A 72,089-nucleotide genomic window follows, 5' to 3' on the forward strand; every position below is an offset into this window, starting at 1 on the left:
AAAATCCTATTTGTGTCGTGATTTGCTATTTTTGGAAAATGAAATTCTGTTACAAGACATATAATTTTTATACAGATTACTTATTATCTTCTATTGTACCCTGTTCTATATACTGCCTCAGCAGCTTCTCAGAGACTCCCCTGGTCCAAGGCTGGAGACAGTTCTGGCTTGCATGTTGTACAGCTCCTAAGCTTAAACACTTTGCATTGGTGATTCGGATAAAATAACTTATCAGAGATTCTTTTTATTCAGCTACTACAGAAGAGAACTTCCTGGCTGACTGAAACAGAACTCTTGGCATCTCAGTCTTCATTGCTATGGGATGCACATACCACATGGGTAAAGGCAGCCAGAGAGAGGAGAAACCACATTGGTAATTGCTATGGTGGGTACAGTTAGACATCAGGTAGATTTGACTAACATAATCATGTGTGTTAGCTACAGATAAAGCCATCCTTTTGCATGTCCCTGGCTAACTCTGGATTCAGCCAATAAGGAACCATTCTGAAGTCATTAAGTTTTGGCTTCACAAGAAAATCTTGTTTGTTCTGATGCTGGCTAAATAAGGAGGAAAGCATCATTTTAGACATGACTTCTGGTTGATTTGTTTTGAGAATAAGTCACTATTGTCTTATTTGTGTGTCTTTCAGAAACAAAGTCTTGTGCCAGCAATTATTTTTTTTATAATTATCACATCTTCTGTTGAGAAACCCTCCCAGTTACTGTACACTTTCTTCTAGAGGTAAACAATAGGATTCTTCAGAGGAGAGAAACAGGAAACATATCCCATGCAATCTGCTTCAAATTATCCTGTAATGACTTTTAAATCAGAGAAAGATTCCATGTTTTTTATTATCTTTTATTGCTTCATTGGCTGCTTGTCAAAATTTGTATCTTGTTTAAAAAGCAGAAAACTAACCTTTCTGAGAGAAATTCTACATTACCCTTGATACCGAGTGTTTCTTATAAGTGTTTATTAGGGAAAGTTTTTACTCTTCTGAAGAAGTTTTGCAGGTGTCTACTTTCCAACACATTCTTTAATTTTTGCCTCATTTTGTATGTAGTTGCTCTGAGAGGTTTCCATCACTGTTGATATTTCTCTCTCCATTAATGTGGAACTCTAAAATCTATCAGTATGATTTTTTTATTTTCTGTAAAATAAATCTCAGTTTCAATCTTATCAAATATTATACTAATCTGTCCCTTTTCCATTAATGCTTCCTACATTGTTATATTGATCTACATGAAACTGGCATGCAGTCCTCCCTTTTCCTTTCATTAAAAGATCTGCCAAGTCCATTAGTTGTTTCTGTGGGGTGTATTGGACATAAGCAGCATGACCGTCAATCTATACCAGAGTAGCTGGAGGACAGATACTATAAATTCAAGTTCAGGGGTTATGTGTAAACAATTTTTTATGATTGACTTTAGGAAGAAGGAAAGGTTATATGAAAATGATCTATTTTGTAAAATAACAACAACAACAACAATAACTTAAGAAAATAAGGGTGCTGAGGGAACTCAGAAATGATCCATATAAATAAACCCCTACAGAGTTTTAATGGGAAGGGAAAATAATCCACAGTACAGTACCAGAATCCATCTAGGTTCTGGATTACTGCCTTTGGGGTCTTTGTCAGAGCATCTTTCCTGGGATTTTCTTTGGCTTTAACTCTCACTAAAGTCTGCCAACCTTAAACAGGGGTCTTCCATTGCAGACAAGCCTTAAAAGAGGAATAACATGGCATTAGGAGAATTCACTTTGCTAGATATCATCAGACTGGCAAAGCTGATACAATGTACTCTCATGAGGTCTACTGCTCTTCTAGCCTAGTACCATACACTCTCATCTGCCTTCTCTGCTTTCCCCTCCCACGTTCCTGGAGGGGTATTGAAGGAGTGGAGTGGGAATAAGGTCACCTGTTCCACCTGAGCTTGTGCCTGCTTGGACTGTGAGGCAGGAGACTGCCTTGACATTCCAGGGCAGTTAACCAGCCCAGCCTCAAAGCCTTTGAACTAAAGCTCCTCTACATATTACTTCTGAATCTGGTCTTACGGTATTGTCAGGTAGCCTTAAGGTAAAGAACAATCAAGCTGGTACAAGCTCTTGCTGAATTATAATCAGATGGAATTTATTATTTTTTTTTTTTTTGGCATTGCTAATGTACTGGCTTTGCATGTCTTAAAAGCATCAAAGCTGACAAATGGGCAAGAAACAGCAATGCCAACAGCACCACAGAAAGGAACAGGAAAATGTCAAATTAAAGAAATCATGAAGAAACTGGTACTAGCAAGTGAGTCAGCAAAACCCACTGTATCTGACAGGTTTCCTGCTTCAGCATTGTTCTGAAGAGCTTTCTGCTGCTTGTAAGGAAGTTCAATGATCCTTCTCATTACTGTCCCCCCTGTTCAGGGAATTATAAATATTTGTCTCACTGCTGGGCTATATGCAGCTGTCAGTTAAAGCAATGGAGGCTTTCCACTGTGGGTTGGAAAGAACAGGTTTTCAAATGAAAACATGGAAGGAATTTTTAAATAAGTTGATCCATTATTTTGAAATGATGTGTTAGGAGTTCAAGTATAAGAAAAGCATGTGGAAACTCAGCTGAGCAGCTCTTTTGTGGGCCCAAACAGCAGGAAGAAATAAACACTTGTAATAAAGTGATAAAATAAATAAGGAAAGCATAAATTGGAAATACATTTCCCCAAGTGGAATTGCTTCTTTAATTTTACAAGGAAGAGATAGAACAACAGTTTTTAATTTCTATGTTTCTGAGAAGGATGATGAAAATTGTGGTAAAGGTTGAACAGAAACTCACTTTAGTGACAAGTTTTGTGAGATTTACCATAAATAGAGCTAAGACCATTAATCAGTATTATAAGACACAATCTGTATGTCATGCACATTTATTAGAGCAGACAAAATGAAACAGGAAGTTGAAATTAAAGATGTCCACCAAAATGCACAAGGGTAAGTGTCAGATCAGGAGCCTGATTGGTAGAAGCAGATGAGAGCTCAGAATCTGGGCTTTGTATGATCAAGTGAGATAAAAATGCCTCTAATATTCAAGATATCAATATTTAAGATGGATGCTGGCAATATTTTAAGTAATAAAAATTATTACAGCTGATGGAGTCTAGAGAGCTGTAAGTAGTTGGGCCACAAAAAGTCCTGTCTTTAAGGGGAAGAAGACAATCTGTGTAGAAATGATCAGCCATCTCTAAGCTAAAAGTTGACATTTCAACATGTATATGAAGAGTCTTGTTTTTTTACACAGTATCTTTGTCTTGCCTCACCATGTCTGACCCAGGAGTGACAGATAAACTCTGGTGGGTGGTGCGTGCACGACTGCTGCTTCCCTCTGCTACTATTACTGACCCTGTGGAAGAGGTAGCAGGAGTGAATCTGTGCCACACTCTTCAGCTGGCAGTTCTTGGAGTCTGATGTGTTAGTCTTAACTACCTTCAACTTCAGTTTAAGTTGATACACTGAGTTGTAAGCCACAGCTGCTGAGAGTCTGGCTCATGTCTGCTTCTGGTAACTCCAGAAGAGGAGCAGGACAAACAACTGAAGGGTGATATATAAATTCAGTTCCTATGGCAAGACTTGTCTGTCAGTTCCCTCAGCTGTGAAATGGAAAAAAAAAAAAAAAAAAGATTCATATCTAGCTTTTTCCTGTTTGTCCATGGAGAAATCATCAACTATCTAAAAGCTGCTGAACAAGGTGCACCTGGACTGAAGAGAAGGTAGAAGCTGAATAATAGTGCTCCAATGAGTTAAGCATACTCACTGGCAGTCAGTAGGTTTCTTCTTCCTCAATTCTATAACCCCATTTTCAGATTTTAACTTAAAGAAACTATAAAATTTGTGAATGAATGTATTTAATTAATTTATTATGAAATCATAAATATGTTGGATCAAACTCAAGGTCTCATTAATAATCTTCAAGACCACTGATGAACATGATTCAAGATTTCCCTGAAAAGGCCTCTGTCTTTGTATTGATGACATCCTTTGACAGCCATGTTCCTTCAGAAACAATGAGCTTTTCAGCCTCAAGGGTGAATCTGGAGATGGAGCTTATTTGGCACTAAGACAAGCAGTTTTGATTTCATTATTGGAGGAAATAAGAAAGACCAGAAATCTCACTGACTTCAGAACAGTGTAAGGCTCACTTTTTCAACTTCACCTTTCCAAAGCTGCTGCTAAAAATACCCAGGAAGAAGATACAAAGGCAAAGGAGAGAGAAAAAAGAATGAATAGCAAGGGAGGGAAGAGAAAACCACCTGGTTGTGTCCCCAGCTTCCTCTGGGAAGTAGGAGGAGAATTATGTATTTGTTGTGGTTTACTGTAAATTTATTGTTAATTTGTTGTGAGTTGTCTTAACAGTTGGCATGGACAATTTTATAAGAATCTAAACAGGAAATTGTTTACAGATCCACAGTTATTTTTATCCAGCTTTCAGTTCCAATGTTAAACACCTTAATCACCCAGGTAATCAAAAGAGTGATTCATAATAACAGATTAGCTACCTGAGAAATTACAATTTATTGCTTTATCAGTGGAGAAGGAAGGCACTTCTTGTTGTTGGATACTTCAAAATTTTTCACATTACTGACACATTTCTGTATTTCTGCTGCAATATAACAGTAACATAGGCATGATAAGCTATGAGATGAATTCCTGAGCACTGTTGGCCTTATCATCCTGTCTCACTGTAGTTCTTTTTTAATTATTCCAAAAACATTGGCTTTGGGTGCTGATTTGGAGATATCTTTCAGCTTTCATCTCTCCGAGAAGTTCATTGAGCTAAGATCATACCTGACTCAATATCCACTGGACTTAGTTACAAAACATCCATAAAGGCTTGGGACATACCTGTATTTCACAGTGGAACCTGGTCCAGTCACACCTGAGATAACATAATTAATCTTGGATAGCATCCAGAAACAGTGTAGACCCCCACTGGTGCAACATTGCACTAACTGAATTTAAACCTTCTGAGAAGCACTATTGATGGGTTTGGACATGATACCATGTCATTTGTACAGAATCATGCCCTCAGCAGGTGTTTCTGGTAGGCCCTGTGCCCTGCTTCTGCAGATGTCTGCTGACATCTTCAAAATATGGGCATCCTCCCATCCAGCCCAACAGGTTCCAGAACTCCTTTGCATGTAACTTTCTATTTGTTGGTGTGTGGGCATGAGAAACATTCAAGTCCTTATCTTTGCTTGCTCAGTGATCACCTCTCATCATGGCATTTCTTCCTGTCAGGAAGAGATGATGCAGCTTTCAGACCTTTGTGAACCCTGCTCACCTGGATTAGACTCAAAGAGCCTCTGCTTATCTCAGAGATGAAGATTCCCAAGGCAAGAAGATAGCTATAAAATGATGGCACAATTTTTAAATTGAACTGTCCCATCATGGGGACTAGCTTTGATTCTGTCTGGACGTAGACTCTTTCTGGAATGAATATGTACTTAAAACTTGTTGGGTCAGTTGTCATTTCAGACACAAATGTAGGCTCCCTGGATTTCATAAATTTGAATATGGCTCTTAGACCATGTTGGATATATGTGAATACAGAATAATGGTCATAGGTAACAATTATTTCCTGCTTTGCTTCTTTTCTACAGTAATTTCCTTTTTTGTCTTTTTATTATCATTAACATAGTGAGTTACCCCTGCTGGAAAACATCTTTGTAGAAAAGGGCTTGGGAGTTCTGGTGGCCACCAAGCTGAACATGAGCCAACAGTGTTCACTTACGGCAAAGAAGGCTGAAGGTATCCTGGGCTTTATTAGGACTATTTCCAGCGAGTCAAGGAAGGTGATCCTTCCTCTCTGTTCAGCCCCGGTAAGGCTACACTGTGTTTCTGTGACTGAAATGTGTTTCTAGTTCAAGAAAGACATGGACATACTTAAGAGAGTCCAATGAAGGACCACAAAGGTGATTAAGGGACTGGAGCACCTTTCCTAGGAGGAAAGTCTGAGAGAGTTGGGCTATTCATCCTGGAGAACAGAATGCTCAAGATGTCATCAATGTATATAAAATCCTGAAGGGAGGGTGCAGAGAAAACAGAGCTGGTCTCTTTTTGGTGGTGCCCAGTGACAGGAGCAGAGGCAATGGACACACACTGAAATGGAATAGGTTCTTCCTGAACATCAGGAAACGTTTTTTCAGTGTGAGGATGACTGAACATTGGCAAGGGTTGCCCAGAGATATTATTAAGTCTATTTCCTTAAAGATATTCAATACCTGTCTGGACATGGACCTAGGCAAACAACTCTGCCTCAATCACTCTGTGGTTCTGTGATTCTGTGATTCTGTGTGTGTATGTGTGTTATATGATTCTCACATTAAAATTGGTCAATGACTATTCTAATGGCTCAAAAGGGCCTAAAGAAGACCTTTCAAGGACTATCTGGGTAGCTAAAAATGGTGTGATCGGTCTTGGAAGGGCAAGATATTTGTGAAGTTTTTGGCAGCTTTTGCTGTCATTATCCTACTTTGTTTATTTGAACATAACTAACTAGAATTTCTGCATTTGTAACATTATTCCTCTAAATGGCTAGCTGTTTCTGCCAAGAATCAAACCTTTGAGGAAAAATCCATAACCTCTGGAAATATGTCATTGGTTCTGATATAAATTGCAACTGTTAAATTCAGGTAAATGTATGATGAAACTGAGGTACCTTGCCATAACTTGATTTATTTGATATTGCTATAAACTGTCTAGGGGCATATCTCTTATTTGCAACCAAACTTAGGAAAGATATGTTAATTTTACTGTGGTGAATTTCAGGAAGTTTATCTATATTCTTTAAAATGCTGCAATCTCAGAACTGTTTACCTGGTGTTTAAAAAGACATAATTTCCTAGTTTTGATGAAGGTTGCATCTGTTTTCATCTTAACCAGAACCCTTTAACTCCTTGCGAACTGACCTGTTATATTTCCTCTTATGAGGAAGCCATTTAGCAGCACAGAGGGCTGTTGTCATGGGTCTATTATTGTATCTGACTCAGGAAAATGCATGGGTCTGACAGAGATGGTACAGACATATGTACAGATTCTTCTGGGAACAGCTACCTGACAAGCAGGGAGGTGATCAGTGAACTCCTTTTTCCAAACACAGAACCTAGCTGCCATCTCGTGCTGAGGTGGAAGCTCCAGTAGCCCAGTAGCCAAACTAAATTTTAGTAGCAAAATATTATAGTCTAAACTATCTAAAAAATTTAGAGTTACCAGAAACATGATACTTACAGTAAACTTGATATTAATGTTTATGATTCAACACAAAGACTGTGATCTTTAAGTAAACATCTGTGTCTCTGTCAAGTCATGACAAATGTTTCTTACCTTAAGAAGGATGAGTAAATAAATTCTTTCTCAATTATTAGGTATTCTGTGTATATAGAAATTATCTTATGAGGGTATTAACAATACTAATACTTCATGAATAAAGATAAAGACATAAAACACAAAGTTGCAATAAAAATGTCTTGCTAGTTGCAGGGACACTACTCTAGCTGAAAATTGTCTCAGAACACCTTAATGCTTTCTATTGCCAAAGCTGTGGAATTGGTGAAAGTACATTGCTAAGGGGACTTCTATTAATGAGATTTATAGGAACGCTAATAGGTAAATCTAAAGCTATTAATGGTAATGCAAATTAATACAACTCCAACTCTTCACAATTCAGGATTATAAATATTCATAATTGTCCTGTACTCTCATAGGTATAAGTATTTCTGAGCATATTTATATATTTCATACTTCTATCCTTACACAAAGATAAAATAGATCCAAATATACATCTGTCCTATACCACTTAAAGAGATATTACATCAGCTCAACATGCAAAAATTGTATATATATGTAAGTAAAGTATACTTATCACCCAAGTGGTATTTATGTTATTAAAACCTTTTTTCACTTGCTGCACACAGCACTACTATCTTCTTTGTTGTCTGTTTTCTTTTTCCTGTTCTCAAAGAGATGAAAATGAAAAATAAACTTAATGATAACAGTATTGGAAATCAAAACAGTATTAGAAAGACAGAATATTTAATGGTTTCATGTGGTTATAATATGGTAAATTAATGTAAATTTTATGGTGATAATATCAATGTATATAATACTATATTCATAATATGTTGTAGTGTTACACAAATTGAAAGTTACCTAGATTGTAAGTATCAGTTGATTACCTGCAGCATTAAAGTCAGTTTCATTGGCTTATACTTAAACTTACTATATGCTCAAACTAAAGTGACTGTTTACTTAATAGCTATTTCAGAACACTGTATCCAATGACTGTTTTTTTTAAAGAGCATTAGCTGAAGGGCTGAGTTTAATCCTATTTTCTCTCTGCATAAGAACTGTATCACAAAAATAGGTGGGAATTTCCATTTTCAGGAGTGTAGTCTCAGTCTAGTTCTGGTCTCACTCAAATCATTAGTAAGCAACTTTTCTTCCAAATGTATTTTTAGTATTTTTCTTCTGTTTTCAACTTCAGACTTTTTCAGAATTATGTTCTTTTGCAATGGGCATCTGGCTGATAAACAGAAGGCTTTTTCTTTTGCTTTCTTTCATTACACTTCTCCAGAAAAACCTCATTTTTCATCTGCCACTTACTCTCCTACTTTGTGCACTCTGAGTTTCTCTGCTTTGACAAGGTCAGAACTCAAAATGTCTTCTCTGAATTCCTAATTCTCCTAAACATCACAAAAGATGGTAGTTTGGCTCTTAGGATCAGCAGCTTTGTCCTAAGATTGCTTAACAAGATAATTTAGTAGGACATACATGATTACTTCTTTATAATTTTATTGAAGTAAAAAGCAAGGAATATATTCCAAGGCAAAATGACAAAGTTTTTTACGGGTGCTTTTTTTGAGCTTTTTAGTCCATAAATAGCTTTAAAGCACAGTTTCTCCTAACTTCTGCAGAAAAACTTCATGCCTAGATGGAGAATGAAAGATATTGTGAGGACTGCCAGCCAGTGTGTGATATCCCCAGACCACCATCCGTGTACATCAAACATCTGCTGTAGTCTGAGTAAGCTCAACAATACACACGTGTGTACAAAATTTCAATCATTTTCTTTGTCTATCTTTAATTGTTTGTTCTAGGGTCCTTTAAGCAGCAAACACCAGCAATGCTCAATCAGGAAAGAGCAAAGGGGAAAGCAGTAATGAGATACAGCAAGAAAACCCACAATCAGTAGCAGCTGTTGCCCAATTAAACTCAACAGTTCACAGGTGTTCACAAGAGGATACACAGTTTTGTCAATACTAAGGTACCTTTCTAAATAACCCTTATGAGAACAATAAAAAATTAATTTTATTTTATTAGCCATTTTACATATATTCAAACATCTAATTGTTTTACATGTCAATAGCAACAATTTTATAAACTAAACACCTGTCTCTCCTTTTTTGACATCTTAATCAAAACCAAAAATCATCACAGTTAATAGCTGAATTGTCTATCGTTTTTGTCCTGGCTCTTCTCAAGTACATTCTCTTGTCTACTCCTATTCTTAATTCATACCTTTCTAATCAGGCTTTGTGGCTATTGTGTAGTATTTATAAGCCTAAGTCTTAGAAGCTCACAAACCAGATGGTCATCAAGGTACCGAATGTGACTTAAATTGATAAATTTCCTTATGTCCAGATATAGTCTCATTTCTGGAGCAGCAAATTAATGAACAATACAATCCTGTCAAGCCTCTGCATGTGGACACTACTGTCAATTTGGTAAGTACGTGTTGATGCTGCTTTGTGTTATGCTTATTTTCTGATTATACAGAGAACCTTGGTCTCCAGAGCTGGCATTTTAATAGCTTTAATTAACATCTTAAATTATGAAAATCAACAGCAAGAATCAAGAGAAAACTGATAGTTCTGCTCCTTCTATTCATTTGTTTTTACCAAAACCTTCCAAGTCTTGTAATTTTTCTATGGATGGACTCTGATTTGAGGGTCATAATGCAAAATTATGGGCTTCAAAACTAAGAGGTTTGCAGCTGATCCACATGGTTGTGTATTTACAATTTTATATCCTTAAAACAAAACAAATTTTTACATTGAAATATTATTTGCTTCCTTTTGTAATCCAAATTACTTTACAAAGTTCCTTGGCAATTACAGTATTTTGGCTGTCAACTAGCTGTTTAGGCTATGGCTGGGAGGTTGGGAGGCCCAGGGGAGTCTTATCTCTGCAGTGTAAATGAGATGTATACGATGTCGGTGTTCTAAAGGTTAAACTTGAGCTACAATGCAACAGAGACCAGTTCTCAGATTTAATCTACAGGGAAACATTTATGATGTTCTCTGCCTCCAATTTATTTTAATAATACCTAATAATACTAGTTTGCTCTTAAGCAAAATAATGCCTTTCATGCAAAGATCTCAAAGCACGTTCTACATAGGAATTAATTTTCACCACACCTTAATAACAAAGAGAAGCAATATTTTACCTGCTTGCAATTTCTCTTTATTAAACTTAGCTTTAGTTTAATATAAAGAGCTTTAATATATGGTGAGGGTTTGTATTTTTATATTCTAAGTTTCACTAAGTCTGAACTGGTTATAGTCTTGATGTGCATTTGTGTCTAGAAATTAGGATGGGTCTTTTCTAGGAATAACCAGAAAAAAATTTTCAGACAACATGACAGAAAGGAAAAAACAATAATGAAATACATGATAAAAGAGAATAAAATCATTTGGGGTTTAGATTCTGATAATTAATTCTTCTATTTTTCTTTTTTACCTTCAGAAAGAAAATTCCTATTGCAAGTCTTTCCATGCTGAGCTTCAGAAGGTTAGCTTAGTGATAGCTCAATTGTCAGACACACGTTTTAATGAAAATATTAATGTAATTTAAAACATTTCAAAAATATAGTACTGGGTATTTAAAATCCTGGTGTGATACATGAAGAACACAGAGTAGTAACAGTAGCCTAACAAAAATGCAGCCGATTTGCAAAGGTGAAAGACAACCTTCACAATTTAGGGGAAAATTATTGTGGCTTCTTGTCACTTTTCCTTCTTTTTTCTTTCTAATTTTTTGCCTCTAGTCACAGCAGGATAACATCTGTTTTCAGATAGGAGACAGAAATTTGGCCTATAATACACGTATAGAAAACCCATTCACGTAGGGATTGGTATTCCCAGGTGAAATACTTTTCTTGAACAGAAAGTCAGAGTGCTTACTGTCAACATGAGGTAGACTCCTGTGTGGGGCTTTGAGGGAAAATGCAAATTTCTGAAACAATTGCTATGCAGCACCTCAGTGGGATTATTGTACCCTATTGCATGAGTAATACTGGTTACTGCTTCTCTGCACAGTCAGGAAGAAAGCAGGATTCAGCAGACATTAAATTTTTTGATTGTATCCCTGCTTGTGAGTAAAATTCAGTTCTTGTCCATTGTCTACTTCATCAGTCTACCCTCAGCTATCTCACAACTGTTATATGTTACAACTGGGCTTTTTAATTTCTCTAGCTGAACCATAAATTTAATTAATCCATGATGGTTTTTCTCTGTATTAAAGGAGATTAAGGAAGGCCCTATTGCCAAGAAGGGAGGGTTTTGGTGTTGAAATAAAGACACAAAATGTTGAGACTTGTTGTTTATCCAAGCTAAATATGATTTCCCACATCTCTGGATGTCAGTTCACTGATGATTTGTGCTATTACAATAAAGTAATTTATTTTACACATGTGCAACACACAAGTGAGACCAGCAGGTAGTGTCTCTGCTCTCCTGCTAATGAAAGAGGAGGCTGGTGAACAAGGTAGATGGTTTCAAATTTGGTGAGAACCTAGACCAGGGAGCCTAGAAAAGACATTCAGGGGAAAAAGGCTGTGGGTGAGAGAATTGTGATGCCCAGCAGTAGAAGCACCAGACTGTGCTACAGTCTCAGCTGGGCTGCGTGTTACACAGGGTTTCTCCATTTGCTGGTTCTTTCTTTCTATGAGGTTGAGCATTAATTATTTATCTTGTTTCACGTTGAACAATTTGTTGTTTTGTTTTCTTGCCCTAGTATGTAAATAAACCCCTGCAATGGTAACTGAAAGGCTTTGCTGACTTCCCTGTACATGTCTGCTTTTAATGTTAATATGCACTGACACAGGATAAAACTTATGCCAGTGAAGAGACCCTGACCACTGCTGAAATCCCATCTAAGCTTCCTCTTCCTATTCAGGTACTCTGCAAGGGAGAGAGTTACTCCTGCTAGTCCTGTAATGAATATACTTAAAATGTGCACAAGAGGATACACAGCTGGTACAGTTTTCCCAAGCATAAGTAGGACCAAAGTTTTTATATGAAAATTGCCTGTGTCCTAAAATACATTCTCCTGCTTCATTAAGTGTCAGGTTTTATTCAGGCCTCTTTGGGAGAAATTCTTTATAGCTTGTGGTAGATGAAAATGGATGATCATAACTAATGATCCCTCCTAGTTTTAAAAATCTATGAATTTACAATACATTAAAGGTCGGATACATCTGAACAGATCCTTTAACATGATCCAGGTCCCAAGGAGCCTCAGTTACTGCTAAGTGCTTTCTTGTGTTTTTGAGTTTTATTCTTTCTTCCTTGTAATTATTTCTTAAAAGTTCTAAAAAAATTATTTAATTCCCTGCTGTTTATTTCCTTTTCGGTTTGGCAGGCATTCAGGCTTTTCTTCCGTTTGTTTGCATACAAGTATGGAGAACTACAAGCACCCACACAAATAACACGTCATTTAAAATAGTAGAATGAGATTACCATAACTAATACAGTTGCTTTTTCTTAATACAATTGTAGATTCAAAGATTGCCAAACTGAATTGCTAAATGCCAGAATTATGTGTCACTTGCAGCTAGAATCAGATTTTTGCTTTTGTTCCTGTTCCTCACAGAGAACATATAGATGGTGATCAAATTAGTCTCCCTGGCATGGCTAAGTGTCAGTCAATCATGGGGATTTTGCCCTTCCCTCCCTGCTAAGTTAGGAGCTCGGTGATTATCCAGGTGCCATCCCCACATACTCTGAATAGCTGGAGGCATGGAAATCTTCTAAACTGGATGGGTGTTTGTTGCAAAATTGGCACAACACTTTTGGTCTGTTTTGTACTCAGCTGCAAGATCTTGTATTTTCTCATAGCTCTTTGTGAGCTTCAAATCCTAGTAGTGTTGTGGTTTAAACCTGACTGGCAGCCAAACACCAAGCAGCTGCTTGCTCACCCTCCCCCACCCTCAGGAATTGGAGGGATAAAGGTAAGAAGACTCATAGGTTGAGATAAAAACAATTTAATAATTGAAATAAAATAAAATAAATACAATAATAAAAAAAATAATAGGAATAATAGAAAATAAAAATGACTAATGCACAACATAATTGCCCACCACCTGCAGACTGATGCCTCGCCTGTTGTTGGTTAACAATCTCAGAGAAGCGAGAATCCCGAAAACACAATTATGGAAGCGACAGTCAGCTTCCTGATCAACACTCACCTATATACTTAGCATGATGTTACAAGATACGGAATATTCCACTAGCCTGTTTGGGTCCATTGCTCTGTCTCTGCTTTCCCCCAGCTTCTTGTGTACCTGTGCACTAACAGGACATGGGAAGTTGAAAAGTCCTTGATCAACAACTAAAAACATCAGTGCGTTATCAACATTCTTCTCACACCAAATCCCATACTGCACCTAAAACATGGCACTATTCTATTACTAAGAAGGAAAAAAAAAAAAAGCTCTATCCACACTAAACCAGGACAATTAGGTAGGATTTCACTCTGTGAATTCAAAATGGCATGAAAGTGTGGATTTTTTTTTTTCTTTCTACATTGCAGTCCTTTGGTTCTTACAGTGCCATTGCACTTATTTGCTTTAATATGATCTGTGCTTCTGTGTGGACTACAGATGTGAGCCATTAGTTGTGAAAGATTTGTGCTTTCTTGAGGGCAGATATTTAATTCAATTGCAATATTTTTCAGTTTCCTCCTTTTTGTTTTGTTTGTGTGTGTGTTTACTGTGAAAATATAAAACAACAAAGAGCACTGCTATAAAGCATATTGTATGATGCAGGGCATAAAGAGCAAGTTTATTCTACTCTCTCCTCTTTGCCTGTATTTGAAAGGAATGCTGCCATTTCCAATTCAGAAATTGGAGCATAGCTGTACATAAAGGCAGTGGTGCCATGTTGTTCTGAATACTGTAATAAATCTCTATTCTCTGTTTACAGTTCTTAAGTGACTGATTTTAGATGCTTTCAGAGCATATCCAATGGCCAAGACTATCTTAAAGTCCTAGCCCATTCAGTTTCCTTGATGTTTGTGGCATAATTGAATGACTCATTTAGATGTGAGTCAGATGCTATTATCTTGTTTTTCTAATGGAATCCCTTTCACACAAAAGGTTAAGATGTGGAACTTTTCTATGATTGAAGATTTAATCTTCACTTTTAAAAGGAATCAAACACAACTGTAAATTAACTATAATTCACAGAACTGTATGTAATTCTTTTATAGGTTTTATAGTTTGTGCTGAGGAACAAAAGTAATATATAGATATAATAATATATATGTACAAGCATGTTTAAAAGTAATTCTGTAAGATGTCAGGGAAACAACGCAGAGGGCTGTATTTCTCAGCATCTTATGTAGAATTTTCTGATGTCATGAGCTTCAACATCAATGGGAATCTTCCCAGAAAACCTCAAGTAGAGTGAGGTAACAAAGTGCCTTGACTCCAGTGAAGGTCTCTCCACATTGATGGATTAGGACTAGAGATGCAAGATAACACTCATCTGTGATTTGCAGCACTCTTCTCCCCTATTGGCCCTGAACTGTTCTGGTATAATGTTTTATCTGCCTGTGTTAAAAAATGAAACACATTTTTTGGAAAAGTAAGTTGATGCTTACATTGTTTGCTACATGTCATATAATTTCTCTAAGTATATTTGTTTTTGTTTTTATTTGGTGGGCTAATAGTGGAAATAACAAAGGTGAAGTCCTAGATCTTTGTTTGGACTAGAGCGGCTTCCAGGAAGCACTTACAGTCATGACTGTAATGCAAATAAAATGGTAAAGATAATGTTATGGGAAGGCATGCTTTCTACTTTCTGATCACTGACAAAAGATGCCAGCTAAGAGTCCCCAACCACTTTTACTTGAGCAAGTTTGTTTTTATTATAAACCACTTAACAATGATTAACAGAAGAGTACCTCAGTAAGACATTTATCTGGATTGTATCATAGTTGCTTATGAATGACACAACTTCACACCAGCAGAAAAGTTAGATAAGAAGTCCAGTTCTCTGAAGTCCTCATAAAAGTAGGAGAAACAAACTTACTTGGCTTATTATTTTATTACAAATTCAGGCCAGATTTTAACCAAGGTTCACATAAGTTCATGACTTCTTCTAGTGAAACTTCAATGGTTTGGGGTTCTGCATTGAAACTGGAGATAGTCCTGAGGTGCAAGTACATCTGAAAAATTATTTTTCTGTGTGTTCTTAATCCATGATTCATATTTTTCCCCATCATATAGTCAGGGATTAGCTGCATTTGTGAGATTTTAAACTTTAATTTGGCACAGGGAGAAGACACTTTTTGATATGAGTCAAGATGAGTAAAAAGTGCTCCTTCTGTCCACACAGTATATTTCCAGAGACTTATAAAGTTATATTTGAATTTCTTTTTATGTGTATTTCAGTTGTAAGTTATGGATTAAAGTTGGTATTTCCTATAAGAAAAAATACTGATTTAACAAAGAACAAAAATAGAAAGTGCCAATTTTATTTTCAAATTAAGGTATTAAAAATTCTAATGAGTCTTTAAAATCTTAAAAATACAATCTCATATAACAGGCGTGTCATAGCTCACATGCTGATGAATGCTTCCTGTCTGTAAAGTATGCTTTACATTTTAGTCTTGCCTTTTTTATTTTTTTTTTTTCTATTGGGTGAATAGCTCCCTAAAAACGTTGCAGCCTCCATTATACATTCACCTCTGAATGAAAGGATGAATGTGTCATCACTACTTATAAGTGCAAGGAAAACTGGGCCTGTAATATCTCTTTTTTTTTCTTTATACTTTAGCAGAGGATGGTAATGCCTTCAGTGTATTTGAACACATGTGTATTCTTAATTAATGCTTGTAATCAAATAACTTCTCTGGGAAGAAAAGATGGCAAAACATTCAAGCATGATTATTTAGTCATTGGACTATTCTATTTGTACAAATATATATAACGATATCTTTAGAGTGTGCTGTAAGTGTAAAGTGTTGATAGTCCTGTGGTAGCCGGTGAACTTCTGCCATTTTAATTGTGCCTCTGTCACACAGTGCAGGTGGACTGTAGTGTGGGATTGAGCTGGTGAGCCAAGTGTCCAGCACGTTATGGATCAATGTATGCTGGCTGTCTTCTTTCATGTTTTATTTCTCTTCGAAAGCATAAGGACTCCAAAGAGCAGAACCACTTAGATATGTCAATGTAGTGTAGTGCAGTGCCCCACAATAATATCACGAATGAACTCACTAGGTGTCTGGAAACTGCAGCCTCACATTAATGAAGTGTCCTGTCTTAGCATGTAGATCTGGGAGCATCCCATTAGCCCCTACAAACCCTTGCTAATGCAGCTGTCCCACTGTCACCTTCCAGCTAGCATCCTTAAAGCTAACATGAGTAACCTTGCCTGGCACTGTAATTTGTTACATACACTGAGAAACCATAATACACTCATGATCTAGCTCTCTATTAGAAAGTGAAATCTCTTGTTCTTTGTAGTACAGTTTTTGGAAATGTCTGCAACACAATTATATTTGCAATTGCCTGTTTTTTCCATGTGTTTATTTTCAGAAAATCTCAGGAGTCCCAGGTAGCCAAGACTACCCATCCCAATGTAAATTATAAGCCCAAGTAAAGTGGAGACAAAACATTGTGGAGAAGCAACCTCTATCTGTACTTCACATATATTTATGACTATTTAAGTTTTATAACATAGAATATGACCGTGCTTTTTAAAATCAAAGGATTTGACCTTCTGCTTATGTTGATGGCATGAAATATGGCTTATTAAAAAAACAAAAAAAAAAAAAACAAACAAAAAAAATCCTGGAGACACAACTGCTGACTTTACCAGAAAAATGCTGTGTTAAAATGTCCTCTCAAAAGATGTCCTTCCTGATTCAGAGTGTGAAAAGAGAAGGGAAGGTGAGGCAAGGGTGTGAGGAAAGGGAAAAACAAGGGATGAGGACATATTTGAGCTTAATATCTATAGGATCACAATTTTTTTTAAAGAATCTCCATTTATTATACACAGATAAAAATATCCAGCAGACCACCTGATGTTGACTGAGTCAGGAACAGACCCAAGATATCCTTGGCCCTTGGGGAGAAAGAAACACGAGTGCACACTCAGGATCAGATGGTTCTTCTGAGAGGAACTGAGAAATGACCGTTAAACACAAGAGATTAAACTAAATCTAAGTACACATTTGTTCCAAATTCTGGGAGTAAATAATGGACAATCAAACTACTGCTCAGGTTTTGGAAATGTGGAGAAATCTGGAGGTTATGGTTTGCACCCAATGCAGCATGCAGAAACAATTCAAAAGTGTTCAGCAAAATTTGCGTCATTTTATCAGACAGCTTGTTAGTTTAAATATTTGTAGAAAGTGAGCATCAAAATGCAGTACAAACACAGTCAAGGACTTTTAACTTACTTTCACTTAGGTAAGCATTTCTGTATTTTTTTGAAATGTTTCCTCAGTTTTGGTAATGGTGCACCCAAGTGACTGGATTTTTGAATGTAAATGCTAGCACAGGAAAGGCTCCAATAAGCAAAAGTATGTGCACACTTTTGTAGATCTGAAGGGTTTATGGGGTGTAACTCCACCACCACATAATGATAAATTATTTAGATTATTCTATGGAGAATATGGATCACAGCTGTGGTCTTTGCCTTACTCTGAGTGTTCCGATGGTGAAAGCTGCAGATGAAAAATGTAGCAAAACGGTAGAAATGTAAGAATTGAAACTACAGTCTTCTCAAATCAATCCAACTTTTATTCCCAGATGACATTATATCAGCTGTTGTCTGAAATAGTAGTGGTTGGTCACTGTATTGAACTGATCTAGATCCTTTTGGGTTTTTAACTAGGAATTCCAAATAAAGTCTTGCGAACTGAAAAAAGAGGGTATTCAATATACCGCCAGCTTTTCATTTTTGAAGGCAACAACATGTCTCATTGGCTAAAACTACTCTCAAAACAAAACCAACTCCTAGCAAAAGGAAATAGACTTTTTTGGTTTCCTTGCTTATGCATTGCTGTATCTGATTAGAGACCTGCAATGAGAAGATGTTTTGGCCAGGTCACTGAATAATACATGTGTTTTGTTCTGTCAAAGATACATCAGTAATAACTCATCTTTTTTTTCTTGTATGCTAGATTACAAAAGGCTTGAGTCTGCCAATTACCCACCTTCATATTACCCACAAATTTATTATTACTGTTCAGAAGCAGACACAGGGCTGTTTATCTTCACATCTATTCTGTTTTTATTGGTTAGCATACAGTATATTTATACAATGTTGATTTGGCAATGAAAGCAACAGATTCTGAGCACTGCAGCTGGCAGTCCACAAAGTTGACAGGGAAAGATGCTAGGAATAGAATATTTTATTGTTTAAGACCAGCCTCTTCATTTCAGAGCTGCAGGAATAATGCTATTTGGGTTTTTTATAAAAAATTTATTAAATTTAGGAAGTGGATATGTCATGTCTGTTTTGTTGACTTTATCAGGAAACTATTGACAGCAAAGGTTAAAGAATCATTAATACAACTTTTAGCAAAGCCTGGGAAGTGGTAAGGAAACAGGCAGCAGATCTTGCCCTGTGGGTGTTGGTTTACAAAAATCTCAAATGTTATAGGAAATTATTTTACTTACAATTAAAATGGTCACTGCAAGTCATTTTGTAGCTATCCCTGTAGGTAATCCTTTCACTCTTCAGCACTTTATTGCTTTTGTTATGCCAGGATTATAACTGGCGATGTTTGTGGACATCACTAATTACAAACTCCTTATTCTCTTCTACCCTTGGCTTTGTCTGACATAGTTTAAATCAGAGTGGAGTGAATCTTCTGGGTGTGCTCAGTGGACAACTTTTCATGTATGTCAGCACCTACCTGTCAGCTGCTGTTTCTCCAAGTACAAAATGCAGTATCACAACATGATTCATGGTGTTCTTTCTGAGAAAAAGGATTGCATATGCTTGTGGAATGAAAAGCAGAAGAAGGAGAGTCAGCCAAAGAACACTTAATATTAAATTACAGTTTTAATTATTAATTTCATTTTATTTAACATCATAAATGCTTAGAAATATTTCATTTTGTGTACTTGTACTTTAGAAGATACCTAAAGACGGAGCTCATTGCCATTGTCTTCGTGTCACAAAATTTTGTCAATAAACTACAAGACATGCATCATCGTCATCAAAAAAAAAAAAAAAGGAAATAGCATATGGATTTTTTTATCAATTTTCAGAAATTTGTGAGTTTCCTTCTAAAGCGGAAATGAATTTTGTAGTGAAGCAATAGGGAGTTTGTACTTTTGGGTTTTTCTGTAAAAATCAAGCAGATATACCATGTAGCTTTGATAAGACACAACCATGTTAACGAAGGACTTATGTAAACACCCTTAAGGAAAGCTCCTCCTGTATTTCTCATTTGAGACAGGTGGAGAGGGGTGAAAACAAGTCATCCAATCTAGAAGTTATTTGTTTTGTTTTAAAACCTTATGTATTCTGATCCGATTCACTGAAAGGACCTTAAAAATGAATTCATGTATGGCATTTTTCAAGGTCAAAAGTCTAGATATAAAGTTGTATATAATTGTATATACAACTAGCTGTGGATTTATGAAATAGAGAAGTACAAAGGCTCATAATAGACATATAGTTTACTTTATTGGAACTGGATTCACAATCTGCTTTCCACATATGTTTAAATAATCTTCAATTATCTGCAAAAATCTGATTTATAAACTTCATAATTTATCAGGGATTAAATGAGCAATGTTTTGACAACATATCTGTTTTAAGTGCAACTGATTATTTGTACATCATTAATCCAAACTGATTAGCACCCAAATTTTCTGACCCTGATAAATGCATCCCAGCTGTTTACATTTTGGGTAAATAATATTTCTTTTTCTACGCATGCTGAAGTTCAGGGCTGTGTTATGTCAAGTATGCATGTTTTGGAAAATGCTTTTGTCAGCGTCTTATGAGTGTCAAGGTTTCATAGCTTTTTGTAACAATTACATTTGAGTGCAACTCAATCATCATGTTGCAGCTGATTCCTGAAACCAAAAAGAAATCTGCAAAATGAAGTGTCTACTTATTTCTTTACCGTGAGGGTGGTAAGACACTGGAACAGGTTGCCCAGAGAGGCTGTGGATACCTCATCCCTGGGGCAGGCTGGACAGTACTTTGAGCAACCTGATCTAGTGGAAGGTGTCCCTGACCATGGCAGGGGGTTCGGAACGAGACAATCAGGGTCCCTTCCAACCCAGACCATTCTAGGATTCTATGATTATCCTAGAATCACAGGTCCCTAGGAGACAGAAGGGTGATATGACATTATTTGCTCAACAATTTACAAAATATTATAATAAAATAAAATATTTAAGAAAAGATAGGAGGAAAAGAATGCTTCTAGATAATTGTAATTTTCTCTGAAGCCAGTATTTTAGAGGAAACTGTGAAATTCCCACATTGTTTAAAGATTTCCCATTTTCGCTTGTTACGGGAACTTGAAACTATTAGGGACATTTACAACTTCAAGCTCTCTTCAACTACCATTTTCAAAAATTCAAAGCAAAGAGAATTTCTTCAGAAGAATTAACAAGATAAAGTTCTAAAGATTGTTTATAATTTCAGAGTCTAAAATTTTAAAGTGTCACCTTAAGAGTCCTGAAAAACTCATCAAAGTTTTCAACAATCATACAATGTTATTTAGTATCTTAAGTTGAATATAAAGAAACTGAAGAACTAAAACTCAATAGTTATTTTTGACCATATAATGCACTTCTAATTTACCTTTGTGTGGCTTTTATATTCTCTGACTTTTATTCTGTAAGGAAATAAGTGTAACATGCACTGCTTTATCATGTGAGGTTTAAGTGTAAAATATATTAAGAAAATTGTGTCAGTTAATCCTCAGGATCAGCTAACAGATGATTTCCACTCTGTTTCACCTTTCAACAATTTTACTGTGATTCCAAATAGATAGTGCAGTTTAAGACAACAATTTTGTTGGATACTAAGGAAGACAGAGTTATTTTTAATATGTGTGAAAGTGTTTTAGATTTCAATGCAAAAATAGAGACTTAAACAATATTCCATATAACTTCTGTTACCAAAACCCCTGAAATCTACTGTTTTCCAAATTGGTAATATCATCCACAAAGTTTGATACAACAGGGATCCAATTTTATAGTATCTATTTTCCCTGGATATTCATTTAGTTGTCCTGTTCTTAATGTTTCCTACAGAGCACTCTGTGGTTTTCAATATCTTGCTTGCACTATTTCTTCATATATGGCATAGAAAATTTTCAATGCTAATCCATTTCCAAAAGATCAAATCAGCCTGTCTAACATATTATGCCTGCAGTGTTTTTAGTATGAGCTATGTGTCTGTGTTTTGTGATTTTAGAAGCATTTGTAGGTTTGCTCTTTGGCTCTGAGCATCCCAAACACTGTATTCAGGCAGCAATATAATGACTAGGTGGAATAAAATGAAGAATGCTGCCCTATCTGTTATGATCTTTATAGTTTCTGGCATGATATGGAAAATGAAAACATATTCTCACTTGTTATGAGTTATAATGCAGTACAAGCAAGGCTCAAGGCTCTCCTTTCTTCCTGCTAGTAAAGTCTGTCACCATCTGAAATGTACTGTATGTAGGGTACCCTTTCTTGATGGATGTCCTTGGTAGCCAGACTATTAGTATATCACAAGCAAGTTGAACTAACAGGAGGCAAGAGCAGAGGTATCTGGACGATGGTGTTGTGTCACTGGCTGGCATAGAAGAGGCAGCAGCAGAGTGCAGGTTCAGTTGCTAGCACATCTGAATATCATTTTACTCCCTTGTCTCAATTACATCAACTTCAGTTTTACATTTCAGACTACTTTCCAGATTGAACATTAATGACACTGATATTCTACCTTAACAAACTTGCTACATACAGGGCAAACTATTAAATTCTATAAATATATTCCTTGTTCTCAAAAATCCTTCTGTTTCACTGATATAGCTGTAACATGTATGTAGAACATTTTAAACTGTGGTAGCATTTATATAAAAAATACAAGAAACTTCTGACAAAGTATCTAAATCAAAGTTGAAATGGATCCAGATATTTTAGTATAGCATTCTGTGAGGTATTGTAATAAATTATAGGCTATTCTGATAATTGTATTATGTTTATAAAAGGGTGGGGGAGAAAGAGCTTGTTAATATTCAATTAAGCAAAAGGAAACATTAAATTATTTGAAGGATAGATCCCATCCAGCTGTGTTATCTCTTGTATTGGTCACACTAGTTCAACTTTAGTAAAAAATAATTGCCTAGCTCAAAATCTTTATACAAGAAAGGAAAATATCAAACATTAAACCAGAAAAAATGCAAATTAAAGATTCAAAGGGAGTGAAAGAAGAATTTTCGAATTGAACAAGTGATGAAGAAAAGGCAAAATAAAATTGTCTTAATCTTTAAAATAAAGAAGATGAAGGGGAAACAGAGAGGCAAAAAATAAATAGTAAGCCAAATGCAGCTTGATAGTTACAGTGATGCACAACACAAATAGAAAAATGTCTCTGTCCCCCGCCATTGTCTAATCTTTAAGGTCTTGCTCACCAGGATAGTTTCACTGAAAAGCTGCAGTATCATGGAAGTCTCTAAAGAATGAAGCTTTTGGGAAAAATATTGTGGAGCCTTGTGGAACAAAGAATGTGCTGAAAGATTTCAACTTTATATTTATGGTAAGCAGAAACATAAAAATTGTCAAATTAATCATCAATCCTTTCTGATGACTTGCTTCTGATAGCAGCCAGTGCCATGCTATACAGTAAGATATCAGCCCTGGTATGGATCACTGTGTGATTGATTGCAACCAGTAAGGTCAATGAATTCTTACATCTATTCTTAAAACATTCAAAATGTATTTTGAAGAAGCTTTTTATTATCTGTTTTTTTTTTTGTAGTCTCTCAAGTCTGCTTGATTGTATCTACTTTTGTTCTTCTGTAAGATGTTTGGGGTAGGGACTCTATTTTGTTCTGCATTCATGCAGAGAATAGGACACTAAAATTTCTCATTCACTGCCAGGATCCCTACCTACTCCAGCAAAAACCCCTCAATATAATTCTTCATATTATTCTTTTATGGTTTATATTATTTTCCTGTAGAAATCTCGCACCTCAGGTATAGGATGATATAGATTTCCTTTGCTTAGCTCTACTATCTGAAAAATGAAAGAAAAAAACCAACCTTGCCACAGATAACTTGGGACAAGTGGTGAAGCTGTACTTGGGGTATGTGAATGTGAGAATTACTCTGCTCCATCCTTTCCTCAAGTCCATACAACACAGAGACAAGATGTATCTGTGCCTTGGTATCCATGCAAGGCAAACCTAAGATGTCCATTCTTTGTACCTTTCTAGTATTACTGGCATTTGATATAGTATTATAATAAGTTAAAACTTTTTATTCCCTTGGAGATTGTTGTAGTTTCTCAGGAAAGCTAAATACATCTCCAAGCCCTTATTGTTAGGAATTTCCAAAAAACTAGATATAGCAGTGAACCCAAAATGAGAAAACATCTCAGGAAACTCTTTGATGAACAAGAGGAACACACCTGTATTTAAGGAAAATAATGACACAACCCATGCCCCTCCATCAGCTACTGACTCCCATGCACTTTGATAAGTGAAGTAATTTTGTCACAAATACTACAGTAAGAAACTAGCAATAACATATTACACTTCTCTCACATTTCTGTTGTGAAAATTACTACTTGATGGGGCCAACAGTGGGACCATTTTCCCAAATTAGGAAAGATGAATTGGTCCAATTTTTTTTTCTTAATGATTAAACTAAAGAATTAAGAGCTGCAGGAGTTCACGGTGGCTGAAAGCATGTTTTTTTTTAAAGGCTGGAAATGTGCATATGTTTTCTGTAGCTTAGCTAACCTGTTGCTTCATAGGTAGGTGCACAGGAATTCTGTTGTTCTTTCACACGGACTGAATTTATCTTGATTGCTACTACAGTGAATCACCTTTCTGGGCCTACTTCTTTTCGAACAGTTTTTTCCCAGAAGATATCTCAGGAATCCTTTAAAATTCAAGCATTAGTGTTCCTCAGAACCAATGAGAGAGGTGTTATGCCCTCTCCTCTATTGTAATAGGGGCCATGTATATATTTAAGAAGGGGAAAAAAGTCTTATTATTTTTGCTACTCATAGCAGTGAATATATAATTAAAATTGCACAAATTACCTTTGTGATGTTCCCAGCTGTATTTTATTAGTAGGCCCTTAAGGATTTGATGAACAAAGCATTTTAATGTATTCCTTAGCCCTTAAAATGGGCTAAAAGCTACAGGATATATTTCAGCCCCATCCTCTTTTTTGTGTGAAATCCCTTTGCCTGGAACCAAAAGCAGGAGCAGCAGCTCCTCCTTATTCTCATGTACTACATTATTGTGATGATGATGATGATTTCCTGATGTTTCACTGAGTGTGATGCAAATCAGTCTATACCCAAGATCACTCTGTCTTAATGTCTTGATCCATATTTTTAATTCAGTCCAAACCATGAATATCATGATTCTCTTGAGAAAGAAGAGCATCCTCTGCGTGATTAACCAATACATAGATGACCAGTGCATGCCAGAACACTAAACTACAACTCTTAACTGTCCAGAAGATCTGATGCATTAAGATTGATCATGCATCCTTGCCCACACAACATGTAACAAAGCAGCAGAAACTATTTTTTTTTTTTTTTGTTATTTCACAAAAATCTCTTGGGGATTAATCTCACAGCAAGCAAATATGGGAACAGCAAAACTATTTAAAGTTCACTAGCCCTTCCTCAGGAAGGGAGTTTCTCAATACAGGGTTTTAATTTGAAATTATAGTTCCATGGTCACATTCTACATTATCACTTAAACACAATCTTTACTTTTCATTAGTGTAATAAGACCTGCTGTGCTCTGAGGACTAGTTATATTGCATGTATTTTCAATTTGCAATCTATCTGTGATGGTTCAGGAGAAGCCTCTACACCTTGTAATATTTAGCTGGCAAAGTAGTGACAGCACAACCTTTCTTTTCTGGTCCTGTTCACTTCAGTCTTAGGGGTGTAATCATTTAGCTATCTTTATTAATGATGAATTTCTGAAACATCTCTAACCCTCTATTTGCAAATCTTTGGAACTCTACCAACAGACACATGATGTTTTATTTTAACTTAAGACAGAAACAGAAGTTAACTCTGTGGTAACTAGATTTCTAAAGTCCCTTCCACTCTTGTAGTAACAGCAATTTCATTTTGGTTGATAACACACTGATTATTTGGAAGAGGTGGAGAAATATACTAATATTTTCTTTATGTTATTTAACAGCTTAGAAATTTTATTTTAGCTTTATTGACTTGCAAAATAATTTATACTGAACCCATTAAAACATTTATAGCAAGTTTACTTTCATTTTTTTATTTTACTTTTTCTTGCATGAGATTTAATTGTACTAAATAACAATGTACTGCTCATTAATTTGCAAATTGACCCTGTGAGTTTTGAAAGTGATAATCTTTGATTTGGTTTGCATAAACTCAAGCTGTATGAATCACAGAGCTTCAGAATTTATATTGGCTTCCTTTATTACTAAAAGTATGAAGGGAGTATTACATTTTGGGTGGTTTTCATTTACTAACTTAAAGCCATTAAGTTTACTTATGTATCAAGTAGCCATTTATATCTTAGTGATGTTCATATTGCCTCCAAGTAAGTATGTTGTGAGAACAGCTCTAGTAATCTGACATTTTGGAATATATTTTATACTTGGATGCATGTTTCTGTGCTCCCTCATATGTTCTCAAATACATACATGATAGATTAGAGATTTCTTGGGCTAAAACAGACACTGAAAATTGCTCTCTTTAAGATTCAGGAATATACTACACATTTCATATAGTACTGGGCTACTGAATTTATTTCAGACTAGGGTAGATTTTTTTTTATAGTTCTTCATTGGATATTTTAACAACAATGTGTCTTCCACCAGCTGCTCTCTTTTACTAGCAGTTGATCTTAAAAGTTTGGGACTGTGCTGGCAAAATGCAGCAATTTAAGAATGAAGGTGTTTTGTGGGTACCAATTAAAAAATCATGGAATCCAGTGTAAATGCTGGTTCATGAAATAAGAAAAATAAGAATCACTAACCAAGAATTTAGTTACTGTGATGCAGATGTTCAGATTCATTAATGATTCTATTAAGAGTCCAGCCATTCATTGTTTAGTAAGGATTTTACTCTGTACCTTTGGATTTCACAGGTTTTTCTCTGATTTTTTTTGCATGTCAGAAATCAGAGGAAAAGTGAATCTATTCTTTCTTTTTATGTATTGTTGCCTGAAATTGTTTTGTTGTTTGATGAACACACATTTTACTTATCTTTGAAAATGTCCCTGTGTACATTAATGCCCCTACAGAACTGGTGACCTAAGTCTTGCAGTTAAAATTTCCTTTTCCTTTCACACTTATGTAAATAAGTGAGGAAATTAATAGAATTAATTTAACTAAGGTATGCGGCCTACTGTAAGGCACACTGAGAACTTTGAAATTTCTTGTTTTTTTTAATGTGTGATCTTGACAAAAAGACTGTCAAACAGACAAAAATGAATGACAGTTTTATGATATGGTAAAAACAGTTTTTCCAATTTGCTTTCAATACATCTGTAGAACAGCATACATGCCCGTTAGGATTGTGACATTGGACTCCACTCAGACAACCTGAAATATAATTGATTTGAGCTCTTGAGTGTACTGTAATCTGTGTGGTTTCAGAAAAAAATCTATATGTATTGATATGACTTTATAACTTTATTATATCAGTATTGATGTAACACTGTAGCAGTGGTCTGTAGCATTTTCCAACTACTGACATGCAGCCTGATTAGATTTGTATATTATCCAAAGCCTGGTAGATACAGATCAGTACTATATAGAAAGACAATTATATATCTGTCTGAACTAATGTGTGAGAGTAAGTAAGTGCATCCTATGCTCTTTATAAGCTGTCAAAGTAAATATCAAAACAAAACAAGTATAGTTTACCAAGTTGTTATATGCCAGCATGTTCTATGTAGCTGAGTAAAGAAAAAAATCTCATCTTTTCCACTCCTAATGAATGTTGGTTTTAATTAAAGATTCTAGCAAAGTATGGTAAAAGATCCTTAAAATAACATGTAACCCTTTTTCTGGGCAGATGCAGAAAGGATTATGACTGTGTACATGGAGTCTAATACTAATTGACCTTAGTGGGAATCTGGGAGTTGGAAAATGTCTTTGGAGTATAACTCTTTTTTGAAGCTTTGCTTTAAGCGGACATGAAAGTGAACATAAGTGACCATGAAAGGTCACATTTACTGTGGATTAAAACAGAGGAAAGATTAGAAAAAATTTTAGCAGTCGTCAAGCATGTACTCTTTGGTTTCTACTGGTCTGAGTGCTCATCATCCCTCTAAGTCTGTACATTATTCTGAATAACATAGCGAAAAAGGTGAGACAAAGGCATAAAGAAGAAGAAAAAAGGTGTAAAAAATTATTTTAATATATAAAAAATACTTAAAATTCCATTCTTTTATCAGGAATGAATGTGGTTTGATGTGGCCCATAACTTTCTATTCCTTGTGTATCTTAGGTACTGCAATGCAGTCTGAAAGGTTCTATGCTTGTACTAGTCAAAGAATCTTGAGGCTTGTTCAGCAACTGTTCACATCTATGATTTAGGCTGAGGACTGGTTTGGTCTCTGTTATTATAGAGAAGAGCAAAAAAATCTTGTGAAACCATAAAACCACATGTTGTAGCTGAAACATTGTTCTGTCACATTTACAGCTAGGTTACATATTTCCTTTGTTTTGTTCCATCAGACAGGATCCTATTTCACATACTTCCTTTGTTGCTGTATGTTCCCCCTATGTCTCAGTTAAATCTGTCTCCCATCACATCCCTTTGTCAAAAAAGGCAACCAAGGATCAACAGTGAGGTGAGTGGAAACATGAAACTTTCTCTGGATCTCTGCACTGTTTTCTCTGCTTGACAGACACTCTGCTCCCTATATGTAGCCTTTGACCTACAAACTTGAAAGAGTTTCCTAACCCTTGAAATATATGGAAGAATTCCATAAGATTGTTTTTTTTTTTGTTTTTTTTTGTTTTTTTGTTTTTTTGTTTTTTTGTTGTTGTTTGTTTGTTTTGGTTTTGTTCTTGTTGGTTTGTGGTTTTTTTGTGTGTTTTTTTTTTTTTTTTTTTTTTCCCACCCTCATCCTTGTTGATGGCTGTTTTGATAGACTCTGTGAACTTTGTTGGGCAAATTTAATTTTCTAACAGGTCATCACGAATGTTTTATGTCAACAACCAACAAAGTGGTTCTTCATAAAACAGCACAAATGAATGCATATGCTTGATGTTCCTTCAGTATGAGTCATTCATAAAAGCCTGGGCAATAACTATAATAGTAATGGATGGATAGTGGTAGATATAAAATGTGAAGAACAAGTTTAGGAGGAAGATGGTTTGTTGAAATGTCAGGCAGGCTGAAATAAAAAGAAGCCTACCCATGTAACTGGGAAGTGAAACAAGAAGCAAGATTCTCTTTCAAAGGCCTATGGTGGTAGCACATTTATTAATTAAGTATTTTATCCTTCACAGCAAAGGATATGCTTTCATGAAACTGGAACAGACATATGTCATTATTTCTGCCTATGAAGAAGACAGCTTTTTTAAGTTTAGATTCACACAATTCACAGTGGGAACTCATGGTGTCTAGAAAACACAAGACAAATGAACCAGATCTTTATTTCTAAGTTGATTAATATATCTTTATTATTAGGTCCTACGTGTGATGTATGAAGATCATAACTCCCTATGTGTGATGTATGAAGATTATAACTCCCTGTATGTTTAAATCATGTCTGGGCTTGTCAGGGTTTACAGGCTTTGGCAGACTGATGAATAACATAGCGCTATATACTTAATGTGGGGCAAGTCTGAGAAGATTTAGAGTCTTGATTTGATTTATAATTCACATCTTGAAATTTATTTAGGGTGAGATTAAACTGGGATGTTGTCACACAGCTGGGCAAATAATTATGTATGATTGACAAAGCCTCTTTTGCTTGTTGATTGCCCCTGTGCAGCTTATATTTTTCACATTTATTCATAGAGTAAAATATTAGAATATATTTTGTTGGAAAGGACGTCCAAAAATCATCCAGTTCAACCTCCTGCTCAAGTCAGGACCCATTATACCTAGCTGCCTTGCCTTTGGTGAGTGAAGTTTGAATATCTCCTAAGCCTAAGATTTCACAGCCTCTTTGAGCTCCTGCTTAAGTGTTTGATTAGCCTCACTGTAATCAGTGTTAATTAGCTTCACCTCTATTATCTAATCAGAATTTCCTTTTTTGCCTCTTGTGACTGTGCCCCCCATCTTTCCAACATGCATCTCCAAGAGGTCCCTGGTTCTTTTCTTCTCTATCTCCTCCCATTTGGAAGTTTCAGAGACCAATAAGGTCCCCTTATATGGTCTTCTCTGTGCTAAACCCCCAGTTCTCTCAGCTTCTCTTCTTACAACAGTCAATCTAGTTCCATAAGCATCTCTGTGGTCCTCCACTGGACTAGCTCCAGTAAGTCAATATACTTCTCATGCTGGGGAGTGCAGAACTGTGCAGAGAACTCCAGATGTGGCCTAATCCATGCCAAATAGAAGGGAAAGATAACATCCTTCCACCTACTGGTTAGTCTTGATAACACAACACAGTTTATGGCCCATATTATTATAGGCTGCATAATAATTTTCACAACCAACATTAGTTTATTCTCCTTAGTTGTGGCTGCTTTCCCTATCTTTGTGTCACAAAGGAACTAAAGCAAAAAATGCAGATTGATGTTTATGTAAAAATTCCTACTGTGTAGTGGAGAAAGTGGCTGAAATGGCTTTCACCTCAGCCTTTGATGGGTAGGCAGAAGAGGTACAGTCAAAATCCTTTAATTAGAAGTATTTTGTTATCCACATTCTTTCTACCAGAAGGACTGCCTCCATGGTGTTACTTTAAACTGTTTGACTAGGTACTCAGGCTTTATTTTCTTGTCACATTAGAATCAATAATATTTCTCTTGTCAACGCATTTTCTTAATCACTGCTGGTCAATGTATGCTTTCATTGTTTCGTACAGACTGTGGCTGCCCACGCTTGGAATAAGAGGAAATAAGAATAAACTTCTTAACATATTAGTAGCTGAAGTGTCTCTTCCCAGAAGGCAGTTCAGTCACATCAAGTCTTTTACTTCAGTAATTCTTCATCCCATATTCCTTTCCTGAAGAGCAGAAAAAAATTATCAACTCTATAAAGAGCTATTTCCAACTAGAACATTCCATGGTTGTTTTTTCATAGAGACTCAGATTTCCTATCTACTTTCATTCTATTTGATTTATTGTCTTATTTATTTTATTTTTCTTTCCTTAACTCACTACCTTATATGGATTTTACCACACTGACTGCAAGTTTTTTTGTGAAGTCCTTCACAAACTGTTGGACTAAAAATGAAGTTGTACTATTCCAGCCCAGTACTGGCAATTACACATTGGACAAAAAATGTCTGTTGATTAAAATCTTGCTTAAGAGCCACAAAACCTTGAGTTATTTGTTTTAAAGGACATATGCATCTTCACACCAGGAAAAATATAAAGAAAATACGTCTCACCTCATTCAAAATGAATTAGAGTTGTCAGGCTTCTGTGTCTAGTGTTAACTTATGGCAGTCAGTGCTAAAATGTAGTTCCTTGAAATCATTATAATAAATTAAAGCCACTGTTAAAGGCTGAAGACATCAAACTAAAGCAAAAAAAACATATTGTCAACTCTTAAATTTTGTGTTGTAAAATGAATTTAATTCTTCAGCAAGTTGACAGTAAACATAGACAAAAAAGATATTTTAGGATCTTGTGCCAAAAAACACATGTGAAAGCCTGTGAGTGTCTTGCTTGAAGCTGTGAGTTATAGCTACTCAGTCTTGAGGAGTGAGAAATGGCATATTTCTTGAGGCCCTTACGATGTGCAAGCTGTGCAGTGCTCTTTTTTTGAATGACAATGTGGTCAAATTCTTCAGCCAGCAACATGCTTGTGTGGTATTTACTTTTTCAGTTGTCTTTTATGTATGACATAAAATTACTATTAATTTAAAAACTGTCACTCATAGAATGTGAGAAAAGAAGACCAACTGAGGCATACACTCTACAAGAGCTGAAATTGGTACCCTGAGACAGGTCATAATTTGGTACAGCTAATTATCATTTTTCCCATATGAAATGATGTCAGAAGCATAATAAATTGTTTTTGCTTTGATAAGACATATTTTGAAGCCTGTAGTCATTGATGACTTTGTGATATAACCCTGCTGCTTGTTTAAAAGAAATAAAAGGACCAAACAAAAAAATGTCAAAGGCAGTGACTCTCTGCATTTTCTTGGTCGTGATTCATTCTTGACCTAGCCCTGACCTGGTCACTGATATTTAGAATTCATCTTTATATTAATGGTAAAGATCTGAGTTTGCTAAGATGTCCAAATGATATAAATTGAACAGCTTGTTCTTGAGTATGAATGGAAGAGTAAGTATATACACATTTTTTTAACAGCTCTTCCATATATATTTGGTCTAATGGTATATAGTTTTGTATGGGTTTGTGTTTAATCTGTTTCTGAGTATTATTGCTGCTCACCTCCCTTCCATATTCCCAAGGATGTCTGGTACCTGTGAGTTTGTTTTCTGGACAGCCAGTCTTCAGGGAGAGAGAAAGGCTTAGTCCCCTCCACTTTATTCCTGGAGATGCTGGACTATGTGTCCCTCACTCTTCTCTAGCAACAGGCTCAGTTCCATATGACTTCAGGACCTTCATTATCTTTCCCAGTTTTCACTGCTCAAATCAGTTTGGAGTTTCCACTCCAAAGTTAGTGGGTGGTAGACAGATATCGTTCATACAAACATTTAAAGAAATAATGCTAAAAAAATTAGAACTTTATGCCTGTGCGCTGCAGTCTTCACTTCTTTGTCCTTTCTTTCTTTACTAGTATGTCCAGAACCTGTAGAAACCTGCTCCAAACACTCGAGATTACCTCTTCAACTCTTCTGACTTATATCTGTACTCCATTTGTCTAGAAATATTCACCTGTGTAAAATTATGCATGTATGTTAGTTTTCAAAGGATCAAGACTCCTGGTAGAAAGATTCACACAATTGATGCAGTCCTTAAGTCCTCTGAGTTCTCTCTGCTTTCTGCAAATTCATGGAATTATTTGCTTAAAAATTGTAGGTCGACTGACTTGTTTTTCTCCATTTGAATTTCTACCAGCCTTGATATAAATCATTCTGGATGATTGATCAGTTCAGACTTTTGTGTCTTTGAGCTGTGCTATTTCAGGGCTCTATATGACTTGGAATTACTATAAGAAAATAATAAATGTTCATACCATTCTGTATGAAAAAACATTTCTGTCACGTACCACTGTCAACCAAAAAACCCCAAACAAACAATTCTGTGTTCCTGGCTTAACAACAGCTAAGCATCTGTGGTTATGTTATATTATGAGTAGTGGCAGAATGCTCACTTGTGTGCAAAGATGTATTTAATTGCTGCTTGTCACAATTATCATAAGCTTTATACATCACTTTTACTCTAGGATTGTTTCTGAATTTACCTCTGGTAACGTTCCAAGTTAAAAAAAATAAGAAGTGTTGAGTAGTGTCTGTAACAGGTATTACATAGTAAGGTAATACAAGCATTATATCAAACCCATTATTTTCTTCTCTGAAGTAATCTTATGAACATGTACCCTTTGACACCCTTTATGTTTGATATTGCATTGTTGCACATTTTCTATAGTTTTCAGGCTAGTGTCAATTTCTCTATCTTTTTCCACCTTGACATTTACTAACTTGCGATTTTATGCTCTCTGGGAAACTGACCTATTTTTATACATAGCTTTTTTGAGATTCAAGAAATTACGTATATTTAACTACCTCACAGGCTTATTATTGAATTAATTATTTTAACTTTGTGTTACAAAATGCCTCTTGCCTTATTAATTTTTGGTGTCCTGGGAATAAGAGTAAACACGCTTCAGGTGGTGGATGTCCAGGCCATAAAGTCATGACTTCATGACACTGGCAATGTAGCACATTTTTACAAGATTAAGATGGTACTATGAAGCCTGCTATTTTCAACCTAGTTTTGAAATTCTTTCAACAACCCTCTTGCTTGTTTTTGAATGATCAATGTTTTGAAGAAGTAGCTAACAGTAGTTGTTCTTTACCCTGTGCTGTTTTTTTCAGATATATCATCTCCCAGTCACAAACATGTCAGCTTTTCTGCTTTTCCAACAACCAGACAGACAACATAAAACATGAAAAGATTAGATTTTACAGTATTTGCTGTGTAACAGCAAACAACATTTTTTTTTTTTTTAATGTGATTTGAGTCCTCCAAATGCAAAAGGAAATTAAAAATCTAGTCTCTCTGGTTTAAACCAAAATCATAATGCCTTTGTCTATGCCTTTGTTGTTCTTATTAAATACATTCAGAATGAAGCTTAGCATCATGATGGCAGGTGAGTTTATGTTGATTGTCAAAATGAGAAGCAGTGCCTACTCTGACTGCAATATACAGGTCCATCTATCTTGTGTCTGTCTTTTCTGTGCTTGTGAAACATTGTGTATGTTTTCCACATACTACAATTGCTGAGTAATGTATGTTGCTGAGCTGTTTCTGCCCTTCTCCATTTCTACCTTTTCCTTCCTGAAGGTTTTTCCATTTAAAACAGGAGTTGAGAACACTCATGTCATGACTCGTGGAAAAAGATTTGACATGTAAACTGCAAAATTCTGTTGGAACATTAACTTCTGTTCCAAATTTCATCTATACTGTTTATGAAATTTGGAGTAAGTTCCACTTGGATGTCCTTCACAGAGAACAGGAAATCAAACTGTGTTACTACTAATAATCTGAGGCAATTGGTGAGTGTTAAAGAATGGCTATAAAATAAATTAGTGATGTTAATTTACTATTTTGACATTTGGAAACTTTTTTGGAAGCTTTTTTCTTCTACTTCCTTTTTGAAGATGCTGATGATCATTCCCACGTAAGTTGAGTAACAAAATTACTTTTCTATTTTGTATGTATATTCACTTGCCAGTGGCAAACAGTAATTATACTACTAGTCAATGCCTAATCTTAAAAGAAAATTATCTGAATAAGCATTGAGGGAATTAAATTTGTTTCCTGATACTTTTATTGTTTCTTCCATACTGCTCAACCTTTATCAAGTTTACTGATGCCTTGTATCTCTTATATACCTAAAGTACACTTCACTTAAAAGTCTGAGTTGCTCTTTTTCAGAATAAATAGATTACCTGCTTGCCAGGCATCTAAACTGAACTGCAGCTTTTCAAAATACTTTAAAGTCCTTTTCTCTCTTAAATTAAAAGCATCCTCATTAATTACTCATATAAAAATCCAGAGCAGTAGTGTGAGATTTAAAATTTATAGAACTTATCTTATTTTTATCAGAAAAATATATGACAGAAGAAACATATTGAGCAATTGTAGAAGATACGCGAGACAGGTTGAAGAATGGAAAACTGAATTTTGCTTTCTCTGAAGTTTGCCTGTTGTGTTTTGCTTGAGCACCACACAGCCATTCACTCACCTTTTTCCCCCTCAGGAATGGGAAGAAAAACATAAAGTAAAAGTCTTGGGAATCGAGATAAGGACAGGGAGGTGTGGTTCACCTATTATGGTAATAGGTGAAAGACAGACTTGTTAAGGGAAGAGAAAGAAGAACAGCACTTTAAGTCAAATGCTAACAAAACCAACACTTAACAGACAAGGTAGGACAGTGAGAAGAGCCACCACGTCCAAATAACTGCCTCCCCTTCCCCCCCTCCCCTCCTTTATTTTCTTCCAGGGCTCAGCTCTGCTCCCCATCTCTCCGCCCCCTCCCCTTCAGTGGCACAGGGGCCAGGGGATGGCAGTTACAGTCAGCTCGTTGTTCCTTCCTTCTCGGGGGGCTGAACGCCTCTGCTCCATGTGGCTCCCCTCTCACAGGAGGCAGTCCTCCATGAGCTTTCTCTGGTGTGAATCCCTTCCATGGGATACAGTCATTCCCATGTTGATCCAGCGTGGGTCACCCCTGTGTGTTGCAGTCCTCTCAGCACCAAACTACAATAGCAGGGGCTTCTTTTCCCCTCAGAGCCGTGGCTTCCTTTAAGCGCAGCTGCCTGCTCTCATGTGGGCTGTTCCACAGGCCTCAGATCGGCCTCTGCTCCACTGCGGACCTCCATGGGTGGCAGGGGGGGCAGCCTGCCACCTCAGCATAGGATACAGGTGTTTCTGCTCCAGTGTACCTCCCCCTTTCTCCTTTGTTCCACTGACATGAGTGTTCACATAGGTGTCTTTCTCATACCTCCTCCTCACAAGTCCCCCAGCCCTCTCAGGTTCCCCTTCTTAAATACGTTATTGCAGAGGCACAACCACAATTGTTAATTGGTTTACCCTTGGCCAGAGGCTGGTCAGACTTGGAGCCGGGGGAGCTTTGAGAAGCTTCTCACAAGGAGCACTGTTCTAGCCCCCTCCACCAGTACCAAAAATTCCACCACTCAAAACCAGCACAAATGCTAATATGGCTGTGAATTTATACTCATCCTTCTGCCATGTGCACAGCTTCTGCATGTGTTCACATACACCCACATACCACACCATCCACCCGCACCCTCACTTGGTTTGTAATCCAACTTCAGGTATTTCCTTGTTTTTCTACCTTCTTTTCTTAGAAGAAGATGTGGGAACACCAATACCTACAAACTGTTCCCAGACTGAGTAAGTGACAATGTTTCATCTGGTATTTTGCCATCCCATCCTGGAATCACACCCCTGTGAGATGTATATGTTTCCTGCTAGCACTCTGATTGTAGGTCCTTCCCCCTCATTCTTCTTTCTGCTAATGACAACTGTCCTTTCTGCTTCCTCTGTCATCAGGACAGTTTTCAGGATGCTGGGGTCTTGTTTTGCACTGTCACTGTGAGCTCATACAGCAAGTCATTGTGACTCCCAATTCAAAATACGACTTATGCAACATGTATGGTTACTATGCTGTATTCATCAGGTCCAGATATGAAACTGGTGTATTGTTAATTTGTTTATTTTAAAGTACTAAAGGAAAAAAAACACAGACTATCACACCATTTTGAATATGGTAGTTAAAGAAATGCTACATGGAAAAAGGACAAAGAGTTACTTCTGTTGGATTTCTTTTTCATAAGACACAGGTGAAAATCTCACTTACGAAGATGCACTAATTTGTACAAAGTTGCAAGGCTGAATTTTGGTAAATTAGTTGTTATGTGTATAATGACCATTTGTTTTTAAAGTGCGTTACATACTTATTTTCACTTTGTAAGCAATAACTGCCAATAACGTCATTTTAACTACTCTCTTTTTGTAGTCTGGTGTACTTTAATGGCTATGCTGCAGAACTTTAGTTTTTACTTTAATAGTTATTCCTGATTTCCTGCTGTGGTTATATACTGAACATTAGAAATTATCTGCAGAGAGAATTAGAGGGTGTAAGTGTGATTGTCTGAGTCATGTAAATGCCAGAAGCTTTTTGTGACATTTTTCAGACTTTAAAAATGGTAATATGTTATTTGCACATTGGCTCCTGACGGAATATGACACACTGCAGGTATGCTGTGAGTTTAAGTTTGGGCTTTAGGCTATAAGGGGCTTTGTATATGGGGAACGCACACTTTTAGAAATAAAGGTAATGAACTTCCTGCATGGACATCCCTTGTTGGTGAGCCAAAGAAACTCCATCAGATCAATGAAAGCTAGTAAGATTTATGTACTTGCTGAAGCCTGTTATTGAGATTCAAACTTTATGGAACATAATTCAGACTTGATGTAACTTGTTTTTTCTCCCAGATGAATTTCAATAACCTCGTATTTGCCTATGAAATATTAATGCTGTCCACTACAGTCAGTGTTTAAATGCAGAAATTTGAGCTTAATTATATTTCAAGTTCATAAAAAGGAGCACCATCCTCTTAAATCTATGATCTGTAAGCACTCCACATCCTCCAATGCATGAATAGTTTCCCTTATATTAGTCTACATTTTTTTTTTCCACTTATTGTGTTACCTATCTTGAAGCAGAACATGTATGTATGAGATTTTTCCAGCTCTGCTTTTCTGCCTCATCCAGGCCTTCCTCAAAATACTGATGGAAACCATAGCATAAGACACTTAAGCACCTGTCCCTAGCAATTCTCAGACGACTCAATCAGGTGGGACTTAGTAACACTCACTATTAAACTTTGGACCCACCCCACTGAAATTTTATACCAACTATATACTTACAGGACTGCAAATTGCTTGTCTCTGGACATACCACTGGTGAGGTTGGCCTCAAATTTTATTACTGTTTGCCTTTACAATTTCTCCTCTTCAGAATTACAGTGTGATAGGAGCATAAGTTATGCACTTGTGGTTCTTTAGCCATATTAATTTTCTGATATCTAGAAAGGAGGATCATTGTCTGCTCAAATGCACTGCCAGAGCTAATGGTGTGGGTTGTTGATGAGTCATATATATGAGGAGCCCAGTGCATGTCAGCAACTAATACTAAATGTTCTCAATACATCTCAGGGTTAGGATATGAACATGAGTTTTGCCTAACAAACACAGTTGCAATTTAGAAACAAACATCCTTTGGAGTCTCTTATGCATATTAATAATTTTTTTTGGTCTGTTTTTATGTGGTAAGAAGGAGCTAATCTGGTATAATCCTTCAATGTATGGTATTTATCTATAGTTGGTGTAATAAGTTGACCTTGACAGGATGCCAGGTGCCCACCAAACTTCCCTATCACTCCCCCTCAGCTGGAGACAGGAAAGAAAATATAACTAAAGGCTTGTGGGTCAAGTCAGCAAGATCACTCACCAATTACCATCACAGGCAAAACAGACTTAACGTAGGAAAATTAATTTAATATATTGCCAATCAAATCAAAGTAGGTCAGTGAGAAATAAAACCAAATCTTAAAACCCCCATCCCTTCCTTCTTCCTGGGCTCAACTTCACTCCTGATTTTCTCTACCTCCTCCCCCTGAGTGGTGCAGGGGGATGGGGAACACGGATTGTGGTCACTTAGTTACATGTTGTCTCTGCTGTTCCTTCCTCCTCATATTCTTCCCCAGCTCCAGCATGGAGTCCTCCACCACCTTCTCCAACATGGATCCGTCCCACAGGCTGCAGTTCTTCATGAACTGCTCCAGTGTAGGTCCTCTCCATGGGGTGTAGTCCTTCAGGACCAGACTGCTCCAGTGTGGGTCCCCCACAGTGTCACAGGTCTTGTCAACACCCCTGCTCCAGTATGGGCTCATCTCTCCAGAGGGTCACAGCCTGCTTTGGGCACCCACCTGCTCCAGTGTGGGTTCCTCCATGAGCTGCAAGTGGACATCTGCTCCACCATTAAGCCCCATGGGCTGCAGGGGCACAGCCTGTCTCACCATGGTCTTCACCACTGGCTTCAGGGGCATCTCTCCTCTGGCACTTGGAACACCTCCTCCCCCTTCTTCCTCACTGACCTTGTTATCTGCAGAGTTTTTTGTCTCACATATTCCCACTCCTCTCCTCTGGATACTGTTGTACAGCAGTTTCCCCCCCTTCTTAAATATGTTATCACAGAGGAGCTACCACCGTTGTTAATGGGCTCATCTTTGGCCAGCGGTGGGTCCATCTTGGATCTGGCTGGCCTTGGCTCTAGTGGAAATGGGGGAAGGTTCTAGCAGCTTCTCACAGAAGCCACCCCTGGAGCCCCGCCTCACTACCAAAATATTGCCACTCAAACCCAATACTGTTGGTATTTTCAATTTTCTTTTGAATCAGACATATCTTTCTATTTTTTACTTAATAGATGAAAAAAACCCAGCATCATGCTGTATATATAAAGTGTGGGTGAGAAAAGGATACAGAAAGTATCTACAGTCTACACCTACAGTTATCTACATCTACTAACTGCCCTCATTTCCTGATGCAGTCCCTGTTTTTTAACCATCAGTGAAGAATGGCTTCTGTAAGCAACCAAGAGAGCAACCATGATTTTCAACATGTTCTGTTGCTTTCCCTTCTAAAACAAGGACTGTCTAGACAGTACATGCTGCATACAGTTCCTGGTTTATGACGAACCTGTAGCAAACACAGGGAAATGAACCACCTTCAGAAAAAAATTCTTACCTGGAAACTAGATATTAAAGAGAAACACACGAGCAGAGAGGTGGTTCTCTGTCACTCCCCCTTCAAGGACATGTAGCAAAGATGGTGAAGAGAGCTGCAAACAACTGGGTATGTACAGGCCTCTGGAGAAAGAGCATCAGGAGAAAGTAATTATGACAAGGTTTTTCATGTGTTTTGCAAAGAAGTAGTTGGCTTCAGAGCACAAGAGTACTTTGTAATCTTGCCAGATGATCTGAGGTCCTTCCATTGTTGGTTCTCCGTATAATTCAGCCACTCACTTGGATTATATTATCATACTTCACTATAATTCTAACTATTGTTCATGTCAGTAGCTGGTAGCTTTTCTATTATTAGCTAATCAACTATTGATCCTGTGGGGGTTCCATAGCTTCCTGACCTTTTTAGTGAGGTTCAGTTAGATTATCTACCCTTATTAAAACTCAGATTTAAGCCAAAGTATGAATGGGAAAATGTCCTCCTAGTGTTCATATACATAAAAATATATCATCATGCATGTTTAGGTTGCCTGAGTCTCATGACAAACTGCACCAGTCCAAGTTAGGGTAAATAAAACTTGCTAGTGTTAAAGATGAGCTGAACATAGTGGGAAGACTTTCAGTTGCACACATTCTTTAAAGCAGTTGACAATAATTCTGAATGTTGAATGTGACTAGCAGCATTTATGCTTTGAACCTGTTAAGCTGACTGCAGGTAATACTCTGATTAATAAGAAATGCTGTATGGGGCCTGATCCAAATCCCAGTGAAGTCAATTGAAAGATATCTAGTTCTGGTGTGTAAAAGATTTAACAAGAGATTCTATAGTCGTCATTTTCTATCAATGTGCCTAAGATGTCACTGTGTAGTAATAACATGGGATGTTACAAGCCTACAATTTTAGACTCCCTAATGGAGTCCTGACTTAAAATCATAATCTGCTCTGAAATTGCCATTTGTGCCATGGTACTTAATTAAAAATTGCATTTGATAATTTTGTATATAAATATTTTTTATAGTAAGCATGTATATTAAAGAAAATACAAGTGCAAAATATGTCTTTTTCTTGACATTATCTTCAAGGAATAACTATCATCAGGAAATGGCACAGAACTCTCTGAAATGGTATAAAAGAGCACAAATGAGTATAGGACATAAATTCACCTAGCATTTGTTGTAAGGTTGCTTGTCATGATTTCCTCTGAATGGAATAAATTTTACAGACAATAGGGGGTTTTGTGCTCTGTTCTTTATTTTCTGTTGTTCCTCTCTATTTTGCAGCTTGTGTCTTAGTCTTTTACAAGCTGTTCTGCAGCCATCTCAAAGTAGTAAGAATACAGATAAGTATTCTTGCAAGTCACTTCTCTGTAGAGAATAAGTGAATGCAATATTAAAGTTATGGATATTAAAATTATGGGTGACTTTTACCAAAATTATCAGAATATGGCAGTCATTGTTCTCTCCTTTTTTTTTTTTTTTTTCTTTTTAGCTAGCAGTGTCAGTCATAGAATAAAATGAAGGGGCTAAGCGCTTGCAATGGACAACAAGTGAACTCTACTCAGGTGGTATGACAAAAGTGAAATTCTGATTTCAGTCTGTTACACTGCTATTCAGAAAACTAACAGCTTGCAGTTCTCATTAAAATAGGCAAAACCTGTGTTATTATGCCTGATCACTGCGTTTGTATTTCCTTGTAATTCTGGCATCGTTCGCTGTAAAGTATGTCAATTTACTTACAGCGGAGATCTACAGCTCAGGCACACAACTGAGTTGCAGAGGATTAATACGTTTCTGTGCATCAGTGAAGCCATGGTAACTGGTATTAACTGCCTGTGCAGATGTTCTGAGCGCACTCCAGTTGCAAATCAATATGATTTATCTGCAATTTTAGAAGAAATTTCTAGTAAACTGCATTACTTTTCCAATTGGTAAGAATCTGTGGAGCAGCATGGGGCTAAAAGTTTCCCAGATACAGAGACAAGGGTGTAATTGGGCCCAAATGGATGTGAAGGGAAGGTCATCCCAGGGAAAATGTCAGCACCACAGTGAAAACCCAGGAGGAGAGTGTTGCCTGTGGTGTGTGATGACCATGGTGGACGTGAAGCTTGTGGAGCCAACCTCAGCTGGGTGGCCTGATCGAGGGCACTGGGTGTGAGCAGAGGGCTGGTGAGATTATCCTGCCTCCCTGTGCAGCAAGGTCCTGAATGGAGCCATTGTAGTTCAAAACACCTGAGTGAAATTTGTTGTTAAAGTTGCATGAATATTTGGCAAATGAAGATGCTATAGCTACCCAAAGACAATTATGTTCCCATATCCATGTCTTGCTCAACAGTAAAGTCATGCTGAATGGAGTTAATGGTAAGAATGCAAGGAGCTGGTTAGTTGATTTCAAACATTAAAGTGTCCAAATCAGGACTCCACTTGTAAAACTATCTGAAAAATTATTTTACTACTGTTAAAATAATAAAGACTTTTGGGGAAAGTTTTATTTGGCCACTGGTTTCTGTGTGGTGGATATACCTTAGTAACATTTTCCAGGCAATTTCTGCTACAATAGAATTCTTAAAAATAGAGGTTGCTATTATCCCTCAGATGTTGCCAGAAGTTGGGATTTTTTGAATAAAAGAGGTAAAATAAATCCCAAAGAATAAAAGGCTGGTAATTCTGAATATAACATTTAAAGATCAAAGTATTCACAGATTTTGTACTTGTTGTAGTCAAAATCAGATTAAAATGAAATTAAGATTTTATTCTGAAAGTTCTTTTATCTTCTTTCTGTAAAGAAGTCTGAAAGAAAGCCTCATCCAGACTGTTTTGCTTGCTTTATGCAATCAAAGGCGGCATGTCCACTGTCTCACCATCGATTTTCACCATTAATGTACAGCCAGTGCCCAAAAATGTGGTTTGTCAGAGCAGCAGCAGCTATTAGATTGAAAACTCTCCTTCTTTCATTTCTTTTCCATTACATGCCTGATTTCTGCAGTGGAGAAAGTTCCTTGTTTCAGTGGCACCTACTTTGGTCTTCGAGACTTTTCTACTCTAAAACATGTTTTTTGACTTCTTTCACTGCATAACACTCAATTATTCAGAATTTAAAGAAAAAGGCTTTTTCCTACTGTTATTCTATCTTTTAATTCTTTTGTCCTCTCATGACTGCCAGGTCTTTTTCTTTTTAAAAAAAACCCTCATTATTTCTAGTACAATACACTTATTTTCCCCTTCAACCTCAACCCTCCTTTCTTAAACAACAAAACACCAAAAAAAACAATGAAAGAACTGCTACAGACTTGATTAATAAAGGATTTAAGAAGTGCAATACAATTAATGACAATTAATATAGTTTTATGGAAATACAACTTGTAAGATGAATTCGATAATTGTACATGTGTATGAGATTACAAATGTAGCTAATAAAGGTCACATTGTTGATTTGATATACTCCTGTGTGATATGGTACAGCATGTTTTAATTAAGAAATAATAATGGTACAAAACAACATGTTATACATATAATAGATTAAAAAACCCAGTTAGATTATATGTTTCCAAAGGTGACTGAAAACCAGAAACTAGCTCAGAGTGTGATTTAGAAACATATTGCTAATATAAAGCTATTAACTGTTCCAGTGGGAAGATTACCAAAACTTTGCTAATATACCCTACAGAAAACATTAATATTCTGGTACCTGCAAACAAGTAAAAGGAAAGTAATTATGCAGAAAACATGCTTCAGTAGATCATCACTGGCAGTTTTTCAGGGGTGGCAAACTGAGTGGTCTTCTACTTAGAAAACTAGTGTTTGTCTACTGGGAAGAAGGACTGAAGCTGGTTTGTCAGATAAAGAAGGACTTGCTATTGAAAAAATTCTCCTATGTCAGTAATGAAGATATTTTTAGGGAGGTGTAACACCTTCTTGCTTTGGTGTGTTTTTCCTTGCAAGTGGCCCTCCTCTTATTCAACAATTCATTAAAAAATAATGATGGGCTGAAGTGTTTTAGTGAAACTAAATGTAATTCTCAATTTTAGCTTTAATTTTTGTTCTAATCCTTAATAATTTCTTCAGTTATATTTAAGGAGCATAGTTTGAAATTGCAGTTCATATAATGAAAATTTTTTATTTATTTTAAAAATTCAAAGCAATTTGTAATTTCTTAACTATCAACCTAATTTCAGGAAAATTCACATATATATTTTTCTTGATAGCATTTTAACTTTTAAACCAGTAATCTGTTCTGTCAAAAGATTTACCTGTATTTAAGTACAATATTTGCCTATTGTCACTGATGTCAGTTTATTCCAATTATCTCAGTCCAAAAAATAACTCTTATAATCAATTAAACTACACTGCTAAGGGCTAAAGAACTGGAAAAAATATCTTTTGGATAAACACTTGAATGGCTAAAAATCACCATTTTTCCTCTTGTAAGTATGTGCTGGAGAATGGAAACTTGATTATAGCATCTTTTTAACATATTAGAAAAGATCTAGTTTAATATTGTCTAGAAATAAGGAACCATCTTTAATAGTAAGGAGCAGTAAACAATGTATTAAGATTTTTATTAAATTCTTTATTATTAGAAATGTTAATATTAATATTGTATGTTTAGCTGAGATGAACTTTCATTTCATCTGTAATTACTTCCATAGTCCCTTCTATTTTAGAAGTCTTGAATGTAATCTAGAGATCTGGTAATCTGTCATTTCTGTGGTTAAATCAACCACCTAATTGGAGTGTCATTTTATATTCAGAGCAGTGTCTAAATCATCCTCTCTGAGCTATTTCTACCTCTTATTGATTCTTTCTGCTTAATGGCATCAAGAAATAGCTCCTTAGCTACACACAAAGCTGAAAGTTCCATCCAAACTCTCATACCTGCAAAATGCTTTTCTCTAGACTTGAGAAGCACAACACTCCCACCTTTATCCATCCTGAATGATTATGAAAAGACCGTTTTTGTGTTGTCTGTCATTTTGACCATAATACTCTCTGTATATGCAAAGTTCCTTGCATACTGACTCTTTGTTACCTACAGTATACAACCTAAGTTTTAACATTCAAAGACTTGCCTGACCTATTCTTACTACACATCAGTTCACTGTCAAAATATTGACTTAGATCCCACTCTGGCTGGGATGACAGCTTCCATTTCCTACTGCTACTTGTATAAGTATCCCTAATGATTAGGAAAACTTCCTGTAAGCATTCACTTTGCCTTCTCTCCTAATACCCTTCTTTATAATGAACTCTTCAGTGACTTGCTTCTTGTCAGTGAGAAGTGGCTGGAGCACAGAAGCCATTTTTTGTCAGGCTGAACGTAATTTCAATATTTCTTTGCATTTTCCTACCTGCCTTTAATGTGTCATCTATAGCTTCATTCTCTATAGTCCTGGGGTCTAAGACCTTTTTTGGGGAGGGTTAGGGGGGTAGGAGATGTTTCTAAGCATATCACATGCTTCAGCATGAAAAACCTTGAAATACATATGCTTACAGTACAACAGAATATTTTCTACCTATGAGCTTTAAGTATTCCTCATGCAGTATTCACAGTACCTGATAACAGAAGGACCAAAGTATCAGCGTAAACTTTCCAGTTCTTGTCCGTACCAGCAGTGGTACTGAGTGGCTGTTTTGTCGGGCCAGTTCAGAAATCCCATGGCTTTGGACCTGTGCCTCTCCTAGCATTTCAGGTAAGAGCTGTCTCTTCAGAGATGTGCTGTGGCAGGACTGTGCTCCAGGGCAGGGACTGGGGCTGGGGCTGGGGCAGGGGTTGGGACTGGCTGTCCCAGCTGTGCTCACGACTCTGTTCAAGGTGACACTAGGACTGCTGGGGGAGCTCAGCCCTCAAGGCTCTTGCTCTGAGACCATCTATTTAAATCAATGGATAACATAATGAATGTTAATGTAATACCAGTTTCCTTTATATGGCCCTGTAAAGAAGCAAAAATTCCTATACTCAAACCAACACTTCCTCACTGTGATTTAAATGTAAATCCATTTTTCTCTGATGTTAAAGTTAACTTAAATGCCAACAGATGAAGAGTAGTACAGGTTGGTAAACAACTCCCAAAGTCCCACAGATCTGAGTTACTCTGTTGCTTTTCCCAGACAGTAGGACTAATAAAACAAATGATTTATATATGCATTGTTTATTCAAACCAACACTCATTTTTTACAGGAGTTTAACAGAACAAATAAACTATTGGCTGGATTTACAAAATGGGTTAATAATTTTATGACCACTAATAATATATATAGCTGTGTAACTTAATGAGAAAGGTAATCAGCTTTCACACTTCTGGGGCAAACTTAGTAACCCCGTGTGAAGTGTTTTGCTTTCCTCTTAGTACTCAAATATGATCACTGCTGGAGGAGGAATGCAAGGCTTGAAAGAACAGTGAGATAATCTGTCATATATTTCAAACCCTTTAGGCAATATTAATTACTTTCTATCTAGAATATCACTGAAGTCAACTCTAGAAAGTGATGGGGAGTATATAGTCAGGCTGTGAGTTAAATTAAAATATATAATAAAATAGAATAAATGTTTTGTTTTGATCCAAATCTGAGCATATGTATAGTATGTATGCTATAATATGCATAGAACTCAACTTCTGGGTAGTTTGTAGTCAAGATACAGATTTGCCTAATGTCTGGCCTTGTCTATTGAAGAAATAAGGAACAAATCCATGCATAAAATCTTAGTTCTCTCTTCAATCAAACCTTTCAAATTTGGTTCGAACTCATTTTGAATTATTTTCCAATACAGCTGAGAAAGAACATATTTTAGCTCTGGAAGATAAAAATAGATGCAAATTTAAAAGAATATGACTTTGCCAGTGAAGTCCAAACTGAGGTTTGGAATGACTCATTCAGAGATGATCTAGTACATATTTGTCACCACAGGTAAGCATTCTGGGGTATTTAAAAAAAAAAAAAAAAAAAAAGTTCCAAAGATCTTGTAGATATGGCTCCAAGAAACTGCCATCTCAAAAGTATTGATAACAGACAAAACCCACTGTACCTAGTTTGGGATGAAATTTGAATGAGTGGCAACAAGGTAGTTCACGAATGTAGTTTTAACCAAAACCTGTGTTTTCTGACAGATTTTCATCTGTCTCTGTGAAGTTCTCTACATCTTTTACAGATTAAGAATTTTTAACAATTTCAATTTAATCTTCCCACTAATGAGACTGACGTGAGAAAGCCTTTGAAATCTTTGGATAATTCAGCAGTGTTTACAGCAGATGGCTTCCTCTTTGAAGATTTGACATATTATTAGTAGGTTAGTATAAAGTTCTGACAAAACTTCAGTAAAGATATTTTGGTTCTAAAACTAAATTAAAATCCTTTGATAGCAAATCTGATCTGATCTTTTTGGATCAATTGCTTCAAATTGGATTATTGTACTAAGCAAGTGATCATAATGCAACATATCAGAATTGATTTGCTCTACGAGAGTTTATCTTTAATTAGATAAAGAGAAATATGTTATCACTTCAGACTTTTACTGGTTTTGATATGTAATGTTTTTTGATCTATAATGATGTTTTATGCAAAACTGCATCTGGTGGTTTACTGATGTGAATTACTATTATCTACTGCATTATGATACATGGCACAGATTCTGATTCTATGAGATTAAAAAAAATTATGTAATTAAAAAAATTCCTATTTATGCTTTATGTGTACATTGGCTAGATGCAGATTATTCCTGCACACCTGCTGTGTGCATAATTTTGGCAACTCTGAAGATTACATTAATGAAATATGTCATAAATAGTCTTCAAATAACTTAATTCGTGGAATAGTTTGTTTAGAATAAACATTGCCTAATTTTCTGTAGGAGTTTTTTGTTTGGTTTTGGGTTTTTTTTTTTTGAGGATGAATAGTAGAGAAAATAAGGAAAATCAAGAGACACCTAAAAGGTTAGATTTATGAATTAAACGATTTCTCTCCCCACAAAAGCCAAGTAACTTGAAGATGTTTCTAGGCAGCTGTACATTTTTAACTGCTGCTTATATGACAGATTGCAGAGACTGACTCTGGCAACATTTCCTGCTTCAAATTTTCACAAGGGTGAGCTGCTCTTCAAGAGTTTTTAACTGTTTTATTTACTCTATTTTTACTCACCAAGGAAGGACAGGTACTTCATGGGAACTCTAGATTTTTGATGAGTTTCTGGCACCCATCAATTTGCTACTTTTTAGATGCTTGGTAGTTCTTCAGAGCCACTGCCTGCTTATAGATCCCCTCAATAGCTAAAAAAGATCATGAACAGAGCAACAGGGAAACTACCCAGAGAAATTATTTGGATTGCTGTGATAATATTCCCTGAGCTAAACTCTATTTATTAAAGCAGAGAATTGATACAGTTAAAGAAGAATTCTGATAGAAACTGATTCTTCATATGAAGGTTTTATGGGAAAAGAGCCTTGGACATACCATCTTTTTAGTTTAGGCTTCAAATAGACTGAGGCTACCTAGGCTTTCATACATGTAAAACAATTCAGTGGATCCATCTTTGTGTTCTGTGACCCAGCCTTTTTTTACGTTTTCTTTTTCTCTTTTCTTGCCCTGGGTATTTGAATACAAAGTTTATATGATTGTGAGATATTTCCTTGCTGATTATTCTTTACCTTGGTTTTAGGATTGTATAAGAAAGAAAATATCCACACTTTCTTCTCTGGACCAGACAAGTATGAAATACACAAATATGTAATAAGTGCATAGAAATATGTTTAACAGAATTTCAATCTAGACTCCAGTAGTGTAAACACAACTTTTGTAGACATAAATATTTTAAAGACATTTCTTAAAGAGACAAAAAGAACATTTTTAAGCTTGCAGCTTGCAGCAAGGCAACACCACTGTGGTCAGAACAAGTATATTGTATTCATCTCAAATCTTACTTTCCAGCAGTGGAAGTGCCATGATCTTGTTAAAAATCATTTGTTGATGTTAATTATGTTGTCTTCTTTGAGGAATGTCCTATAATCTTAGAGCACATAAGCAATATTTCTGAAATACAGTCCAAGGTTGTGCAACAGGTCTAGTTGTGCAATTCCTTACCTGTATCCAATTGTTTACCATTGTCAAATTCCATACCTGTAAAGGTGCTGCCACTGTTATTGATTTTACTGGAAATCTTGCAGCCATGATTTATCTTTCCTGTAATTTCATTGATTTCCTGAAAGTAAAGAGCTGTGGGTTTTTTGATTTGCATAAAGTTGAAACTGTTCCATGCACACCAGATATCAATGTAGTATTATTTGGCATTATGATTAATGTTTCTATGTGAGCATACAGTTGTTTTTGTTATAACATAGCTTTACAAGCAAAATATAAAGTCAAATATGATGAAAAACTTGAAAATTGACCAATTTCTTTTTTTTTCAAACAATTTTTAGCACATGCACAAATACATGGTGTGAGATAGAACTATGAACTGTTTGTCTTGACTTGTTTGTCTGAGAGATTACTTGCTTGCAAGAATGGCTACAAGGCCACATATATATCTGGCCTGGGAAAAGCATCTGCTGCAAGGCCACAGATATATCACTGGTGAGAAGCATCTTGCTAGTGGCTGCAAGATAGTTATGAAGAATATCCTGAACCGTAAGTTCGTGTCATTGTTATGGAAACCACAGCCCCAAATAGTGATAAGAAGGCTTGTTGAGACAAGCCCTGAGCGATCTTCTGATCATCCACTGCTGAAGCACTGAGAGACTTGGAACATACAGGGGATGACCCCCAGGACGACCCTTTGGATGCGAGAGACTCAGACACCTGAGACGCAAGAGACTTGGACCCTTGGGACACTGTGGATCCATGGTGGTGACTATACTCGCAACCCTATCCTGACTGCTTGCTTGATTTCTGCCTTTTCCTTCCCTTCTACCCTATCACTACCTCTTTTTCTCTTACTTTTCATAATAAAAGCTTCTTCTAGTGTGCAGCATTTGACCTCATTTGTGTCTTAATCTCATTCTTGGGATCATATCAAAACCTCCCCCAGCATTGGATAGGGCCACGTGATTATATTAATGGTGCTATGCATCTGAGAAGGTCTTTTAGATAAATGATTCATAAATATGTGCTCAGCTGCTTGAGAAGGATGACACTGATGTACTCAGTAGACCACTACAGGACCATAGAACTCATTTGAATGAAATCTCTCTGAAATACAAACAATAGTGTATTTATCCAAGAGAAAAGGATGATTTTGTAAATGTTGAGTAACATTGTCTTTGTAGTGCTTTAGCTTGTGCAGTTCTGATGTGATGCTGACACATTCAGAATATTAAAAGGACTAGAAAAGGATAAATGCAAAGGATATATATAAAAGTGTTAAAGGAACCCCATAAGAGATTACAGAGATTATTTCATGTGTTAAAAACAACAGTTTATCATAGGCTGCTTTCTTAAAGGTGTAAAAGATCTGTATTTAATGCAGGATAGCATAATGCAGTCTGTTTTTTCGCTCAGGAATTCATGAAGTGAGATAATGAAGCCTGTACTTCTCATTATGCTTTTTGTACAGCACCAGGAAAACATGTATTTTCAGTCTAGATTATTTTTATTTTAAATGAAAGCGAAAAGTAAGCAGATGACGCACAATTACATAAACTCCTAAAGAAACAAAATGCAAATTGTCAACCTCAAATATTCTCCATCTTGAAATCTCTTACAGTCTTGTTGCTGATATAGTCCATGTCTTTAAAGATGTGAGTGGCAGGGAAGTGAATGTGAGCCCTTTTCTGACAAAATATTTCCATCATTCACTGGGAGAGCTCCCCTCCTCCAAGAACTGCATTCCTTTCCTCCCCTACACACCTTGCATTTTCAGTTTGCAGTAATGTTGAAGAGTTAATATCATATATAGGTCATTCTACATGGTGAGAAATAACACAGAAGTCAACTCTGAGGTTAGAATTCAGATTATGTGCTTGCAGACATCGGGGACATTTCCAGATCATCACCCTAGTTGGGTGCTACTGAGAGTAAAACCATGAGTAATCAATGGCTCTCAGGTCTGCCAACACAAGAGCTGCTGGAGGTATCCCCAGTTTTCAGGCAGTGATGAATAGCAGTTTCAGATAGGTGTATGTTTCTACAGTGCTGTAGATTTAAGAGATGACATTATAAGAAAATTACAAGTTGCAGAAAACTTACTTTCTTTTCTTGCCTTCTGTTTCTACACTTTTTGTGAAAAGTTCAGCTGCTGTTGCCAATTGGAAACATTATTTTTAGGTTAGTTATATTTATCTCAATAACTTCATCTATAAGGTAATGATAAGCTGTTTAAAAATAAAAAAATAAACATGAACAGTTAAATTTTTTTCATCTTACACACAGATATATGCATTTTCTACAGTAGCTACTCCTGTTGTGTTTTCTGTTTGCAGGTAGAAGAACATGTGATATTTTCCTACAGACTCATTCTGAGTTATGAAATACTTTTATCACCTGTTTTAATATTATGTCTTACATCTGTATATTACTGTATTCTTTTAATAGTTCCCCATAGAGTTATTAAAGTCTTTGTCGTTCCTTTTAGATTCTTTCCCATTGTCAGACGTACTGGACAAGTCAGTTTGTACTCCTGCTCTGTCTGTACTCTTATGATAATTTTGATATGCAAATACAGTCATCTGGTAGTACAAATCTATTCATATCCCCTATGTCGTGGTTTGGGCCTGGTTAGCAGGCAACCACCACACAGCAGCTCTCTCTCCCTTCTCCTCCAGCAATGAGAATGGACAGAGAGCCAGTCCTGGGGCTTTAGATAGGACTGGGATGGGGAAAAATCACCCTTTATGATCACGAGCAAAAGGCAGACTCGTTAGGGGAAGAAAAAAAAGAACATACATTTATTACAGACACTAACAACACACAACAGAGTAGGACAGTGAGAAGCATTGTCACATCTTGAGAACACCTTCCCCCCACCGCTCCCTTCTTCCCAGGCTCAGCTCTGCTCCTGATATCTCTACCTCCTCCCCCAGTGGTGCAGGGGCAGGGAATGGGGGGTGCAGTCAGCACTGCCTCTTCCTTTATCTTCGGTGAGGGGAGTGTCCGGAACTTGTTCCTCCTGCTCCATCGTGGTCCCCCTCTCACAGGAGACAGTCCTCCACAAACTTTCTCCAACATGAGTTCCTCCCATGGGCCACAGCGTTCCCCACACTACTCCATCGTGAGTCACTAAATTTCTCCAATTGGATTCCCTCCCATGGCTGCAGCCCTTCCCGAGCTGCTCCGGCGTGGGACTGTCCCGCATGCTGCAATCCTCCCAGCACTGAATTACAGCAATGGGGCTACTTTTTCCAAGACCCCAGGCTTCTTTGGGCACCGCACCTTGATTATGCCAAGCAGAAGCCACAGGCCATAAATCAATGTCTGCTCCACTGTAGATCTTCATGGGTGGCAGGGGGGGGCTGCCCTGCCATCTCACCACAGGATACAGGGGGGTCTCTGCTCCGGCACACCTCCCCCTCCTTTCTTCCTCCGTTCCCCCACTGACCTTGGTGTTCACGCAGCTGCAGCAACTCCTCCTAAATCCCACTGCACGTCACCACGTCCCTTCTTAAATACGTTATCACAGAGGCACAGCTGATTGGCTCAGTTTCCAAACAGAAGTGGAGCTGGCTTGGAGCTGGGGGAGCTTCGAGAAGCTTCTCACAGGGGCTGCCCCTATAGCCCCCTACCCTGCCACCAAAAAAATTTACCACTCACTCAACCCAGGACACCCTATTTCCTTTTTTTTTAAGGTGTTGTTTTATTTTATTCTTAATCCCATTCAGTTCACAAATGTGGTCACGAAATGCCTGCTGTTATGTTCATGTTCTTTGCTATTTGGTGCTGTGAGGGAACCTTGTGTCTGAAAACTCAGATGAGCTCTCAAACAACGTAGATATTACAGAAATATCCAACCACTGTAGAAGTTGGTGGAGCCATTTGAATGCAGACATGTTACCTCTTTACTTTCATTTTTCTTTTTTTCCCCACTTCCCAGCTGCTCCAGTTGTCTCAAAAACAAAATAGTTGTATGAATTTAATCTTGGCCCTTGGAAACATGGCTTTCCTGAAAGAAGGATGTGGCAGCTCCTGACTGCCCATTGCCTCTCTGAAAGGCTGCTCTCAGGTCCACCTGCCCTTCCTGGGTGGGAGGAGGGAGCCAGGGCGTGGGGACCAGGGCATGTGCAGGCCACGTGCCCAACTGCAGCCAGCACTGGCTGCTCACCTGCACACCAAGGCAGAGCAGTGTGTGGATCACTGCTCTGCATCTGTCAGATAAATCAAGCACCTGTTGTAAATTCAGGAACATGAGGCAGTATCTGGCACTTCTTGTACTACCTGGGCTTCCTGGAAAAACAAATGAATTAAAATGGTACAGAACTGACTAATATTTTTCTGTCAATGGCTATAAAGCATCTATAAAATATATATAAGTACATTTTTTTCTTTTAAATAAACATATTGAGAGGTTGTTATTACAATTAATTTGTCATAATATTTTAAAAATAATTGTCTGCTCAAATAAAGAAAAAAGATAATTTTCTTCTTGTAACACTGTACTTCCGATTGTATTTTAAATAAATCTTCAGTGTGGGAAGTAAAGTAAAAGATATCTTTAAGTTTCTTTCATGCTATTTATAATCTGCTGGGATACCTTACTTATGTCTACTCTTTAAGAACCAAGCTGACAGTGAAGAACAGTGCAAGTAACTCAGTTCTATCTGCTTTTTGTTCCAGTCATATCTCCAGATCTTTGCAATCTTGGGGAAATGGTCTGGAATTAACTTCTAATTCTCAGTCCTGTGCCATGCCTGAATCTACTGTCTTTCTTGCAAGATCTCATAAAATTTCTTTTGATTTGCCACATAGATATAGGGAAACTAGACTGTAGATGTGTGGCTTCCTTCATTGATTTACAAATGCAAGTAACAGCAATAAATGTCTGTTAATATAATACTCAGGAAGAAAGCAGGATCATTCTGTCTCCAAATGCCTTAAATACCTTGTTTAGTCCATGCTTTCTTTACTGTATAAATTACAAAAATAAAATTAAAAAAAAAAAAAGGCATCTGTTAAATCACTGTTAAATCTATCCATTCTTTTCAGCATTTCTGACAATGTTCCTATACTGAGGAAGGAAATAATTAGACAAAGTTGGATATAATAGTGTTTTTGTAATAGAAATATTTTACTGTCTTAATTTTTTAATTTCTGGAAATCAGTATTTTCTAAAATGTTTCAGTCAAATAATAATATTATCTATTTTAACTGAAATTCCTTTTCTTTGTCCCTAAGAATAATGTTCTCACATCATTTAAAGATAAAGCCTGTCAATATAGGAACTGAATTCATGGATAAGGAAGAAGGAAATCTTTTCCTCTGTTGTCACAATTAAAGTTATAGTTTTTTAAAACTATCTTAAGGAATGCCATTTTTTTCATTCTCTGTTGTCATGATATTGATGATTTATTAGAAGAACATTCTATACCTTGATTTAAAAATATTAATATCTACATTAATCTGCATTATAATCCCTTCCTTATACCTGTTTTATGTTTTCTACTTAAACTCAGCCTGGAAATTGCTGTATTGCTGAGTTAAATTAAGAATTTCCTTTCAGTTGTTTCCATTCCTGGAATACCATAAATATTCTAGTCCTATTCTATCCATCTTGATCCCTGTGCAATAAAAACAGCTTGGTTAGACATTTCTAACCTTATCCAAATATTTTCTTAACAGACCTTCCCACTTTATCACTTACTGTTTTCAATGAATGCTATAACTCTTTCCTCACATGATTTAGGCCACATTTTTCAGCTTGTGAGTCTTACATTAGGCATATCAGTCTATGTGTCCAGAGCAGTTGTTTAAATATTGAGCCTCAGCCCAAATGTATAAACATAGGCAGCTGCATTTTAATGTTAAGTTCAGAAATGACACTACTGGGAATTTGTCCTTGTAGGTCATTCAGAAGTCAGTATTAATTAAGTGGGCTGTGATAGCATTATGTATGCACCATATTTGTCTTAGCAATGGAGGTGGATTGGAGTTTCAAAATTTCACCTGCAAATTTGTTTTTGTGTGGTTTAATCTGCCCTTAAAGAATTTAATTGACTGTATAATAGTAGGAAATTATCTGCATGTCTGGAATACACACTTTGATTTTCTAAATAATTTTGCAGTGGAGTTTTCAATCTATGAATGATTTATTATTATCTGTAACATGTGCAGTCTGTTTTTGAAATGCAAGCCACCAGGAAAGGAGTAAAAGAGTTAAAGAAACAAAATGTATTCCTTACGAAGAATAGTCAAGCTTCTTGCAAGAGGATTCATGTAAGCAACTTTTAAGAGAGATCTTAATTATCAGTGTGTCTGCCACCTCTTACTTTTTATTCAGTACAGAGATGCCTTTTTGAAAATTCTCATGAGAGTTAACATCTTCATTTTCCAAATGATAAAAACAACAACATTATTTGTACATTTTATGACACTGCAGCCTTTCCATCTGTCCTGGGTGTCACTGCCTGCATTTGTGCACCATCACATAATGAGGCATGTTTCAGGAACTAAAATCCCTCTTTCCTGTTCATTATGCATGTGGCATGTAATGCAATTTATTGCATAACAGATGTCATAGCTAAGTACCCAGGTTCATGTCATGATTCATTCATTTGAAGACAATCTGTTGCAGCAGAGTAGAGCTTTCAAAAATCAGGCAAACTTTTGTGTTTGCCTAGGCACTTCGGATTTTGTGCTGTACTGTGCTAAGTTGGATAGGCTAAGACATCGGGTATAAGAAAACTTGTGCTAGGGCCTAGAGTCCAGTCTGGAAATTTGACATTTGAGTATGTGTCTACTTCTTTGGCTTTTTATCTTACTTATCTGAAAAAACATAACTTATTTCTAAGTTACAATGCTTTTCTTTAACATTTTATCTTGATTCAACTCTTACTTCTTCAAACTCCTATAAAAATAAATTGCACAGTTCAAAATTCACCACTGCAGTTATTGGGAGAGCTTTGGGGATGTTAAAAAATGAGAGTTTGATGTGTTGGATGTTAAATGTTTGATGTGTTTGGGGATGTTAAAAATGAGAAATTTTGTGGAACATTATTATATTGCCCTTCTAAACCTAGAATAATTCATAGCAGGCAATATTTTACATAAGATTGCCATTAAACATGGTCTACCTTTAGTGGAAAAAGCAGGCAGTAATAAGTTATACAGGAATTAAAAATTATCTGAATCTGAGGAGATACAGTTTCAAACGTGGTAACTCAAATCATTATTAGGCTTAGAAATATGACAATCATATGAATAGAAGAAAATTTTAAAGTTCTTCAGTAGGCACTGCCTATTTAATCAGTAGGCATCCAGCACTTCTAGCAGATGCTCAGAATTCATGCCTATTGGAATTTTGCAAATGTATGCAACCACAATAAAACAGTTTTGAAACTCTACAGATTATATCACATTTTTTTTCTTTTTTTTTAATTTGTACTAGTAAGAGCAAAACCATTTCTGTTACGAGGTTTAACAGAAGAAAAAGATGTGTCTCATAGACATCTACAAACAGGATTACTCACAAAACTGATGTCTTTGAGTGTCTGAAAACTACAGTCTCACTCAAGTGGATGACAAAGCCTCTTTAGAAAAAGTGAAAATCTGAGTCAGTTGTGTTTTTTTTTTTTTTTTTTTTTTTTAATTATTTTTACTCTGATGATTTAGAAGCCTCATCCAGTAATTGAGATGAAATGAAGTCCATAGAGTTAGTTTGTCCATTTAATATTCCCCTGGTTCTTGTAAAGGACTATGCAAAACCCCAGCAGGAATGTTTCTCACTGGGAATAATTTGGAAACCTCTCCAGAGAACATAGAAATTGATTTCCCATCTGCTTTGGAGGACGTCTGATGGGAGATATTTTTCTTGTGAGTGTGCTGTCAACTGCCCTCTACAAGTATAGGTAATGATAGGTTGTAGTGCCCACCAATACATAGTTTCAGCAAGAATGGGTCCAAATTCTAAAAAAAATCTTGTATGTCAGACAGAGTTCTCGTTGCATAAACTTTATTAATATGAATAAATATTTTCAACAGTCTTCAGAAAACAGCTGGGATGCTATTCAGCGTAGAATTGTCACACTGCGTATATTCTCTAGAAAGACCTTTAATATCAGTATTACTAATCTACCGAACCTCCAAATTCTTTTGTGAAAAATTATTATCCTGTTTCATTAGAATGGTTTTGTTGCTGTGTTCAAGACAGATTCGGATGATACTTTAAGGGCCTGTTTTTTTCAGCATGTGTATTATAATACTTCGAAACAGATTCTTGACAAGCTCATTCCATGATTTTCTAGTTTACCTTATCTGTACTTAAGGTAAAAAGATGTCCAGGGAATGTGACAATAATAAGCCTGCTGATAACACAGCAGGAAAAAAAAAATCATCCCTTCTCACCTTTCCCACTAAAGCTGTAGTGGAGGTTTTAAGCATAGCTGATAAAGAAGTGAATTTCAGTTTTGTGGGAAACTTTGGCCTGCTGGTGTTGTACTTCACTCTGTATCAGAAGCAAGTGTGAAGATGGATAATTTCACAATGGCACGGGACAGTTGTGTTTGGAGGGAGCCTGTGGGTGATGGGTGCATGGGGCAGGTGCCTGAGCTGCAGCAGGCTGGCACACCAGGTGCGTGGCCGGTGGGCAGGGAGCTGGGGAGCCCTGCGGCTGGAGTTTGAGCAGCTCTGCACTGCCAGACAGCTCGTCTGATGTGGGCGAAAGGACACTGGAAACAGAAGCTTCAGTTCTGCTGACTCAGCATGTTCAGACAAACAATGCTGTCAGAAGCCTTTCCCTCCAGGAGTTTTTGGCCAGCTCTGATTTTTAAAGAAGTCAGATGCACAACACTTTTTTTTTTTTTTTTTTTTCCTGTCTCAAGATGATGCCGGAAACAGAACTACTTAACCATTTCTTCTACATTACAACTAGGGAAGGATAGTCTCAGAAATCCTCTCTGAATTCTCACACATGAAGCTTTGGGAAATAATGACTCTGAAAATGGCATATTTAGAACTGAAGTAGATTCTTGGCTCAGGCTGGATGTTGAGACACTGACACTACTGTCAAAATACATTTTGCAGCATGGTTTCATCTTCAATTCAGTTAAAACAAGTCAGTCTGCTTTGTTTGTACACTTCCTAACAGTGTCATCTTTATAGCTGCACATCTCCTGTTTGCCTATAGAACAATTATAAAATTCTCCACATTTAGAGATTGAAATTATTTAGAAGACTTTTTTCTTTTTCTAGTGAGTTCCTATGCAGAATTTACTGCACAAAACATTAACTTATTTTCCTACCCACCTTAAAATTTCAAAGTAAGAAAGCTCTTGAAATAGATTAATTTCCTTAGTGCTGGGGCATTTTAAAATAAAGGATTTCTTCTCTGCTTATTGACTGTTTCTGTTGAAAACCTGGTGTGTTTTAGTGCAAATATAGTATATAAACTACAGATCCCTAAGCTTCATTAGTATCTGCATTTCTGATTTTAACATCAACCATTACTAATCATACAGGTGGTTCTTTTATGTGGTGTGTAACACTAATACAGAAAGAATACTTCATTAAAAAATGGTTATATATAGATATGTTAAATGAGATGGTAGACATGACTGATTTTTTTTTTTTTTTTGGTGATGCACAAATTTATCCCCCCTTGAGCTCTACTCCAATTGATTCTGTGTATATATATCAGGCAAAGATTATTACTGCAGATGGAGGTACATGTCCACATATGTTCATATGTGACACTCTTAAAAGAAGCCAAATGACCAATATATGCATAAGATTTCATGAAGTTCAGCAAACAGCATGAACAAAATTTGGAAGGTTTTTATTACTGGGATTCAGTTGTATGCTCTTGTGAACTAACCTTGACTGTAGCTTAAATAGCATAGCTTTAAAAAGTGGTGGATCATAGGTTGAGTTTAGTTTCTTCATAAAAATGAATTTCATCCTTTTGGTAAAAGGAAACATGCTTCTTTTCCTTGAAAGAAAACATGGGTGAGAAGATAATCTAGTTTAGAAACAAGAGGAAAAAATTATCAGGATTATCTAAAAGGGATCTATTGTTACCTTATTTTATGCTTCATTTCTTTTGTTAATACAAAACTATTTTTTTAGTGTAAAATCTTAGTGGCACATGAAGAACTTTGACTTTGACTCTGTGGTTTTTACAAGGAACAACCACAGTTATGGGGAAAAAAAAACAGTGAAGAAGAATAGTATACTGAGATTATTATTTTTAAAACCCCTTTTAAAGAACTACTGCAAAGCTAGCATTGCTGTTATTAGACAGGGGAGTGTAGGTAGAACACAATTTCTCACTTCAGACACCTACTATGTGCCTTTGGCAGTAGAAATTAAATATCAGAATCTGAGAACTAGAATATTTAAAAAATATTTTGTTGGCTTTCACATGTTGCTTGCTACTCTCAGCTACCCACTGCTTCAGGCTATCTGTCATACTGTTGGTGTATCTTCTTTTAACCAGGGAAATTGCAAAAGCAGCATACAAGTGTACATCCAGCTGTATGATAAAGTACAGTAGCAATTTCTGATGGGATGTCATTTGGATGCACATGCAGTGTTGCTGTGATGAAAGGAGGATGTATGGAGAGATAATTGATTATTATTTATACATACTGATTTTTTTCTCTTGCTGCACTTTATATTTTGGACATATAGGCGGTAACTCTGATTTTGGAACCCATATTGCCTTTCTATGTTGTAATGATTGCTGCCATGTCATTAACTCTGGAACAATTTCTTAATTTGTTACTCTACTCAGGTGCATTGGCTCTGCAGTATGATGACTTGAAAACTCAACGGTGAAGACAGCAAGAGATGTACAGCATAGCAACACTGAGCTTTCTTCTGTGGACAAACTGACAATGTGGAAAAAAGTCTTTGAAGACATGATGGCTGTAGTTGTCTGACATTCTCCTTGGAGCTACGTTACACACTTCCAAGACGTACCCATGCCTGGTCACCTAGCAAAGGCAGTTTGAAAAGTGAAATGTCACGACCATCCTATGAAAACCATGAGTCTGTGACATAGCAGGGTATGAGTGCATGAGGATGAATAGTGTGCAGGAGCAAGGGCAGGTGAGGGAATTATGGAGTCATGAATTTTATGGCTAGATAATCCTTGCTCTGTGTGGATTTATTAGCCTCACTAGAGAGTTAGCTACCTATAAATTGTATTCCCCATTTCCCCCTCCTGTTTCTACAGGAGCCAGGGACCCATAGTCTGTAGTATGCATGAAAATGCAGGCTTTTTCTGACCACTGTCTGGTAGTGGTCAGAATGGCAGGCAGCACATTGCAAATGCAGCCTTACATGTTGGTGACGTAAAAGCCCATAGGTTTTTTGTGTGTGATAGATGAGGAAGTCAAAACCAATGAAGTGTTGATAAAATACTGTTTTGTGAGGTATCCAATATGAAAAAAAAAAAAAAAAAAGCAAAGCTAAAATATTGTAAGCTTTAAAAAAGTATGAATATAAAAATAAGCCCTTTTTTTGCTAAAGAATTTCATGTTGATAAGTAATAAATTTTAAGGCATGTTACCAATACTACATCTAATTTGAAGACATGATTACTGTAGTTGCCTGACATTCTCTTTGGATTTATACTACATACCTCTAAGAAGCACACATGCCTGCCCACTTAGCAAACACAGTTTTATGATTCTATGAAAGTGGAAAAATTCCTAATCAATGAATTAGCACTTTCCCATAATAGATGAAGTGTTAGAGCATATTAGATATTAGATCATATTAGATCATCCTGGCTTTATTAGTGAAGAGTACAAGATCCTGTATTCCAGGGAGATATTTACACTACAGGGTGAAAAATTACAAAACCATTTATTTATAGAGGAAGCTTCTCTTCTCAAAAAATAGGAAGTTAGTGGGATAGCAATATCCTGGACTATACAGGAATTATGGTGTCTGAATGTGGTGGGTTTTTTTTGTTTGTTTTTTTAATGGGAACCCATACTACTGTAGAAAAAAATGTTGTGTCTTGTACCAGATATTCTCAGTACAGTGTAAAGACAATAACTCTATATAATCTGCATCAAATAAGTCTGTTCAGAGTGGTGTTTGCAGGAAAAAATGCAGATGTGTGCCTCTGTAAAACTCCTAACTATATCTATGAGGAAAAAAAAAGGAATGTATCCGCAAGGTCCTTTTGGTTCCCTAGAGAGCCAAGTTATTCCAAAATACATAAATCAAAGAAGCACTGTATAGTTACTGCAACAGTATGGTGGTTTTGAAAGTAATGAGAGGTTGCTATTACCTTTCTTAATAATGGCCCATTGGTTTTCAACTCACATATGTTTTTGTGTATTTGTGAGTTTACATAAAAATACAGAAATGTGTAGAAAACACATACATATATATATATATTGCAAAATATTTCACAATTGAGTACAGTAAACAACAAATTACTATGTGGAATGTAATACAGGAAGGTGTAGTTCATAAAGTCATAAATTTCTATCTCATTGCTACAGCAAGATCAAAGAAAATGAGACAGTACTGGACAAAATCTCTGTATCTTCAATCCATTTGTTCCTTGTGAAAAAAACCCAACCCAACAACAAAACCAAGCAAAACCCCACACCAAAAACCTAATGAACAAAAACTCCAGACAAAACCCAAACCCTTAGTATAGTATGAATTTCTTTTACTTAATTGTAATTATCTAGTTGATGCAGACATCGTGCTTCCTACGCTGTCCCTATTGGGTAGATGTGAAAGCCTTCTCTATATATCACAGGTTCCATAAACTGTAGTTAGATGTAAACTGGAGGTTACATAGGTGAGATTTTCAATTGTTCAACTCCAGTGTCATTGAGCATTATCATCATGGTGTGTCAAGGTAATAGTGAATCTTCAGCTGTCCATGTGTTTGGATCTCTCTCCCAGTATCAATACCTTTCTGTACCTCTGTGTTTGTGTGTGTGTGTATACACATACATATAAATAGTTGTCTCCATACATTACAATTTTATATAAGTGCAGGCTATTTTCTATAATAATAATAAGGAAATGTGTATGTTTGAGCAATGAAAAAGGATATCCATTTACATGGATAGAAATATAGGGAAGATATTAATATGTCTGGGACACATGTATGAGGAAAGGTCAGTGAAACAACAAATGAGAAAACCTCCTTTTGGTAAGTGAGAACATTTACTTCTTTTAAAAAACAGGGAGGATGAAATGTGTATGTTCTGCCTTAACTCTGTCTACCCTTTTCATTGAGATGCTCCCAGATAATGAGCTTGATAGAATGCGTACATCAAACATTTAAACCTATGTACTACCTTGCTTGTCATAAACACTTTGTAATAAGACAGTGCTTTCTTAGCCTCATACTAACAGAGAAGGGCATCTTTCTCTCTCTTTCTCTCATCCTTCCTCTCCTTTTGATTTTGCTTTTACTTTTTCTTTATTGCTGTCTTTCTCTATCTTCCTGTAAATCTGTTTTCAAGCACAGCTGCTGACAATATGTCTTTTCTTATGCAGCACTCTGTTGTGTGTTGATGATTTTGTTCCTTGAAGGGAAAAGACAGACAGAAACTTAAAGTATGGAAATAATAATAAATCTCCCCCAAAACTAAACCCCTCAAATATTTTTCTTCTCTTTAGTTCAATTATGTTTTCAACTGAAATAAACCAACACCCAAATCAAACAAAACCCCCCTGCCAAACCCCCAAAACATAAACATATTTTAACACTATATTTCAAATTTAGAAAACACTGACTTAAACTCTAATAATTATCTGACTCATTCCTACGGTTGTCTGACTGACAATATCTGCTTGGTCTAATACATGTTTAGTAGATGTCACATTCAGTTGATCGAATATACATTAAATGGAGAATTGTCCTGAACGCTGATTTGGGAAACCAGGAAATAGTTTGAAGGCAGTTGGTTGAAAGAAGAGAGGAAATACTCATGAACAGTTACAATAACTAATTTCTACTCTGAAAAGGAAATGTACCTTTATTGTCACTGCCTTTTTCACCTTTTTTTCTCTACTTCATTTTGGAATTACCTCCACTCATTTTTCCCCTGTTAAAAAGCATACAAGAGTAAACAGCAGCTAAAAGCATGAAGAAAAGAGAGGAGAAAATAGAAGATGACTAAAAAAAATGGGGACAAATGAAAACAAATTCTGTTATATATTTTCACATTTGGTAGAAAATATACTAGGAAAGATTTAGAAAAAACTTTTTGCTGAAAAGAGGGTTTCATTCAAAATCCTGCAGCTAGCCATTCATTGGCACGATGCAACAGACAGGTCTGTGAGGCTCTACTGCGATAAGGCAATATTAGCTGACTACCATCTGTTTTTCATGTGAACTTTTTTGAACCGCTAATCCATCTGATTGAATATCAGAGTGTTGCATGCAGAGAAGGGTTTGTTAATGTGGGGTCCCCTCTGTTGCACAGTTAGGAAGATATTTACTGTTGTTAAGTCCCACATAAGAAATTGGCTGCTAATTGTTAACAAAATCTTATTTGTAAAATGACGGATTGGAAAAATGTGAAAGTATTTCTGTGTCTGAATTTAAAGCCATTACAATAATCATATTTGCAATTGGTTCAGTTGCAACAGTAACTGTTCATTAATGTTCTCCGGGTTATGAAATTTGTGTGATCCAATGCGAAAACATGTGCTACTGTGGTTAGCATAAATGCTATAGATAAGCCTATCAATGTTCAAATGTGTCAAAACAATTTTTAGTCAAACAGATAGGTGGCATGTAGGATTCAGCAATACTTTTAAATGCAATAAGGTCTACCTTAATTACCTTGCAGACAAAACTTTAAATTTAGTCTCTTATAGTCAGCCAGTATTAGTTTATCTCAGAAAAACCTTGGCAGTAATAGTCACTAGATTGTCTCTCAGCTCTGCATGACCTGCATCTTTAATTGTTTTGGGAAATAAAAGGTAATTGCAACCCACACTAAGTGAGGAGAGCACAAAATACCTGTGTTGTGGGGCCTGAACTGATACCAGATGGATGGGAGGGCCTGTGTATAAAGTGTCTTCCTTGCTACATTTTGCCACAATCGGAGAGAATAATGCTGAATCTCCACTAATATAACTAACAAAGGGTAGCAGCTGAGCGTGTTAAATGTCCCAGGACTTCCTAATGCCCTCCATCCCTGCTCTGAAACAGTCTATGTTTAATATCAGGACATGCAGATGAGTGAGCGTCTTCATATAGCTTTAGAAAAGAAGAAAGTAAGATGAAAAATTGATTATTGCCTATTTTTTGCTTTTATAAAGATTTCCTGGAGGAAAAAGAATGTTGTTGAAATTTCCATTCAATTTTGTAATTCTGGTTAAGTGGCAGATACTCAGAGACCTTTTTCTTTTTCTGAACTCAGAGAAATTAAAAAACTTACTAAAATCAAGCTGAAGATCGGGTTGGATTTCTACTTTTGTATCACACTTAGTTTTATTGATATGTATGGTGGTGAGGTGACCTTAGCTGCCTACTAGATATCCCCACCCAGCTGCTCTCTCACTCCCCTTCCTCAACAGGACAGGGGTGAGACAATAAGATGGAAAAGCTTGTGTCTGAGATAACGACAGAGAAATTACTCACCAGTTACTGTCATGGTCAAAACAGACTTGACTTGGAGAAAATTAACTTAATTTATTGTTGATTAAAAGAGATTTGGATGTTAAGAAACAAAGACAAACAGCAAAACACCTTCCTCTCCCCCCCACCCCTCTTTTGAGGCTTGTCTTCACTCCTTCATTCCTGATTCCTCTACTTTCTCCATGCTGAGGGGCACAGGGAGATGGGGAACAGGGACTGGGGTTAGTCCATAATAGCTCCTCTCTGCTGTTCCTTCCTTCTCACACTGTTTCCCTGCTCCAGCATGGGTCCTCTCCATGGACTGCAGGGGAATCTGCCCGGAGCACTTCATCAGCTCCTTCTTCCTCTCTGACCTTAGTGTCTGCAGGGTTGTTTCTCAGACTTTTTTCCTTCACCCCTCTTATATGCTGCCAGGCAGCATTTTTTGCCTTTTTTTTTTTTTATATACATGAAGAGGTGGTAGAATTTTAGCCGAGGGCCTTGGCTGTACCCTGCAGTGTGTCCATCGGAGCTGGCTGGAACTGGTTGTGTCAGACATGAGACAGCTCCTGTCTCTCCTCACAGAGGCCGCCCTGCAGCCAAAACTGCCAGCACCTGGGCACCTGCACCCAGTACAGTGACAAGCATCAGGTTTGCATTAAAATGCACTGTCCCAGGAGCCTAATATCTCTCCTTGATATTTACTATGAATTAATGACAATAATAAAAATCCTCATATTAACTAAGTTTACTCACTGATAAATAAAATTGTTTTCTGATAGTTGAACAGATTAAATTTTTTCAAATTGTACATAGACATCTCTGAAAGTGTTCTTTCATATGGGAAAGACAGACTTTGCTGAGATACTGTGGGCATGAATCAATTCAAAGAAAAATCTCAGCTGCAAAGAATGATACACTTTACAGATTTGACAGTGCAAGGACAAAGGATTAGAGTTCTATTCTAATTTTTGGAGAGAAAATGCACTTTTTGAAAAATAGTGTTTTCAGTGATCAAAAGATTGGAATTGCATGCTTACTTGCAATGCTTCAGTACCATTAGAGCTAAAGTAAAAAAAAAGGAAATTAGGACTTTGAGAATATTTACCAGTGCATCAGGAAGAAATTCGCTATGCTGCATATTAAGGCTCAGAGATCTTCCTTTTAATTAGCAACTTAAGACTAAAATTTGTTAGTAACAAAAGCAGGAAATTTACAAATAAAATTAAAATTTTGGTTTAGATTTTTGTTTTTATCTTGCTACTCTGCATATGCAAGAAGGGAAGTAGTTGCATTGTTTTCAATGAAATACACAAATAAGTATTGTTTGCAAACTGAGATGATGGTTATATACTTTTTGCATTCCTTCCAGCCATAGTTTTATCCTTTTTGGACACAGCAGGTTTTTCACAAGAAGATGGAGTAGACTGCATGCTCCTCTAGTATTTTATAGTCTCTGACTCTTACCCTGCTTCAGCTGCTGCCATTGGCAAAACATTAGTTGAATGAAATTAGACCAGTATCTGATTTTTTTGGTTGATTTGTGAACATTATGCTCTTAACAGATTGCTTTTATTTAAAGTCTCCACTAGAATGAGTTAAGAGAAGGAAACTGCAGGTGGAATGGCAAAGAGCAGCAGGCCAGCTTCCAGCTCCACAGAGTACACAAGTAAACTAAACCATTAATGTATTGTTGATCCTGTTTTCATCAGTTCACAGTTCCTTGTGAGTTCATGCATTTTGACTGCAGAGTTTACATCAAAAGCATTCCAGTGCAGTTGAGCCTTTGGACTTCTTCCCTGCTGCCATGTGAGAGATATCACAGTTTAAAAATGGAGCCATAGAAAACAAAAGTGCAGGAGTGTTTAGATTTTATAAAGATCTCTAAGAAAGGGATATGCTTATCATTTCAGTAATCCTTTATGTGGAGTGGCAAGTGCTTCATTCTCTGTCAGACACATCGCCTATCAACATTTAAAAAAACCCAACCGACTGCACTGGTGACAAGATATTTCTAAAATAAAGAATGATGCATGAATAGAAATGTATGGTTTGTATAATTTTAAACGCACTTTTGTGTATTCCACTTCATGGATGATTTGTAGGACCTGGAATATATCAGGTGTTCATCAAATGACATGCAAATGTCAAAGTATTAAAACAGATCTTGTCTTGTCTTGTAGCTTGTGTCAGTATTTTTTTTTTTTTCTTTGGGAGAGAAATTATCCTGTTGCTCCTGCTGGGAATTATAATGTACTGATTCAGCAGACCTGCCATGCATTTTTCTTTTCTATCAGAGATACTACTGTAATCTCTATTATCTTGCATTTGCCCATATTGCTCACAATGTATCAGGCACTGTGAAACATGCAAGCACTTTTTCCACCCACCCAAAAAGAAATATGAAGACTGAGGGAGGAGGAAGCACATAATGAAAAGGGCGATCTCCCAGTAATGACACCATCATTTTAAATTTTGTCAGTTTGTATATTTATTTCCATGTAGCTTTGACTTTATATTTATGCAATAGGACAGGTAGGCAGATCAATACATGTAACAGGACTATTGTTGTACATGCCTTAGCTGTTTTAGTGTGTTGAGAGATGAATGGATTGGAGAGGTGACTCCATACATGATCAAAACAAAAACAGTTCACCTACTGCACCAGAAATTTAGTGGTGTGGATTTTCAGACTTTCCCTTAACTTTTCAGCAGAACTATTTTCCATAAACTTACAGATGGTTCACAAAACATTTGGGCAGTTACTGATAGGCATTAATTGCTGGGAAATACATATTTAAATAGCTCATATTTTAGAACAGTTGAGAGATCATAGGACTTTAAACAGCTTCCACTTCAGATTAAGATGTCAGCAGTAGCAAAGCTAGCAAAGTGTGATGTGAAATATTCCATATGCTAGACTGAAATAATCACAACTGAAAACCATTACATAATCAGAGCTGCTTTGGCTGGGGTTGACTGACAGTGCTTACTATTCAATTAAGAAGCATGTTATTTGGCTCAGATGCTGATGTAAATCTAAAAGAAAGCTTAATTTGTTTGACCCTTGTAACCCATCGGCTTTGATTTCATTTGAGGCTGTGCCTAATGCATTTTATGTATCTAAGGAACACTAATCATAAGAAGGAGATTTCCAGTTGCTACTCTACAATCCTACTTAAGTTTTGTTAGCATAATGATTTATTAAAAAAAAACAAACCAAAACAAAAAAAAGGCTTAGAGAACCTTTACCCTTTGTTACGTTTCTTTCTTTTTTTTTTTTTTTTTTAATTTGCTAACCTAAACAGAAACTAATCATTGGTGCAAAGGATTAACAAACACAGGAGACCAGAGACCAGATTATACGTTTTTAAGTTTTGCTTTTGAGTCTTGAGGGAGTCCTATAGTGTGGAATTGGCTTAACATTTCTGACACTTTTTCTAATAACCCAAAAGCTAGAGTTTAAGTCTTATCCTCCCGACAATCAGCATGGTTGCTTTGTTTACTGTGTGGATTCTATATTCATGTGTGTGAAGGTATATGTTATCAAACACAACATGAACGGTGAGGAATATTCAAAGTTTGCAGTGGATATTAATAATTTCTCTATAAATCAGTCACAGTATTTGTAAATAATGTCCAGGTACCAAAAGATGTTAGTAGTAGCAATATTGATAGGATGTGAGTGATCACTCATGATCCATCTGAGTGAATATAGTTGCTTAGAAATTTTGTTCTTTCTCTTATGAGTCCAGTTTTCCTCACTTTTTCTCACAGCAACTGGTACTAACTTAGCTTGAACTATATATTTATATATATATATATATTCTTGTTTAATTTTCAGACAATTCAGAGCAGTTACACTTGGGTTGAATCTGAAGTCTGAGACATGAGTTTGCATAGTCTGTGTGAAAAGTTACACCCCTACTGTGATACAATTAAATCAATAAAACAAAGAGGGACAAAAGTAAGACTGAAAATTGCATTTCCCAGTGCAATCAAATTTTGCTGGTGCAATTAAAACTGCTGTATATCCACATTTACCCTAGGCATGCTTCCTGCATTTCCTTACAGAAATTTTATTTGGGTAAAAAAAAACCCACAACAAAAAAGGGGAATGTTATTGTTCTTGAAACCTGGACAAATCTGGCAGACTGTAGCTTATATGGCTGTCACCATCGGGCTTTTAGCGTAATCCATCTTTTCCTGAGCAGGAGATATTGGAGAGACTTACATGGATGCTGCTTATGCTTGGATGGTCTGAGACCATAATTTTTGAGCCCTTGCTGCAATAGAGTGTTGTGAAAAGTTTAGAACATAGCCCTAGTGCCCTAGAGTATTCACTTTCAACTTAAAACAATGTGAGTAGCTCCTATTTCCAAGCTCTTCTTTAAAACAGCAACAATACTGTTAGGAAAGAAAGAAAAAATAAAGGTTTGTAAATGTCCGTAACTGTAGTATATTTGTATATTTGCACAGTTGAAAAACTCGGATAGGTATGGATCAGTACTGTAGATAGGTCTGGATATTATCCATTTATTTTTCCTTGTCTTTGTGTGTCATTGTGTTGCATTTTTATTACAGCTCAGTTAACATATTTTCTAGATTTTTCTTGTACTTTCTAGTTTTTTAAAAACTTTTTCTTGTATGATGTTATTTCTCATGTTTATTAAAGACTCTACTTCTTAAAAATATGTGAAAATATTATATAAAAAAAGCAGTGGACTGTCATAACAACAAAACTCATATTTCAAACTATTTGCATGTCTCCAATAGTGTACATAAAGGAAATTGTTACACAGAACCAGTGACAATTAATTAGGTAATGCCTAAAATGTCTGTCTTCTGCTAACTCAATATAAAACATAAACATCCTCAGGTGTATGTTCTAATAAATGCATTTGAGAGAGCTTTATGCTTCCCTTTGATATTTTATAAATCCACAATTCATAAACAGATTTAAAAAATCTCTTTATCCTTAATTAGCATTTGGCTGTCTGTGATGTGAAAAATGGCATTCAGATGAAAAAAGCCTGTTTACCAGTTTATTTTTGTGTGCCATTAATTGAACAATGGCTGGTGGAAAGCTGCAACATTAGCCCTGGGAAGCGATGTAGACATTCTCATTCTGAGGCAAACATTTCAAATGACATTTAACAGAATGTCCCAGTGCATTTATTAAGCTCAGCTAAATAATACTTTTAGTGTATTTAGTTTTGTGCATGGAAACAAGGAAAAGTGTTTCATTTTAGTAAATTCTGAAAGACTACTTTCTTCTGTCAGAAACAAGGTAAAAATGTACTAAGCTTGACATTTTAACACACAAGTTACACTGAAATTTAGCAGCTGTTGCTAGTCTACCATACCTTCCATATAGTGGCAGCATCAAGATAAACCACGGCATTTACTTCCCAAGGGAGATTCTATCTTCATATTGCTCTTGAAATGACACAGAGATATGTACATGAAAATCTTGCTGGATCCTTACGAAAGTGTTGCATAATGTTATATGTACAAGTTTTAAGTTCAGTGAGTTTTGTTTATAAAATATTTATGAAGGAATGAAAGAAGAAAAAGTACTAGCAGCTTCCAAGGGAGTTTATGCAGGCAGAACTCCCACTGTTTTCAGTGGGGATTTTCGCTGCTTGTAGCCTTATCTAATAACCATTGATATTAATGGGAGTCATTCCTTTGATTTTAATGAGCTTTGAATCATGGATTTTGGTTCTAATAGGGCCTGGGCTGTATTTAGAAATAGTCATGCATGTTTTATACAGGAATAAATGCTCAGCCAAATTTGTTTACTGACTTATTTTTAAATATTAATCTTCATAACATCTGTCTACTCTTGAATACACTGTTCAGGTAAATGAAGGGACATTTTTCCTCAATCTCTTGTAAGTTTTGGAAAAATAAGGAAGAAAAACACATTAACATTTGGTAGGTATCTCCTGGAAACTTTTTGATAATTTTATTTAATTCACTAGAGTTTACATAGAGCTAACTATAATGGAGTTCAGTGGGATTTACTGTAGCTTTAATAAGTTAGAGACAAATCAAAAAGCCCTCTCTGATCTGTTAGTCCACTGACTACTGATTTATAAAGATTTTAATTACCTTCTCCAGTAATCCACTAAATTGACTATCCATTTCAAGCAGAAACCAGGTGGATTTATGTCCATAATAAAGCTATTCTGAACACACCAAAGCATTCAAATACTGTATTAGTTAGTGCCTGAAAAAAAATTAAATCTAAAGTGAGTCCTCCAAGCCCAACACCAACAATAGATTTCATTAGTGAAAATCCTGCACGAATACTATGTAAAAATTGAAGTTTTTTTTTTTTTTTTTTTTTTTTTTCTTTCAGCTAGGGGTTTTAAAGAAGTTGAACACTTTTCATACTAATTTGAAATATATCACTAGCTCTGTTGAGTTAGCCATGGCTGCTGTTTCATGAACATATGAATATCTGATACACTGAAGATTACTAAAAAATAAAGTAACTTTGACATATGCAAAATCCTTCTTCAGAGTCCATGGTGACTAGTCAGTATATGCTGCAAGATGATAATAGAAGTGCAAGGCATCAGTAATTCCAGTGAAAAAGAACATGAGGTTCTCCATGAGGTTCTTTGAAGACTATTAACTGCTGATTAGCATTAAAATAAAATACCAAAAGCACTTGTTCTGTTATATTGGAATGCACTTTGTGCAGAAAAAAAATATATGAGCCAGATCCTTGGTCCATTCTGCTTCAGAACCGAGACCAGTTGGAGACTTAGCTTATGAGTGAAGGATATTCTAACAACATGTGGCCACAAAAATGTTCAGCATTTGGTCTCAGGTGTCTCCAAGGCAATTTCATTTGCCTTGTGAGATTTAGCCATCAATAAAAAAGAAAGAAAAAACCTAATGCTACCATATTCTGATGATTCAGTGTCTAAGTCAGATTTCTAGTTATTTGAAAATTATCTTCTCCAATGGGAAATACAAGCAGTTGAGAAAAGATAAATTTTAAATAGAAATCTTCTGCCACCTTGTTATTGTTTGTGAATTTCGTTATTTGCAACATTTGCGAGTGCTGGATCATCTGTGTGCTTAGAAATATTTAATATCTCCTTTCATATATTTTTATCAAGATGGTAAATCATCAGCATCACAATATAACATAGATAATAACACTAAAGAAAATTTGTTCTTCTGACATGGAGTGGGTAAGGATTACTATGTAGTTATAGCATCTTATAGAATACCTTGTTCTGATGGTTTGTTCAAAGCTTTGCTTTCACCATGTAATTAATGCCTGTGAACTTCATTAGTGCTATTAACAGTTCTGGTCTACTCTTCCACCTGCCATAATGCACAGCTACATCTGGAAATGGACTCGATATTTTCCTGTCAAAGTTGGTGCATTGACAAGATCCTTTTCTCATGTGCATGCAAGATTTACTGGACTTCTGGACCAGTGTATTTTAAAGTTTTAATAATGAACTAAAATAAAACTCTTATGCCTCTCTAGGACACTGAAAACTGTGCCAAAAAATTTCTACACAGTAGAAAGGACTAGACAATGTGACGATGTCGACTACTGTCCTGCAAAGATTTGCTGAGATACAAAGCAGAAGTGGAAAAACAGGCCAGCTGGGACAGTGAGGAAATACTGCCTGTGTGTCCCAGCCTTCTTAGTTTGACTGGTAAAGTGGACAAATCAAAGAAATACAGACACTGAGATTTTCTACTTAGGTCTCAGCAGAAATTCCAATTGCAGATGAAAATTCAGT

General features: G+C 36.3%; 1 long non-coding RNA gene across 1 annotated transcript; it reads left to right on the forward strand.

Moving 5' to 3' along the window:
- The first annotated feature begins 267 nt into the window (after positions 1–267).
- On the forward strand, positions 268–28,236 carry LOC116964804. Its single transcript, XR_004408961.1, has 5 exons — positions 268–385; positions 5,676–5,856; positions 9,133–9,299; positions 9,677–9,759; positions 28,215–28,236. It is a non-coding gene; the product is annotated as an uncharacterized LOC116964804 (long non-coding RNA).
- Positions 28,237–72,089: the final 43,853 nt, after the last annotated feature.

The sequence above is a fragment of the Tyto alba genome, unplaced genomic scaffold (assembly GCF_018691265.1).
Source record: "Tyto alba isolate M040663 unplaced genomic scaffold, T.alba_DEE_v4.0 Super-Scaffold_13, whole genome shotgun sequence".
Classification (NCBI taxonomy): Eukaryota; Metazoa; Chordata; class Aves; order Strigiformes; family Tytonidae; genus Tyto; species Tyto alba.